Below are 59104 nucleotides of genomic sequence, written 5' to 3' on the forward strand. Positions count from 1 at the left end.
CTTCAAAAAATCGTTATATGACTTTAGTCTGGCATTCAAATAACATATGAATAGAGATTTTTGAATGCCAACATAATACATTTGTGTTGAAAATTATATTGTTATATGTGGAAACAGTTTGGTTGTCGTTAGTTATTTCAACATAGTCTAATAGAAAACCAACAATATTAACTTTACTGAGTTCGGTAGTGATGCCAAAAAGTTCTCAGTGAATGTCTGCGTCATGCTGAGAACATCACTGCCGAGCGCCAGTATGTTAGAGAGAAATGCCTCTCATTGCTCCATTTCTCACGGATTCTCCGGAGATACACGACCCGCAGATTTGAAATTTAGCACTTATATTCTTTTAGCTAAGTAGAAATCCTCTAAGTCCGAAATTTACGAAAACGGCCCCCCTAGTTTATTTCCTTTTTTGTGCTTCCTTCGGCTCCATGGCCGCGCTGTTGCATTTTAATGCTTTATTCACTTTCAGATCTTCATCAGAGTTCAAATTCAAAGTTCGCTTCTTTCAAGTATATTTCCTACTATCTTGAAACTCGGCAGGGATGTTTTCTATATTACATAGACATCGACTGAGAATTTACTATAGATAACTATTAATTATTTATAAAACATATATCACATAAGTGGAGTTTTCCTTAAATCAGCTAAAAGGCGGGCTGTGGGGGCGTTAAAGACCTAACTTCCCGTATTTCAAGTACTCATCCTGCAGAACTGGCACGGTCGCACCGAGGACCTGAGCATTATGTAACTAGTTCAGGTAAATCCCAGTAGGGGTGTTGTTGTCGCTCTAGCCCCAGTGTGAACACACGGCTCGATGAACAAACTGCGTGTTTCCAGCGCACCGCGCGAGAGAGCGTGCTCAGACTGACCACCGGGAGGCGAGGAACAGGAAGGAGACTGTGCTGACCTTGGGGCAGTTGGCAGCAGTGAGGTCTCCGAGGCCCGCGTCACCCGCCATCTTCAACTTCAGGAAGTTTCATGGATCCACATTTTTGTGAATATGTCTTTGGAAACTAGGTTTAACCTTGCAAAGTTTGAAAGCGCACTTTCCCAAATGTGGAAACGCAGATGTGGACATTTAACGTTTGGTGAATGACAGCGATGCAAATGGTCCAACGAGGAGCATGTAATCAGTGACAAAAGCTGGCGATGAAACATGAACTGTGGTGCTTCGTGGTGGAAGCCACGAGCAAAGTGAGTGCAACAATCCTCCGCTGGGGGTGTCAGTCAACATCAGGGCTGCTGCCTCCACACGGCACGGGACCGGGCGAAGCACGAGTCCACACCCGTGGACTAGAGGGACTTGTGGGACTAGTGGACTAGCGCAATGAAGTGACCGCGTGGCTGCTCGGCCACCCAGTGGATCCGCGGAATGTCGGGGTTCCAGTCACCAAGCTTGGCCTGTGTGGTGACTGCTGTTTGAGCGACTGTAGAGTCAGCCGCGCCGAGTTGAGGCGGCGGTCACCACGCCATCACCAGCAGCGGACCTGTGATTGCCAGATTAAAGGCCTCCATCGGCGCGTGGTAATTGTCGATCGGGAAAACTGCGGCGCTGATCCGGCGGTGACGTCACGGCATCTCCCCCCTCCCCTCCCTCCCCCATGCTCGCAGCAGCTCATTGGCTGGTGCTCACGCCTGGCTTCAAGTGACTCGCTTCTCCTGTAACAAAAATATCCGTGCGTTACAGGTGAAACTTCACACTCCAATATTCCATTGATCTATAAAATCTATTAACTTTATCTTTAAAGGAGAAGGGCCCTAAACAACTTAGGCTAAAGAGCGTGATTGAATGCATACGTACGAAAACACACAATTTATTGTACTATCTACAATCCAAAAACTATTTGCATTAAATTTCAGTCTTCAGTATATGCTTGCCTCCTTTACGGCACCAGGTCTGTAAACAGTAATACTTTAAAGAAATTATAACCCTGGCAAGGGCCTGAATATCAAGGCAAGCAAGAGCCTTAATGGAATATCAAGGCAAGCAAGAGCCTTAATGGAGACGGTATCTGACCACCACACTGGTGTTCCCCCTGCTTCTGCCTCTACTAAACAGGTAAACTACCACGCTGTGGACAATTAATCATGAAACAAAACATTTTATAATGTCTTAAACTTAATCTAACTATGATTCTTCACTCATGGATCATTTAAGCCCTCATGTGAAGCTATATTTACGTAAAATTATATTCTCCAAAAATATTATTTTATAGTACAAGAGAGAAACCACTATGCCAGTATACTTGAGCAAGCACGGGGCTATTAACAAGGTAACATTAAATTCTTCTACCTCAGGGCTTGGCAAACTAGAATATTTGCATTACTATTTCCACTATTTAACGTTTATATACGAAGGACTGTTCAATATTGATTATATACAAAAATACTACATGTCTCGTGACTGAAGGCGGGCCTAAAGTCCGCCGCGGTAAGTGTTAGGAGGTTGTCGACACTATAGTTTAATCGTTATTCTCCTCCTTCTTGTCACCATCAAGTGCCCCACTCCTGAGCTATGCTACGCTCTGTTGAGTCATCGCATCGATTAACCCTTCCGGTTGTAAAGACTTTCGCTTTGAAAAGCTATTCTCATGCAGTTTTAAGGATTTAATTATTTATCTAAGAAACATATTTTAAACATTTTGACGTGACGTCTTATAAATCGATGAACGCTTTCTGCACGCACGAAAAATTGTCCCGTTTCGCTGTGTCCCGTTACGCTCATTTTATATTGCTCTTTGATAACCTGAACCTCCTAGCATTGCGACCGAGTCCGTGGCGTAAATCGTTTTCATGCATTTCAATGTAACATTTTCATTGCTCTTTGCTAACCCGTTCCTCCTAGCATTGCTGCAGAGTCCGTGGTGTAAATATATTATTTTTGACTGCATCTTGGTGTTGGGTAAGCCATTTTCCTTCACATCATCCTTGAAACACTCCCATTTGTTTCCTACTTTTCCTATCATCGTCCTATCCTTAACAGAATAACACAGATTGGAAGAAGTTAAATAGCAAACATGTATAAAAGTTATAGTTAAAATAATCTCTCCGTTAAAGTAATAAACATATTTGAATTAATGAGTGCAAATAAAAGTAAATTTATCAATTAAATTGTACATTTCATTTCACTCCTTCTTTGTATCCATACGAAACAGTGATAATTCAATAAAAATTATTTAATTTTACTCATAAAATTATGCAATCATTTCATCAATGTTTTGTTATGACGTTGTCACGTTAAACTATCGTCCGTAAACCGACTTTACAGATAACAATTTTTTTATGTGCAAATAATAATGAAAACTTAATGGCGAACAGAAACCAAACGTTTTATGTTATTTATCAGTACTACTATCTCCCACAGAAATTAATATCACTTTTCTCTGCATTGAAAGCTCTCGACTGTTCCGCTACTGTTCCCGTGCAGACGACGTGCTGACGTAGCACGAACCGAGTGTTCGACTCGCACAGCCTGCTCGCGGAGTTGCCGCCGTGGGCGCGTTCCCATAGTTCAGCAGCATGCTTCTCTTGTCTTTATGTTTCCTGCCTGAGGATATTGTTGATTTCTATGATGGTTCAAGACAGAAAGTAAATAAAAATGTATGTGTGTATTTTACGCACGCTAGTAAAAAGTTACATTTCTATTTTATTTAATACAATAAAATCTTTGAAAGTTATTGAATAAATTTTAAGCAAAGTTTGAAGTTTTGGAACACATAAATATTTCACAGAATAACAGATATAGAGTTAACTGTTGGTACATATACGGATAAGCTGAATTGCCCGGTATTTCCCGGGCTTTATGTAGTGTATTGAGACATTTTTCAAGAGGGTATAATTAGAATACAATAATGTAATGTTTTATTTCACAAGTTAAAACTACTGTTGTATGGTGGAAATGGAGAAACGTTTCTTAGTAGGTTGTAGACAGTAATTTTCGTCTTCTTTGAAAGTCAAGTGTGCATAATGTTTTCAAGACGTGCCAAAATTATCTTTTAAGGGGTGAGGAATGTAGGATTGGGTGGTTTCGAAATCTTATGTAGACAATGATCTTCATTTAAGCTAGATGTAAACAGTAATTTTAGTCAGGTGTGAAAAATTTCGTCAAGAAGTACAAAAATCTGCTGTGAGATGTGGGACAGGAGAATAAGGTGATTTCCGAAACCTCGTATGGACATGATCTTACTTTTTTTTTCAAATTAGATTCAGGCTGTAGTACTGCTGTTATTTTGAACTCAGTTGAGCGAAATTTCACCAAGAAGAATAAAAATTTAACTTTAAATGAGACTTGGGGTAGAAGAGTTGTAAATAATAAATAATATTAAAAGTCAAGTGTGTAACATTTTATCAAACTCAGAATATAACTAAACATTTGTGAAAGGAATCAAACAAATAAGAATACAAACAAACATAAACTCCTCTTTATGTGTATACATGTATATGCATACATTCACTTACTCACAATCTATCACTTTGCGCTGCGCAACTTTCGGAAGACATCTTGGATCCTCGGTATTCGCCCCTCGATCCCCTCTTTCCCCCTCTCCTCTACCTCCCCCCCCCCCCAGACATACCTTGTTTCCCTTTGATTCCCTCCCCCTACCGCCCATCCACTGAGATCCACGCATGCGCGCTTTTGTAATTGTCTGCTATTAAACCCGAAGGCGTATCTGCAGCATTTGGGGTTCTTCATCCAGGTCTTAACACGGCGACGAGGCTTGGAGTTAGTTGTTGTTGTTGTTGTTGTTGTTGTTGTGGAGCAGCTGTTTCCGCCGCCACTGGTCGATCAATTAATCATGCATTAATGCAAGCAAGAGAGCTACTGGACAAAAGGGAAGAAGGTCCTGGTAAGAGGAGTTGGGCGGGGCAGGAAGATTCAACCATGCAGGGGTTGGGCGCTTGGGTCTTGCGGCCCTCATTAGTATTGCTGGGCACACCTGGGTTGTAAAGGACGGAGAATAGGTTGCGGACGGTGCAGAGAACTGGCGGAGTGCGGCTCAGGTTGAACCCCGCCAGGCTGCAGGGATAGGGACCCGCCTGCGCCTGACGCCTCCCGACTTGCTGGCAGTGGGAAACACAACGTGGTTTGAGCTTATTTCGAAATTAGTAATAATTTTGTTAATTCATGTTCATTTAGAAAATTGTCTTATCTCGTTTTATTTCTCTCTATCTGCCGTTTTACCCCTTACGATTCATTTACGAGTGGAGGTTTGAATTGCCAAAGAAGTGTCACTTGTATCGCGTGTACTGAGTCACGCGCGCTCTTGTGCACACGACTGCGGGGGGCAGGAACCCCGGGCAGGTCACAGGGGGGGGGGGGGGGATATCGCGGTATTGGCAGAGATGGATGGCCCGTCATGGCCGCCGAACATAACTAAGACGAAGGCCTCGCTCGCTTCTTCGCGCGCACTTTATATTCCCTCGGGCAGCTCGGTACAGTCTGGTGCGCTGACGGCGGGGCACCGCAGGCTTCTGCGCCGCCATTCATCATCAGCTGCCCTGAACATGCCTCCCGTGGCGGCTTGGCGCCGACAGTCTGTGTCTTCTCTGCCGGATGACAGCACTGCTCGTATGGACGCATATGCAAGTTTGTTCTGCTGCTTTATTTCATTTTTTTCCTGCTCTCAAAACTATTTTTTTTAATTATTGCGTAACCACAGCCCAAGTCAGTTTTCTTATTTCATTTAATTATTTTTTATCAAAAATTAAAAAAAAATTAGAGACCGTAATTAGTATGGCAAGGAAATTTTCAATTTCGTACTTCACGTCATGGTGAACCAGCGAGGAGGGGAAAAAAACACAACCTCTTCATGACTCTTCATGACTCCTCAGATCCAGCAGCCAATAAACGAAATGTTTGCAGTGTAGAGGAATGTAGAGTCTAGCCTAAATGTTATTGTCGTAGATCGTAGACAGGCGTTACCCTAGCATCTACTGGAGTCTTAGCCTGCATGGGACTTCCGTAGACCGTAGACATGTGTTGGCCTAGCATCTACTGAATTCCTGGTTGAGCATGCGCCTTTAAGCCCCGCTACGACGTTCAATATCGGTTTACGAGTGCACGTGAATTTATGGCAAATTAAATTTTATAAAGCTCTATAAGACCGAGCAAGGAAACGTCTGTTAGTGGCGTCTGGGATTTAATGCGCTTTTTTTTTGTTAGTGATCTGGCTTGTTTATATGTCAGTAAAGGATCTGGCTGGTCTCTGTCTAGTATCAACCGATTGAAGCTGAGAATTAGTCATATCACGCCAATGCAGGATTAAATGATTATTAGATTGTTCGCAAGTGTTTCTATAGTATAGTTTAAATTACATAATAAAGTTTTTATTTGTACTTTTGTGGTGTTGTATTTCTCGAAACTATCCTTTTTATTTATTGCCCAAGTATCGGACCAAGACGATCGAATCAATCAGTAAATTAATTGCAAATTTATTTAATTAATTTTGGAATTTTTTCCAAATTTCTAGCTACATAATTACAGATTTCCAAGATGGTGGACAAAAAAGACTTACTGATGGCTGGTTTATGTGGAACATAGGCTACTTTTAGGATTTTTAACATAATTTATTAAATAAGTATTTTTTACATAAAATTAAATTTTTTGCATCAACTCATGGATTTAACCAAGGACAGTAACTGATTGAATCAATCATTTTATTAATTGCACATTTTTAAAAATAAATTGGAATTTTTGCCGAACTTCTAACTGAATAATTACACTTTTTCAAGATAGCACCCAAATTTCAAGATGGTGGAACCCTCAGTACCTAATAATAAATGAATACTGCACTCTAGCAGACAAAAATTAAATTAGCATGGTGGTAGCGCACTCTAGCAGACGAAAACAAGATTGTGGCCTCCAGCAGACGAAAAACAGATGGCGGACATGACATCATACAAGCTGGTGATGTATATATATACCCTGGCATTAGTAGTGGGAGGTCAGACTGCCTGCTGCTTCCATTGAAGAAGGATTGGTCACCATTTTTTTTATTATTACCTCACCTAGTTTGAACTAAGGACGCAGTTCTTGTTTTAAACAATATTTTATTAAATTTCGATTAATTAAATTTTTTATGAATTTTAATTATTTCTGATCTTCTAGCATAAAAATTAGGGATTTTTAAGATGACGGAGCATAACGAAAAATGCAACAGTCTAGAATCCAAGATGGCGATAATAACGAAACGAGCGACGGTGTTTTTAAATAATATTTTATTAAATTTTGATTAATTAAGTTTTATATAAATGTTAAATTTTTCCCATTAAATTCAGATAATATTTATGGATTTTCAAGATGGTGGTCATGATGTCATACTAGTTGGATATAAATATATATATATATATATATATATATATATATATATACATTGGCATAAGTGGTGGGAGGTCCGTCTGACGGTGGTTTCCATGGAGGAAGCATCTATCGCCATTTTTTTTTGCTCTCACCGGGTTCGAACCGAGGATGTAGTGCGTTTTTTAATATTTTTGATTAAAATTTGATTAATTAATTTTTTCATAAATTTTATTTTTTTTTCCAATTTTTAGCATAAAAATTACAGATTTTCAAGATGATGGCCGTAACGAAAATTGCAACGGTTACATCATAGTCCGTGATGTCGTAAGAGGCTTATCAGAGGCAGTATATATGGATTCTTAAATCTTAATATGGACATTTCAAGCTGTTGGCATTTTTAAGGACAAAAATGGGAAATTTTCCCTCAAAAAGGGAACTTTTCCCTCGAAAATGGGAAATTTTTTATGAATTTTGAGTCATTTTTAGTCTTTTTGAGGAAATTCGACACCAAAAATGGCTGCCGTGACGTCACAGTCCAAGATGGCGGACTGACAATACCAATCCACACCCAGAACCCGTCCCTGGACCGGCTATCCCACACTACAGGAGTTCAGAAGCATTTAATCTTTACACTAAAACATTATTTTTCGTTCTTGAATTAGTTGCTTACCCTACAATTAAATATAAAATATTGTTGGGGCTCGATAATATTCCTACATGAAACGTTTAGTTGACAACAAAGTAAAGTAGCTTTGAGTGTTATCGATGTGTCTTATTGGAAACAGTAATATTCTGTTGCCACTAACAACATATTGATTTGAGAGTAAACTTTTTTTATTTGAATTCATATGGTCACCACAATTCTGCTTTTTTTTTCAGTGTGTTTATTTTATTGTACTGCTTCCTAAAATGAACGTCATAAATGAGACTTCGTCCGCTAATTATGCAAAAACGCTATAATGCAACTAGCATCAATATAATTGAAACAAGTGGGTTTTCGTAAATACAAGAGAAATGCTTGGAAGGTAACTCACGATCCGGCCTCTGCCTGTGAGTGGAGCTGTCACAGTCCAGTGAGGGACACTGGCCCGGTACACACGAGCACTCTCAGCTCTACTTGTTTCCAGCGATGTGAGCTGGGTTCACACGAGCAAGTGGCTGTGCTAGGGTCATGGCGCATGTACCGTTACCAAGCTGTGTACCTGAGTCATGGTACGCTTTGCACCGTTACCATGCTGTGTACCTGAGTCGTGGTATGCTTTGTACCGTTACCACGCTGTGTACCTGAGTCGTGGTCCGCTTTGCACCGTTGTATACTACATTGTAAATAGATAGAGGTAAAAGTAGGTTCAATAAAAGTAGTATTACAAGTTTTCTGAATAATGTCGATTTTATAAATTCATTTAGCATATTTGTCATAATTGTGTTCAACTGTTCAATTGTGTACAATTGTGTCATGAAAGAACATTGATTGATTATTTGTGATACCAGTATTGTAGAAATGAAATATTGCAATAATCTCGTCTTCAGTGCAGCAGTAGTTGTTCTACTGCACTGCCCCCCATGCACACACGTGTCACGTGACGCCCGGGCTGCAGTACACATCTCCCTGCCGCCCGCATGAGCCCGGCGACTCGCCACAGAGATACTGGGACATGACTGCTGCGCCCCGGGCGGTCCTGGGTGCAGTGAGGGTCACCTTCGCGGGGGACAGCCTCACTCGACCTGCCTCGTTAGTCTGTCCTCCGACGGGTTACATATGGCTGGAGGCCGGAAACATTCGCGGGTTCAATGACCTCCAGGATAGACTCCAATATCCTCTACACACTCGGGAAATTGCCAACTGTTCGTTGGCTGCTGACTTGTGCGTCATCTCGACTAGGTGGCCTGTGATTCGACACTTCTATGAGTGAGAGTCTCTAATTGGCCCTCAGTCCTCCAGATCAACAGTGAACCAATGGCACAAGCAGCACTAAGGTATAATTATTTGAATTTTAGCATAACACGTAATGAACCCGCGAATTTTTCAGGTCTCTATGTATGGCAGTTTATAACTGGCCGAGAGCGCTTCGAGAGCGCTGTGGTCCGATCATGAACATCTGATTGGCTGGCAGATGGTGTGAAGGACACTGGGCCAACGAGAGGTACCTGCTAGCACGGCTAGCTCCTTCAGGACCTGTGTGTCTAGAACAGTGGGGTGCACCCTGGGGGTCGCCGAGTCCTGGACTGCTGTGAGGTTCCAGGGGTCGCGCCCCTGCTCTGCACTGGCAGCGCTGGTGTTGGCTTGGCCGCCGGCTCGGCTCCCAGGGAACTTGTTGTGTTGTTCACTGCGTGCTGCTCGTCGAGTTGGCTTGTTTACTTCACCGTTGTCTGGCTGCTGAAGAATCGTCGGTGCCTGTGCAGACAGGGAGCAGGTTCTGCTGGCAGGTGGGCGGGGCAAGCAGGGGGTTGTAGACGTGGATTGGATGTCTTGGCCGAGCGTCATCTCGACTGGGAGGCGTGGTGGGGGCCTGGTCGGTCCGCCGCACAAAACAGCAGCCAATGCACTTTTTATTCTCAAGATTAATGGAGTCCAACCTGATGGTCAAAAAAATTTCGCCATATCGGATGGTTTCATGGAAAAGACCTTCTTTGTAATTAGTTATAGCTTGAATTGCGTTTTACCTTATGTTCGAGATTGGATGAGACATTTCTGACTTGTGTTTTTATCGAGCATGCGGATGAAGCAGCTAGTCCCGGACGCTACAAGGCTGTGCACAGGGTGTAGAAGGACGTCTGGAGAGAAACTGGCGTCGCGCGTGACAGAGAGGCAGTCGCCGTGGAGGGCGGAGGACGAGGCAGTCGCCATGGCAACGCTGGAGTTGTTTTCCTTCGCCCCCCGCGGCGCTGTTGCCAAGTCTCCCGCCTCGCTGTGCCGTGAGACGCTCCCAAGACAGCTGGAGAACGATCGCCTATCGATTGATCGCGCCTCGCGCACCGCGACTCGGGGCAGGGGGGACTGCACGCCGGCGCTCATTAGGAGCGCGCCCGACCGCGCAGACAAGTGCAGGGAGCTGGTAATTAACACGGCGCGGGGAAGAGCGTGGTTAGGAGGCACCGTCCTCATTTCCTCCGGCCCTTCCCCCGTGTGCAGAGTCCCGGTGTTTGCCTCTCCCGCAGTGTCGCCCCACAACCCGCCCTGACGAGCCAGCAGAGCCGCGGCGGCGATCTCTAGCTTCACTGCACAGCTGGTCTGCTAAATTAATTAATCAATTACTTAATATATATATGTATACAAGATTTGGAAACTACTGTACAACCGGTAATTTTTTTATGAAGAAGTTAAGAGTACGTCCCCAGTTTACGGTGATGTGTGTGTGTGTGTTCTCTTGATTGTGATTTTGTCCTAGCCTTAGTGTGAGTTTTAAGTTCGGCCAACTTGGAATTCCACTAGTGTGAAGACACAGCAGGGGAGAATGTTGCGGTAGCTACGTGCCTGTGTAGCGGGTGTACAACCCAACAGGCGCTCCACCCTCAACCCTGGGTGCAGTGCAGGGGGTAGCCTCGTGGCTGGTCATATGACCTCCCTCCCCTCCGACCGTCCAGAGCGGAGTAGGAGAGACCACGAGCTTCTGGGTGGTCGGAGAACACAGGGGAGGCGACCCTAGGGGTGTATCAACCCCCGACCTCGGCGCTTAAGGCGCATAACTAGGTCACTTGACACTACAGCACGCCGACAAGCCTCTAGTGCACACCAGCACGACTCCACATCACGCCAGTTGGCCGAGCTAACTGGTGGGGGGCTTCACTCCCCCGCCGACTACAGCTGCACTACACAACCTACCAGCGCACACACAGGCCCGTGTGCCAGACCTATCCCACAAGACACACGCCCCCGCCGTCGATTTAAATGATTCTTCTGAATAGTTTTGGTGGAATTTTTTTTTCCTAAAGACTAGAAATTTTGTCTCAATTTTTGTCAATTTCGGCATAGTTCGAAGGTCAAGGTCAATGTCAAAGTTAAAGGTGTACAAGATGGCCGCCGTGACGTGAGAGGTTGGTCGGTCATTGACCCCGCCCACATCCACGCACCGGATGCGCTGTTGCCTGCTGCTGATGTGGCTCAGACCTCGTCACTTTGTTAAATAACACATTACTTACTGGATTATACTGATTCTGTCTTAAGAAAATACGTGTTAATACACTTTATTTGCTTATTCATTGCTATTCTATTATTAAATACATGGCTATGGCCATTGGTTTAATTGTTTCATACTATGATGACCTTTTAACCTTAATTTTTACTTAAGATAAATTTAAATTTTATTTTCACAACTAATTCTAACCAAAAATATTATACCCTAATTAAAACCACTACATTTATTAGGATATTAATTCCCATAAATTATTAATGAATACGCAAACCCGACATAGATACACCACACCTGTTTGGCTAAAAGAAAATGCGAGATGGTTTTCCTTCACTTAAGATTTAAGTTTTTTTATAGGAACTACTTATATCTTAAACTATTCGTTTTTCTGTCTCACTTGGACAAAAAATTATTAGTTAAAATTTTACAAAGTTGTAGAATAAGTAAGTAATAAACTAAAATATATTAAACATGTGAATCGGTAGCATTTTAAACTATTAGAATGAAATTTGCACAATTAATAATGTGATTTAGCACGATCAGCTGTCTTTTTAATGTAATATTATAAATATATCATAAATAAACTACATTAAAATGAACTTACTTGTATCCTTTAAAATTTATATTACAAGATTTCGGGACCAACCCACCAAGAAAAATTTAATTCGTTAATTTCAAAATTGCTCTGAAGTAATATTAAAATGCTAAAACAAAATTGTTATATTGTTTGCAAGACAACTATAGAAGATAAAATATCAAAAAAAAATCATTCCCCATATTATATAATTTTTAAAATAAATAACTGCAACTGCCATATATTTTCAGTATTTAGCTTGCTCTGTTCGGCAACTGTATTAGCTGGTTTTGTGTTAGCATTCCAGGTGTCGTGTGTGTGAAGTAACGAGTTCTTTCTTCTCTTCTGCTATACCAACTTTGATGACCACTTTAATGCCCGTGTGTGTACCAGAAGGTATGGCAGAATCTGGGCATCGTGTTAACAATTCGTTTAGCTGTTTCGTTACAGGACGTAACGGGTATTACGATAATGGGCCTCGAGTTCAACAGGGTTTGGTTTTTCAGAAAACTAATACCGGACGACTATGACTCATGCTAATTTCGAAAATCAGCATCTTCCAGGATAGGTAAATTATTATGAAAAATTCTAATACTTTACTAATTTTGTGTAGTTAACATCCAAAACAGCGTTTCTCATGTTAACGTCGAATACAGTAAATAATTTTTCAATCGTCCTTATTATAAACTTTTTTACCCAATTATTTAAAAACTGTTGTAAGTTTTCCACATAAAACTACAAATTTTTCATCAATGCATTTGTTATTGCACTAGTTGCTCCGTCAGTTATGTCATATACGAAACATACGCTTGACTGCTTCCCGATTAGTATTCAACTATATATGTCAAATACATGACATTTATACAGCATTAAGTATTAAAAATATATTTTTTTAATCTCAAGCTGTATATTTATGCCCAGATTTCTAATACTAATGCTAATTATATTTTACTGTATCATATATATTGTAATAAGCGTTAAAAATTAATAACGGTATGTCAAAATGATTCCAGTATATCTTGTGAACAAAAAAAATAAAAACTACTGAAATTATTATTTTTTAAATAATCTCGTTTTAAATTTAATTTGTAAAGGAATTTAGAAAAAAATGCAACATTTAAGTTATTAATATACCAGTTTACAAAAAAAAATCTGATATGTATACATTTTTATGAATATGCATGAACACTCTGATGCATGGTGTAAGAAAACTAGTATTGTTTTCATTTGCTTGTTAGCGCTAGTATTTTTAATGAAATGGGATGAATAGCATTTAATCCTGACAGTAGCCTCGAAAACCCACAAACTCGCTATTGCGACCCGTGTCACATAAGTTAGCTCTTTTCATGGATGTTAGTGGCAAATTCTTAAGTAAATGCGTTTTTATTACGGGACAAAAAACAATTTTTGATTCAAGAATCTTTTCAACAATTTAATTTATTTATTAAATTTGGTTCATTAGTAAATACGTAATTAAATGGGAAAAAAACATCGGAAAGCCATTAAGTTTACAATTTACACTATATTAGAGTAGGTTAACAATTATTACGAATAATAACATAATTTCCAAGATGTCAGCCATTATGTCATCAATAGCTTACTGGGGGCTGGTAGTGAGAAATGTATGCCTCTTTTAGGATTTTCCACGATGCTTTATTAAATAAGTAGTTTTTACATAGAACAAACCTTTTTGTATCGATCAAGGATCTAACCAAGCATTATAATCGATCGAATAAATCATTATTTTAACAAGATTTTTTTTGTTGATTTTTTTGGAACTCTCGCCTAATTTCTAGCTAAATGATTCAGAACTTCAATGTGGTGGCCATAACTGCCGACAAGATGGCGAACGTCCTGGCAATAAATAATACTGCACTCTAGCGGGTAAACATTATACTTGTATGACGACAATTCACTCTAGCAAACGAAAACAATAAGTCGGATCCAAGATGGCGGCCTCCAGCAGATGAAAACAAGATGACCGCCATAACGTTATACTGGCTGACGTAATATCTACCTTTTAATTATCGGGGGAAGGTCAATTTGTGGGTGTCTTCCGTGGAGGAAAGATACATCGCCATTTTTAATTTAATGATCTCGCTGGGTTAAAACCCAGTACCTGTTTTACAAATTTCACCATCAAAATTTAACTTAGTTAATTTTTATATATTTTAAATTTTTTCTAAACTTCTACTCTAACAATTACGAATTTTCAAAATGGCGGATGTGGCTTCATAATTAAAAATTGCGGAGTTTCTTTTTATTGAATTTTTTTTATAATTTTTAAAATTGTTCGTGAATATCTAACATAAAAATTACGTATTTTCAATATGGCTGATAAGACATGATCAGAGATGGCGGCCGAGGTCAAGGTCAAAGCTCCGCTCCAGGGGCTTGACCTTGGGAATTTAAGCTGCTTCGGGGACATTTCATATCTCTGTAATTTTGGGGGAATAAAACGGAAAATTTTCCCTCAAAACGGGAAATTTTCGCTCAAAATGGAATTTGAAGGAATTTGTAATCATTTCAGAGAAATTGAGAGGAAATTCGACAGCAACAATGGCCGCGCTGGTGCCGGACTATTCGCGTGTGTTCCTGGACAATGTCGCAAGAGCGCGGCATCGCAGCGGCCGCAGCCAGCGGCGTGACGTAACCGCGGTTACGTAAGCGCGCGGCGGGCCGGGACTGCCCCTCCCAGAGGGGGGGGGGGGTGACGTCATCTCCTGGTCGGCCATGTCGCCCATGTCGCTCTGTCGCTCTGTCGCTCTGTCGCTCTGGTCGCGCGCTGCTTGCGTAACGCTCGCCGAAATGTCACATCTGCCGTGGAGTCTTCCCGAGGAGTCTTCACTTCGCCTCAGAGTGGACTCCACCTGCCCCTCTTCGTGTCAGCCCTTCTACAGGTCTCGCTGTCCGACGGGGTAAGCACTTCTTGTGTCGAGGCCGCTGCAGTCCCCTCACTGACACCAAGCAGTGTGCGTGCGACCCAGCAATCGTAATTCTACTCGCACAAAAGCAGCGACATCGCCTCTAGCTGCGAGCCGGCGACACACAGATAATAAGGCAACAAACAAGTGTGTGCAAAGAATTGAGAATAATTGGTCTTCTCTCATGTGACACTGTCCCGGCTTCTTCGTTGTCCAGCCACGACCACGAGACCTGGAGAAACCTCTCGTAGTCTCTCAGTTCCATTACGTCTGCCATGAGGCAGCTTGAGTCTCCACCTTCGCTTGCCCTTTACCATCTCTCTGTTCATCTGCTAAGAGGCAATGTCTTACTGGCCCCACTTGGGCCTTGCGGGGTCAGCTGATCAGAGCGCGAGCAGGAACTGTGCAGGTCAAGCAAATGGAGAGATACTTCACTCTGCCCGAGTGCCGACCATCTCGTCTGAGGGCGCCGCTGGCTATTGGCCTTCTGAGGCGTGGAAGACCAGTAACTCTCCAACCACACACCATCGATAACCGCACAGGTGTCTGAAGAGCAGCATGGAGGTAGAATATACACCAAAATGTTAGGGTGTCAATCCTTTGACCCTTACTTCGTTTAAGTTTATACATGATATTTAGTAACCTTGTCATATTATGCGTCTCCTTACTAACTGTCCTCAAGTCGTTCGTGTGGGTGTGGAAGATTGCTCTTGTGGCAGTGATACATGAGTAGATGCGCTGGCGTCCCAGCAAGCAGACATTTTAACATCTGGGTGAGTCTTGCAAAGAGACAGCAGCTCCTGTGCTGGGGATGGAGGGCAAACATTCGGGGCTGAAGGGAAGAAGATGTAGTTGGAGTCCGTCCAAAGCCAGCCGGGTGTTGGCTGTCTGTCTCTCTCTCTGAGAGGATCTGACAGTCTCGCTGGCTCAGTCTAACTGCAGTTCTACCGCCAGTTCTCTCTCCCAGCGCGCTCCAGTCGACACACAACCGCGTAGTGAAGGAACAATCAGGACATCCTCTAGTGGTTGCCTGTGGTTGATCCTGCGAGTGTGGCATGGAGGGGATGCTGTCACAATGCGTGGTCCTGTGGGACAAGCGCGTGTCCACACTCGAACGTATGGTGGACGATTCTCAGCTAATAAGGACACTGTAATAAAAAAACTAATCAATAGCAATCCTTTCAAGTGAGAAATCCACCTGTTAGCTAAATAAAATCTGCAGAAGGCTGTTAAGTTGAATAAAATATCTTTAAATATACGGCTTTTTATACTCCATGCTTAAATGGATAGGGTGAAAAATTCCTTGTGTTAATTACTATGTACTTATGCTTTATAGTTCTCAATCAAATATGACCGTAAACATCTTCTACTGTCAATTTATTTGTGAGAAAAATATTATATATACTAAACGGGGTGCAAGTTTGTGGTGGAGAGATAATACTCATAATTTCCTGGTCTTTTTAACTGATAGTATTTTTGTTATTTTAGTGTTATTTTTGCTAGGTTGGCAGCATTAATGTTGTACATTTTTTAACGTTATTTGAATTATTTAAAATCGAAGCATTGATGAGAGCTGGTTTTAATAACTATTATGAATGGATGTTCAGTTTTTGTTTAATGGTAGCAATTTTGATAAGTAATGCTTTGTTTATTTTAAACTTTATTTTTAATTGAAGTGTTGAACTCTCAAGCGATGTAGGCCTGTGTACCACACCTGATGACGTCATACACCTGTCCTCGCTGGGAGAGAGTGTGCAGCGGACAGTCTGACAGCCCGATATGTACCCGAGTGGTATTGCAAATCTACACGGTAGATAGCGCTACTGTAGCTAGTTACTTTGTACATTCATAGAGTGCGTTAACACTTTAAATTAAATAATAATTTAAACGTTTATTACGGAATAACATGTATGATTTAAATAATAAATATTGGTACAAAATAAATTATTATTTATAATATTGTTTGTTAAACGTGGGATTTTTTTACGGAAATGTGTTACCACCTTATCGCTACTATAATAACAGAAAAAAAATTGGTTGTCTGTAAAGTCGGTTTACGGACGATAGTTTAACGAGACAACGTCATAACAAAACATTGATGAAATGATTGCATACTTTTATGAATAAAATTGAATCATTTTTATTGAATTATAACTATTTTGTATGAATACAAAGGAGTGAAATGAAATGTACAATTTAATTGATAAATTTACTTTTATTTAAACTCATTAATTCAAATATGTTTATCACTTTAACGAACATATTATTTTAACTATAACTTTTATAGATGTTTACTATTTAACTTCTTCCAATCTGTGTTATTCTGTTAAGGATAGGACGATGATAGGAAAAGTAGGAAACGAATGGGAGTGTTTCAAGTTGAATGTGCCTCGAAAAAGTCAAATCGATGGTTGTTCCAATCGAGTGGAAGAGAGATAGATGCGGCGCAAGCGTACAATGAGCGTAACGGGACACAGCGTAACGGGACAATGTGTGTTACGGGACACTTTTTCGTGCGTGCAGCCGGCGTTCATCGATTTATTAGACGTTGTCACGTCAAAAACGAAATCAGCGGGTAGAATATAGTCCATTAAGTAAAGAAATATTGTTTTCATTGCAAAAAAAAACCTTTCAGCGTTCTGAAATAATTGTATCGAGCATCCTGGCATTAAAAAAGTCTTGAGGCGTTTATTATTATTATTAATTAGTGGTGGGAGTAAATACAAATTCTGTCCCTATGACAAGCCGCGACCAGCGACATGAAAGTCGCAGGCCAAACTGAAATAATTTAGGTTTTCATGTTTTATAAGAACAGCTCTACTAATGACTACCATATTTGTTTACATTCTAGTGTTTTTTTTCTAAGTAGCCTTAAATTTTTAGACTTTATGTTAAATATGTGAATAAAATATTTTGATTTTATTCCATACAAATAACAGTTCCATGTAAGTGCAGAGGAAATACGTGTTGCGGCTGTGAAACTGCAGAGTGGACCACCCCGCGGTGCCGGCACTAGAGGGAGGCTGGGGAGACTTCGCGCAGCAGGGTTGGACGGGCACTCGGGGACTGCTACTGCAGCACTGTGTTGCTGCGCAGCTGGTCGGAGCCCTGCAGCCAGCAGGGATACAGTCACACTTCGGAATGCAGCCAAGTGCCACATTACAGCCACGACACGCCAGCGGAGATATTACAACTTGATGATTTGCCTTGACTCGCATGAAGAACCTCTCTGGGGCACTCGTAGAGTCATTACACACAGACTGTTGTTTCCCCTAACCTAACTAAAACTGTGTTTGGGAGGGGACGGGTTAGGGGAGAGACATAGGTGCCTCTCAGGCCGAAGCCTAAACGCCTAGTCATGCTGGGAAGAGTCGCATGAATCGAGTGCTAGGAGGGGATTGGCCAGCCATTGTTTCCATGACTAACTCCCCTCACTATAACTAGAGATAGGTTGGGCCCAGTAAAACCTGCATAGACACAGGTAAACCCCTGGGCACTGTCATGCGGGGTGCATCAAGTGCAGGAGAATACAGGAGGAGACTATAGAAGAGTCTACCATGCGGGGGGTTGGGCACTTGGACTCGTGGTCCGCCCCTGGTGGTGAGTGGCTGCACTGCCCACCCACGTCGCCGCCAATCAGCACCTAGAACTATACAAGGAGAAAGGTAGCTGTATGAGGAGGCAGATAAAACCAGTTGCTCGCTCATAGATAGTCACGTGGCCCTGGGGCCCACACATGGTGCTCGCTTCTGCGCGGCCATTGTAGTCCCAGTTGCCCCCACTTCCTCGATGGTTGGTCCCGATGCTCCAGTACCACTGACACGTCTGCTGGGAATGTGATAACCTTCAATGGCCCTGACCACACAGGGACCAACTATTATAATAATAATAATAATTTATTCCCAATTTTTTACAGTTTGTTAACAATATTCACTTAATTAACCAGGAAATTTAGCACTCACGAAAGCAAGCTTGTATGTGAGTGCATCTAGTCACTTCAAATTACATGCGGTATTTTGACGATTGTAAACATTTGTAAATGTATAATAACTGAGAAATAAATATATACAATATAACCTAAGAAACTTTACATTAGTTGTATAACTTTGTTGAAAAAAAGTGTAATTTATAACTAAGAAAGTGATAAACATGTTCGCAAGGAACGTTGTGTAGGCTAATAATTGTCATATCTTACCGTGTAGCTCGTACCTGTTTGTTTACTGCGGCGACAGAATGGAAGCTCGCTTCCAGACACCGCCGAGACCTCAACAGTGTGCGCATTCGGTACGCGATCTGATAGGTTAACATTCGGAGCACGTGACCTTCGTGCAGGCGCTGCGATTGGGCCACAGCCGCAGGACTGAGGTCCACTGGGACAACACCAGCCAATCGCAGAGTAGACTTGTGCTTCACGAGCCCTCGCCACGCCCCTGGCCGGTTGTAGTGGCCACTCGCTTGTAACTATTGTCTTGCAGTGGGAGTGCATGACTTGATGTAAGCTTTTGGACATACGCCATTGCTAAGCACATGTATGTCTGTACATGAAAAATACAAAAAAACACAAATGACAAAAAACACAAATTAAGCAAAAAATTGCTGCTGTAGGATTTAACGCCACACAATACTCCACAACAGGAATATGGTCAACAAACAAAGAAAAACAAAGAAAAACGGACTATGAGAACGAAACAACCCCCACAAATGATGATAGCACAAAAATATTGAACCCAAAAAAATTCAGCACGACAGTTGAAACGAGACAAAAACACGACAAAACGAAAAGACGAAACAAACACAATAGTTTTCCAAAACAGAAGAGAACGAAAAAAAAAACCACAAATGATGACAGCACAAAAATATTGAACCCAAAAACATTCAGCAAAACAGTTTTTTTTTATTGAAAATATTGAACCCAAAAAAACTGTTTTGCTGAATGTTTTTGGGTTCAATATTTTTGTGCTGTCATCATTTGTGGGGTTTTTTTCGTTCTCATAGTCCATTTTTCTTTGTTTTTCTTTGTTTGGTGACCATATTCCTGTTATGGAATACTATGTGGTGTTTATATCCTGTTGACAACAGCAATATTGTTTGCTTAATTTGTGTTTTTTGTCTTTTGGGTTTTTTGTAGTTTTCTTCTACAGGCATACATGTGCTTAGCAATGGCGTATCTCTAAAAGCTTACATCAAGTCACTTGTAACTCGCCAGACAGTGAGACTTCTTTTATCGACCAATGAGCAAGCACTTTAATAGGGCTTGATTGTATATGGGCAAGTTGAGTCTAGCCTTGTGAGAGCTGAACGTGGCCGCGCTCCTGAGTCAGTGAACAGTTGGCAGAGAGAGGACAGGACTGTGATAGAGGTTATTGAAAACGTCATATGTTACAAGTAAATCAGTCTAAAGATAATTTTCTTGCAATATGTTATGGGAGAAAGTGTCTTGATGCTAAGGGTACGGGCAGACCGCTTGATCAAGTTCGCTCGGTGCGTTGTTAGATTGCTGAAATGCACGAGTCGCTTTGAAGTATGTCAATAGTCGAGATTCAACAACCATTGCGAATTTATTTTTGAAATTTTCCGAGAGCAGAGAGCTCAACCTGGTGGCCGACGCCGAAAGCATTTGACTGCTCTCATTATTTCACCCTGCGGTGTCTTTCAAGCCGCGACGGCTTGTTGAGACTGTAATAACATATTTTCAGCAGTTACTACAAATAATCATGAAAATGTAATGACGTGAACCGCCCTAGTTGTCCAGTGACGCAACTCGGTGCCTACCACAGAACAAGGAGGGAAATAACGAAGTGCGACTCTTACAGTGGAAACTGAAACCATGTTTCCCGCGACATGTGTCGCTATCTGTTGGGCGGGCCCATAACTACCAGCAAATAAAAAATCGGAATAGAGGTTCTCATACAAAGTTTTTTTAAGTTAATACGTTGTTTTTTTTGGTTATATTAAGTTATCTCCTTGGCAGCGCAATACTAATTTTTTTTCCTAACCTAACTAAAAACTAAGTGTACTTGTGAGGGGTCCGGGTTAGGGGAGGAACCTAAGTGCGTCTCAGGCCGAAGCCTATACGCCTAGTCATGCTGGGATTAGCCATGCAGGGAGAGGGTCGCATGCATCGCGTGCTAGGAGGGGATTGGCCAGCCATGGCAGCGATTGTTGCCATGACTAACTCCCCTCACTCTTATCTCTAGTCTAAATTACTAAAGTTGGGCCCAGGTAAAACCTGCATAGACACAGGGAAAACCCTGGGCACTTTCATGCGGGATGCAAGTTTGCATGCATTAAATGTAGGAAAGTACAGGAGACAGAGGATGGTCTGGATGAAGAGTTGGTCAGAGTAGAAGGAGTCTACCATGCGGGGGTTGGGTACTTGGACTCAAGGTCCGCTTTGTGGCCTTCTCCGGGACTGGATTTTGATGGCCAGGGACGAGAAACTAATTTAATCGATGCGAAAATACTTAATGCTGTTTTGTAATAAACCTTCATGTAATAAATAAATGAGTAGGAGGTGCAAAAACTCATTGTATTACACACCAAAAAATTAGTGGCTACCTAAATAGAGTGAATTTGACTGGTTTGTTTGCCTGATAATAGCTTATACATTACTTCTCCTAATTAATAAATGTAGTTATGTCAGCAATATATTATGAAAACTACTATCTAGCGGACGGGCCCATAACTACTTCAAAAAAACTAGGTCTCAGTCTCGGTAAGTAGTTTCTCCCCCGCGGCGCCTAGTGGGCGGGGCGACGGGGTCACGTGACTGGCCGCGCACATGAGCACGCGTCGCACCACGTGACCTCCCGCTGCGCCAATCACAGCAGCGCTCTCTCGCTCTCTCGCTCTCTCGCTCTCTCGCGCCCGGAGCACACGGACACTTGGAGGGGTGCCTCCCTCTACTCACAGCAACCGCCGTGGACTTCTTGCGTGGATCAACTCTCACGGAACTAAACATATTACCATAGCCTCTTTTTATATTAGTTACCAAAGTATTTAGTATTTAAGTAAGTTTTATATATTGTTATAACTTTGTACCTGTACTTTACTTAAATACTAATTTTTATTTAATTATATTTTCATTTATTCATGTAACTATGTTATAATTTATAATAATATATACGTTTTTTTGTTTATACATAATATATTAAATTTTAATAAATTGCTCTTGTGAACTTTCATCTTTATATAAGTAATGTAAAGTTTCTTAGGTTATATTTTATATATTTATTTCTCAGTTATTATACATTTACAAATGTTTACAAATCATCAAAATACCGCATGTAATTTGGAGTGACTAGATGCAGTCACATACAAGCTTGCTTTCGTGGGTGCTAAATTTCCTAGTTAATTAAGTGAATATTGTTAACAAAGTGTAAAAAAATGGGAAATAAATTATTATTATTAAAGTTACATTTCTAACGTTTTTTCTGGATGTACAAATAATGAGAACAGCTGGAAAACCGGACTAACACATTTATTAGGATTAACTGACTATTTCAAGAAATGGTTAGAATTTATTTCAGAATTTCTTATTTAAGTTGATCTGGCATTTAAAAATTTCTCAAATTTGTGAGGATTTTGATAGCCAAGCAACATAAAATGAGTTTTTGTGATGGAAATGCAAACCATATCATGAAGTAGCTGTACCATTGCAGTTATTCCTAAAATGTTATTTTTCGTTATCCATTAAATTCTTTATATTTGTAAAACCAAAAATTTTAAAAATATAACTTTGACAGCCAACTATGCAAATACCTAAATATTCTTGATATCGTGAAAGTTAAACCTTTTAAGTAGTGTACAAGTTGATCTGTGATTACTGTAAATATAAAATCATGCCAGACCGGTAGTGGCTGGACTTGTGCATTTATTTCAACACATCGCTTGTTCTGTGTGTTTCGTCTCCAGTCTTCTGAGCACTACTACATGTGATCCACTAGCAGTGCCGTGACGCCAGAGTTCGCTCGTGTGGCCTGGTACTGCTCGCAACCTGGCGAGACCAGTCGCGACGTAACAAACACGTGTACAGGAGGCACAGCGAGCCTTTAGAACTAACTGCTAGTTTGAACTTAAAGTCGCAGGGACTGGCACTGGGCCTGCGAGACAGTCACTGTCGCAGCGAACAACCTGCAGGTCATTTCTCGGCAATATTCTTAATTTATTTATTTATCTGAATTGGCAAAATTTGTAGTCTCCTAAATTAGTGTAAACATGAGTAACAACAACATTCATTTTGTGTGTCATATAACTGTATGTTAAAAATTTGTTTAGTACAATTTCACTAGTAGCATTACAATAAAATAGTTTTACAGCTCTGTAACTAACGGTTTCTCTTGTAAATTACTTTTTGTTTTTAAATCGTAACCTGCAGCATGTTGAAAAAGTAAGTGACATGCTTGAACGTAGTTTCTGATAGAAATCACTCAGGTACTTCACTGTACGCGTGTATCACTAGCGGCAGGAAACTAGACGCTCGCTAGACTGCCAGCAGGTAGTTGTGCCTGCTCCACTGGTTGCTTCCTTGTGATTGGCCGGCTAGTGCGCTAGGGGCAGGCAACTGCACGCTCGCTAGACTGCCAGCAGGTAGTTGTGCCTGCTCCACTGGTTGCTTCCTTGTGATTGGCCGGCTAGTGCGCTAGGGGCAGGCAACTGCACGCTCGCTAGACTGCCAGCAGGTAGTTGTGCCTGCTCCACTGGTCGCTTCCTTGTGATTGGCCGGCAAGTGCGCTAGGGGCAGGCAACTGCACGCTCGCTAGACTGCCAGCAGGTAGTTGTGCCTGCTCCACTGGTTGCTTCCTTGTGATTGGCCGGCTAGTGCGCTAGGGGCAGGCAACTGCACGCTCGCTAGACTGCCAGCAGGTAGTTGTGCCTGCTCCACTGGTCGCTTCCTTGTGATTGGCCGGCTAGTGCGCTATGGGCAGGCAACTGCACGCTCGCTAGACTGCCAGCAGGTAGTTGTGCCTGCTCCACTGGTCGCTTCCTTGTGATTGGCCGGCTAGTGCGCTAGGGGCAGGCAACTGCACGCTCGCAAGACTGCCAGCAGGTAGTTGTGCCCGCTCCACTGGTTGCTTCCTTGTGATTGGCCGGCTAGTGCGCTAGGGGCAGGCAACTGCACGCTCGCTAGACTGCCAGCAGGTAGTTGTGCCTGCTCCACTGGTTGCTTCCTTGTGATTGGCCGGCTAGTGCGCTAGGAGCAGGCAACTGCACGCTCGCTAGACTGCCAGCAGGTAGTTGTGCCTGCTCCACTGGTCGCTTCCTTGTGATTGGCCGGCTAGTGCGCTAGGGGCAGGCAACTGCACGCTCGCTAGACTGCCAGCAGGTAGTTGTGCCTGCTCCACTGGTTGCTTCCTTGTGATTGGCCGGCTAGTGCGCTAGGGGCAGGCAACTGCACGCTCGCTAGACTGCCAGCAGGTAGTTGTGCCTGCTCCACTGGTTGCTTCCTTGTGATTGGCCGGCTAGTGCGCTATGGGCAGGCAACTGCACGCTCGCTAGACTGCCAGCAGGTAGTTGTGCCTGCTCCACTGGTCGCTTCCTTGTGATTGGCCGGCTAGTGCGCTAAGGGCAGGCAACTGCACGCTCGCTAGACTGCCAGCAGGTAGTTGTGCCCGCTCCACTGGTTGCTTCCTTGTGATTGGCCGGCTAGTGCGCTAGGGGCAGGCAACTGCACGCTCGCTAGACTGCCAGCAGGTAGTTGTGCCCGCTCCACTGGTTGCTTCCTTGTGATTGGCCGGCTAGTGCGCTAGGGACAGGCAACTGCACACTCGCTAGACTGCCAGCAGGTAGTTGTGCCTGCTCCACTGGTTGCTTCCTTGTGATTGGCCGGCTAGTGCGCTAGGGGCAGGCAACTGCACGCTCGCTAGACTGCCAGCAGGTAGTTGTGCCTTCTCCACTGGTCGCTTCCTTGTGATTGGCCGGCTAGTGCGCTAGGGGCAGGCAACTGCACGCTCGCTAGACTGCCAGCAGGTAGTTGTGCCTGCTCCACTGGTTGCTTCCTTGTGATTGGCCGGCTAGTGCGCTATGGGGCAGGCAACTGCACGCTCGCTAGACTGCCAGCAGGTAGTTGTGCCTGCTCCACTGGTTGCTTCCTTGTGATTGGCCGGCTAGTGCGCTAGGGACAGGCAACTGCACGCTCGCTAGACTGCCAGCAGGTAGTTGTGCCTGCTCCACTGGTCGCTTCCTTGTGATTGGCCGGCTAGTGCGCTAGGGACAGGCAACTGCACGCTCGCTAGACTGCCAGCAGGTAGTTGTGCCTGCTCCACTGGTCGCTTCCTTGTGATTGGCCGGCTAGTGCGCTAGGGGCAGGCAACTGCACGCTCGCTAGACTGCCAGCAGGTAGTTGTGCCCGCTCCACTGGTTGCTTCCTTGTGATTGGCCGGCTAGTGCGCTTGGGGCAGGCAACTGCACGCTCGCTAGACTGCCAGCAGGTAGTTGTGCCTGCTCCACTGGTTGCTTCCTTGTGATTGGCCGGCTAGTGCGCTTGGGGCAGGCAACTGCACGCTCGCTAGACTGCCAGCAGGTAGTTGTGGCTGCTCCACTGGTTGCTTCCTTGTGATTGGCCGGCTAGTGCGCTAGGGGCAGGCAACTGCACGCTCGCTAGACTGCCAGCAGGTAGTTGTGCCCGCTCCACTGGTTGCTTCCTTGTGATTGGCCGGCTAGTGCGCTAGGGGCAGGCAACTGCACGCTCGCTAGACTGCCAGCAGGTAGTTGTGCCTGCTCCACTGGTTGCTTCCTTGTGATTGGCCGGCTAGTGCGCTTGGGGCAGGCAACTGCACGCTCGCTAGACTGCCAGCAGGTAGTTGTGCCTGCTCCACTGGTTGCTTCCTTGTGATTGGCCGGCTAGTGCGCTAGGGACAGGCAACTGCACGCTCGCTAGACTGCCAGCAGGTAGTTGTTGCTGCTCCGCTGGTTGCTTCCTTGTGATTGGCCGGCTAGTGCGCTAGGGGCAGGCAACAGCACGCTCGCTAGACTGCCAGCAGGTAGTTGTGCCTGCTCCACTGGTTGCTTCCTTGTGATTGGCCGGCTAGTGCGCTAGGGGCAAGCAACTGCACGCTCGCTAGACTGCCAGCAGGTAGTTGTGCCCGCTCCACTGGTTGCTTCCTTGTGATTGGCCGGCTAGTGCGCTAGGGGCAGGCAACTGCACGCTCGCTAGACTGCCAGCAGGTAGTTGTGCCTGCTCCACTGGTCGCTTCCTTGTGATTGGCCGGCTAGTGCGCTAGGGACAGGCAACTGCACGCTCGCTAGACTGCCAGCAGGTAGTTGTGCCTGCTCCACTGGTCGCTTCCTTGTGATTGGCCGGCTAGTGCGCTAGGGGCAGGCAACTGCACGCTCGCTAGACTGCCAGCAGGTAGTTGTGCCTGCTCCACTGGTTGCTTCCTTGTGATTGGCCGGCTAGTGCGCTAGGGGCAGGAAACTGCACGCTCGCTAGACTGCCAGCAGGTAGTTGTGCCTGCTCCACTGGTCGCTTCCTTGTGATTGGCCGGCTAGTGCGCTAGGGGCAGGCAACTGCACGCTCGCTAGACTGCCAGCAGGTAGTTGTGCCTGCTCCACTGGTCGCTTCCTTGTGATTGGCCGGCTAGTGCGCTAGGGGCAGGCAACTGCACGCTCGCTAGACTGCCAGCAGGTAGTTGTGCCTGCTCCACTGGTCGCTTCCTTGTGATTGGCCGGCTAGTGCGCTAGGGACAGGCAACTGCACGCTCGCTAGACTGCCAGCAGGTAGTTGTGCCTGCTCCACTGGTTGCTTCCTTGTGATTGGCCGGCTAGTGCGCTAGGGACAGGCAACTGCACGCTCGCTAGACTGCCAGCAGGTAGTTGTGCCTGCTCCACTGGTTGCTTCCTTGTGATTGGCCGGCTAGTTCGCTAGGGACAGGCAACTGCACTCTCGCTAGACTGCCAGCAGGTAGTTGTGGCTGCTCCACTGGTTGCTTCCTTGTGATTGGCCGGCTAGTGCGCTAGGGGCAGGCAACTGCACGCTCGCTAGACTGCCAGCAGGTAGTTGTGGCTGCTCCACTGGTTGCTTCCTTGTGATTGGCCGGCTAGTGCGCTAGGGACAGGCAACTGCACGCTCGCTAGACTGCCAGCAGGTAGTTGTGCCTGCTCCACTGGTTGCTTCCTTGTGATTGGCCGGCTAGTGCGCTAGGGGCAGGCAACTGCACGCTCGCTAGACTGCCAGCAGGTAGTTGTGCCCGCTCCACTGGTTGCTTCCTTGTGATTGGCCGGCTAGTGCGCTAGGGGCAGGCAACTTTACGCTCGCTAGACTGCCAGCAGGTAGTTGTGCCCGCTCCACTGGTTGCTTCCTTGTGATTGGCCGGCTAGTGCGCTAGGGGCAGGCAACTGCACGCTCGTTAGACTGCCAGCAGGTAGTTGTGCCCGCTCCACTGGTTGCTTCCTTGTGATTGGCCGGCTAGTGCGCTAGGGGCAGGCAACTGCACGCTCGCTAGACTGCCAGCAGGTAGTTGTGCCCGCTCCACTGGTTGCTTCCTTGTGATTGGCCGGCTAGTGCGCTAGGGGCAGGCAACTGCACGCTCGCTAGACTGCCAGCAGGTAGTTGTGCCTGCTCCACTGGTTGCTTCCTTGTGATTGGCCGGCTAGTGCGCTAGGGGCAGGCAACTGCACGCTCGCTAGACTGCCAGCAGGTAGTTGTGGCTGCTCCACTGGTTGCTTCCTTGTGATTGGCCGGCTAGTGCGCTAGGGACAGGCAACTGCACGCTCGCTAGACTGCCAGCAGGTAGTTGTGCCCGCTCCACTGGTTGCTTCCTTGTGATTGGCCGGCTAGTGCGCTAGGGACAGGCAACTGCACGCTCGCTAGACTGCCAGCAGGTAGTTGTGCCTGCTCCACTGGTTGCTTCCTTGTGATTGGCCGGCTAGTGCGCTAGGGGCAGGCAACTGCACGCTCGCTAGACTGCCAGCAGGTAGTTGTGCCCGCTCCACTGGTCGCTTCCTTGTGATTGGCCGTCTAGTGCGCTAGGGGCAGGCAACTGCATGCTCGCTAGACTGCCAGCAGGTAGTTGTGCCCGCTCCACTGGTTGCTTCCTTGTGATTGGCCGGCTAGTGCGCTAGGGGCAGGCAACTGCACGCTCGCTAGACTGCCAGCAGGTAGTTGTGCCCGCTCCACTGGTTGCTTCCTTGTGATTGGCCGGCTAGTGCGCTAGGGACAAGCAACTGCACGCTCGCTAGACTGCCAGCAGGTAGTTGTGGCTGCTCCACTGGTTGCTTCCTTGTGATTGGCCGGCTAGTGCGCTAGGGGCAGGCAACTGCACGCTCGCTAGACTGCCAGCAGGTAGTTGTGCCTGCTCCACTGGTTGCTTCCTTGTGATTGGCCGGCTAGTGCGCTAGGGGCAGGCAACTGCACGCTCGCTAGACTGCCAGCAGGTAGTTGTGCCTGCTCCACTGGTCGCTTCCTTGTGATTGGCCGGCTAGTGCGCTAGGGGCAGGCAACTGCACGCTCGCTAGACTGCCAGCAGGTAGTTGTGCCCGCTCCACTGGTCGCTTCCTTGTGATTGGCCGGCTAGTGCGCTAGGGGCAGGCAACTGCACGCTCGCTAGACTGCCAGCAGGTAGTTGTGCCCGCTCCACTGGTTGCTTTCTTGTGATTGGCCGGCTAGTGCGCTAGGGGCAGGCAACTGCACGCTCGCTAGACTGCCAGCAGGTAGTTGTGCCCGCTCCACTGGTCGCTTCCTTGTGATTGGCCGGCTAGTGCGCTAGGGGCAGGCAACTGCACGCTCGCTAGACTGCCAGCAGGTAGTTGTGCCTGCTCCACTGGTTGCTTCCTTGTGATTGGCCGGCTAGTGCGCTAGGGGCAGGCAACTGCACGCTCGCTAGACTGCCAGCAGGTAGTTGTGCCTGCTCCACTGGTTGCTTCCTTGTGATTGGCCGGCTAGTGCGCTAGGGGCAGGCAACTGCACGCTCGCTAGACTGCCAGCAGGTAGTTGTGCCCGCTCCACTGGTCGCTTCCTTGTGATTGGCCGGCTAGTGCGCTAGGGGCAGGCAACTGCACGCTCGCTAGACTGCCAGCAGGTAGTTGTGCCTGCTCCACTACCGTGATGCTGGGGCGCAGTAGCTAGTCACATGTCAGTAGCAGTGGCACCAGAGACGCTCCAAGCAGGCCGGACAATATCAAGCAGTAGGCCGTATGGATGATCTTGGTAAGGGGAGGGGGTAATCGTGCCATAAGGAACTCCGCGTGCATTCCTCTGTAATGAGTATTGTAAGGTCTTCTTTCCTCCGCGCGGGAAACAACGGAAACGTTGGCAAAGGGCAAAGATTAGAAGTAATAATAATAAAACTACCAGAGAACTGGCTTTGCAAGGGACTTGCAGGCAAACGAGATAGCACTGATTATAGCACGCGTGGCCCAGGGTAAGAGAGACTTTAAGGAGCCAGAGGGAGGAGAAGGACTGAGCAGTTCAAAGGAGCGGATGGATAAAGGCGGAAGGCAGTTGAGCCCTGGAAGAAGATGGCACTCGCTTTTCTGGCCGCCCCGGAGTCTGCCCCAAGGAGGGCGTGGCTATCCACACATTGGCTGCGTCCTTTCTCTGGCCAACTGCACCGTCTGTACCACTCACGTTTCCGCGAATGACTTCAGTGAATTAAACTCACTGACATGTGAGAATTTTCAAAACATTCTGCAGGAATTCGAATTTTTTAATTGAAACTTCTTTATAGCCGTTAGGTCATTCAAGCTCTGGATCATCAGAGCATAACGAAAATTGCAAAGCTCAAGATTTAGGCGTTCGTAAGTGAAGAGGAAGAGGGGAAGGAGAAATAACGAATAACGTACATAGAGTCAAAAAATTGTAGAACTCTTTGCATGTTTTCGTAGCCATGGTTGTTACAATTGTGATCTGCAGTGTGGACTTGCATTGTGTAGGTGCTTTATTGTTGGGTTTAATCGTTCGAGTGAATTATTTAAAAAAATTTGCATCAGACAAGTGTGTTATTGAAGTTTCTATAACTTCTAACCCAGTACTTAACAGAAAAGTCTTACAACATAAGCTCTTTTCCTCAGTAAATATCACTCATGTTACATAATTTGCAGTAGGCCACGTGGATGTTCACTTCACACATCGCCTGGATCTGGATGTTGTGCCCGGTCAACACATTCGATGTTTTAAGGAATCATCTGCATGGTAAGATGCGAATATAAACACATATGTTATTTTTTATGTGCTACGCGGCCTAAAGCTTGCGCCAACGGCCATAGGTCAATTTTTCCTAATGCGAATCAAATATCAGTCAAATATCTGCATTCAAATTGTGCACCCATGCCTTGGCCGGGACTCGAACCCAGGACCCTCGCGACGACGCTAGAGGTCGGAGCGGCGCGGCTTATCGCGAGGCAGGCAGGCTGAGCCCAGCCTCCATCAGCAGCCAGACACAGACCACTGTGAGGGCTGAGATCAACTGTCTCAACACTCACGACATCGGCAATTATTCATGACACGTGTCTGCCATTTCATGCATCACTGCTGTGAGTCATAGTCAAATATATGTTGGTACAAGCAATTGAAAACAAAATATACGTAAATTTTATTGGGTTTGTTTACACATTAAAACTCTTTGAAATTACAATAATTTGGCTTTTACTCGACTATAATATAGCCTTAGTAACTAAACTCCTCGTTAAAAGAGATGTGGCACTGTTAAGAGGCAATGCAAGCTCGCTTTTACATGTCAAACATACGTGTCAAACAAAAAATAAATTTGCAGTAAACAAAATATTAACAATGGTTGTAAGGCGAATAAACCAGTAGTTCGTGTTCAGGTTGTAAGGCGCATAAACCAGTAGTTCATGTTCAGGTAGAAAGTCTCATAAACCTGTATTTAGTGTTCAGGTAGAAAGGCTCATAAACCAGTATTTCGTGTTCAGGAAGTAAGGCTAATAAACCAGTAGTTCCTGTTCAGGTAGTAATGCTCATAAACCAGTATTTCGTGTTCATGTAGTAAGGCTCATTAACCAGTAGTTCGTGTTCAGGTATTAAAGCGCATAAACCAGTAGTTCGTGTTCAGGTAGTAAGTCTCATAAACCAGTATTTCGTGTTCAGGTAGTAAGGCTCATAAACCAGTATTTCGTGTTCAGGTAGTAAGGTTCATAAACCAGTATTTCGTGTTCAGGTAGTAATGCTCATTAACCAGTAGTTCGTGTTCAGGTAGTAAGGCTCATAAACCAGTAGTTCGTGTTCAGGTAGTAAGGCGCATAAACCAGTATTTCGTGTTCAGGTAGTAAGGTTCATAAACCAGTATTTCGTGTTCAGGTAGTAATGCTCATTAACCAGTAGTTCGTGTTCAGGTAAAAAGGCTCATAAACCAGTATTTCGTGTTCAGGTAGTAATGCTCATTAACCAGTAGTTCATGTTCAGGTAGTAATGCTCATAAACCAGTAGTTCGTGTTCAGGTTGCAAGGCGCGGTCGCAGTGACTGAAGAGTGTAAGATCGGAGGAAGTGGTTGATAAAGCCACTGGTTGATAAAGCCGCGGGGTTGGCAACACTGTGGCCGCGAGGGAGGCGATGAGACAGCAGCGCTCGAGTGGCGCCTGCGGGAAGCTGGAGAGCCATCGTGGGCTCAGGGCGGCACAAAGGCGCCGGTCCTTGTCTGGACGCGCCCATTGTTGCCGGGGACTGCAGGCATGGCCCGGTCTCAGCCGCCCGTTCCGAGTCACCTCTCTCCTTCCTTTAACACTCATTAGTTAGGCAACTGGTGAACAATGTACGTAAATTGTTTTAATTTATTTCATTTTGTCTACTAAAACGTTTGCTTTCCCTAACAAACCTAATAAAATATATGCATCGAATACTAGTGTCTGGAGGATGCTGGAAAGCTATCGAGGAAAATTCAAACTTAACGCATTTATTTAAAAGCAACACCAACAGAGGTGATAAAAATCGCGACATTTCGTTAGATTGAAATTAACACATAAGGAAAAAAAATTGTGAACTGTTTTCACACGGAATGATTTACGTGCTTATTAACGAGCTCGGTTAATGCTTGAAGATTATTCGGGGAGCGGTTTAGCTAAAGGAGGTGGTGGAGAACAGATAACATGATGCCCGGGCGACACCCTGGTGTGACAGGCTCGAAGCAGCTGGGGTGACAGAAGCGTGCTGAGAGCATGGTTAATGAGCTCTGGGTGTGGAGAGAGCTGGTGGCTGGTGCCACGTGGCCTCTGTGGCAGTACCACCGGTCTGCCACGAGGCCTGGTCCCTATGACTGGAGCCCCAGTGCAGTGCAGTGCCTACCTTGTGCGCTGCTCCAGTGCTGGTGACAGTCGCCCTTTGCAACCAAACTCTTATAGAAGCTACGACGACAGTGGTTATTTAGAAAGGCTCTAGTTACATTTGACTCTTTAGAAGTTGTTCATTTGAACTTTTGTCATACACGACATCGCTGGTGTTACCTGTTCCAGTAACTTTCTTCATTGTTTAATTAGCTGCTGCCTGCTCTTACATTGTTTGGTTTTAAAGCATCTCACACTTGCGGAATGATAAGGGGAACTATGTGTTGTACTGTCGCGTGAGGTGGGATCATGCCACCCGCGCGAAGTTTGACCCTCCTTGGGGCAAGAGCGTGAAGACAGATTGTTGACCGCAGTGTTCCTGGAGTAAGAAACAGGGCGGTTACACTGGTTCATACCGTATGTCACAGAGAGAACTTGAAGAACGGACAAAAATAATAATGAATGCACAAACACACAGAAAACTGCCCAAAATCAGTTAATGTCAAATGTTAAATGTATTGACAGCACAGATATTTCCATGGAAGGAATCAGAACAACATCACGTCACAGTGGGCTGTCGTCGTTGTACTGCCAGAACTTCTTTGTAATTTTATCTCACGGTTCGCCTCTCATTTTGTTGCCCAGATTATATTTTCATTGCCGTGGTTGGTTCCTCTGTCTGTCGCTGTGTTGTTCAAGGTTATTGTTTGTATTTACTGTTTCGGTTTCAATTATCTCGTCGTTTTCTGTCTATTTTGTTCGTTTGCGCTGTGATATTGTTCTTACACATTACGTCTATGGAATTCTCTGTGCCATCTTTACATTTTTAACATCGGTTGTTTTTATCTAGGTTTTTTAAATGAAATCTTCTATAGGAAGGTTTGTATAGGGAGTAAATTCATGTAAGTCGTCATCGACGTGGTCACGTGACGTCAGCTGTGAATGTATATGTATATATAAAAATATATTTTAACAAAAGTTTTAGACAATATTTAGAAAGTTAAACCAAAATAAAAATGGAGTCGATAGTGTGCATAATAGGGAAGTTTAATTTATTTTCTTATTTAAAACCCAGGTTTTTCAACCCTTTGTCATAATGATTAGTACAATCAAAAATTGTTTCAGACAAAAGTTTATTTGGTTAATATTTGTAGGGAATTCAAAAGGATTTGATAAAGTACTTACCAAGGGAATTATGAATTTTTTTGTCATTCAATCCCTGTTTATTACACCCCTTCCAGTAATTGTTGGTCATATAAAATTATTTCCGAAGAAAATTATAGATAATAATTTATGGATTTACAATAAATTAGAACAGATTTAATAGTGAAGGCTATATGGTACGGAAAATATGATTTTATTAATTCTACCCCTGTTTTTTACAACCCCTGTTTATTTTTTCAACACCTGTTTTTTTTTTTTTTTTCAGCCCCTTGCAACAATGGCTCATCTTATCCAAAAATTTTCAGACAAAAGTTTTAGATACAAATTATAACATTTATAAACAATTTGAAAGGATTCGATGGTGTGCCTACAAAGGTAGGTATGCATTTTTTTTTTGTTCTCCAATCCTTGTTTTTTTTTACTTCCCTTGCAGTAATAGTTAGTATAATAAAAATAATTCAGACGAAAGTTGTAGATAATTTATGGTTTTTCAATCAATTATAGCAGATTTAATAGTATATAGGCTACGGAAATTATGATTTTTTTTAATGCTACCCCTGTGTTTTTCCACTCCTTGCAGCAATGGATTCATTTTATCAAAAATTGTTTCAACAAAAATTTGAACGGATTCCATGGTGTGCCTATGAAGTGAGTTGCGATTTTTTTTGTCCTCCAGCGCTTGTTTTTTTTTTTTTTTTTTTTCCACCCCTTACAGTTATGGTTACTTGTATGAAAAATTTATTAAGACAAATGTTTTTGGTAGGTACTACTCCTTCGTTCAAACGAATGTGAACTACGTCATATTATAGGATTATAGCTTTTTTTTTCTGTTTTCCAAAACACCTTCCCATTAATACCCCTTTTCGTTAGCGAGATCAGGAATAGTTTTGTTAGCATCAGCATTTTCACATTGTTCGAGATCATAATGGTCGTCTAATATTTTGGCTTCATTCTTCTTCCTTCTTGGTTTTGTAGTCTCGTCCTCGTTACCATTAGTCAGCTAGGTTTTGCAGGTTATATGATGATTATTCAAGATGGCATGGTTGCAACTAAGAGGTTTTTAGTAAGGACCAATAATCCATTCGGTCCTCTCATCGCATTTAACATTCTGTCTTAAGGTAAACTTTTGTTGCGGTGACTGTACTGTTGACCTTAACATTGAAGTCATCGATCCAGAATCCATATTAGTTTCTGCGACAAATTTCAGAATCATACTGAGAGTTGATATTGAAGTACAAAACTTAAATAGAAATATTTAAATAAGCTATCAGCAAGAGTTAATTTTATATTTTAAATAGAACATTTTTTAAGTAGTTAAGGGTCTCGACAATAGATTTCGCCGCAAGCTGATTTAAAGTTTATACCTTTATCTTTTAAGTTCAGAATATTGGTCAATCACAATCGAATGCTGCTCTTTCTGGCTACAAATGTAGACTTGTAGCCTAGATACCAATGTAGCCTTGTAGCTTGGATACCAATATAGCATTGTAGCCTGGCTACAAATGTAGCCAATTTGGCTTCGAATGTAGTCACTTGTTCCATCTGGCTACAAATGCAGCCAATTTGGCTACATGATTTGCCACCTGATTGAAATATTGTCAGTTTTAATACAAAAGTCTTGTATAAAGTAACCAGGAGCACGAGGAGGAAACCACCAGAAGCAGTCCCCTGAGTCCCGCCAGGTTCAGAGTCACACGTTTATGTTCGCGCTTGTAACTTTCCGGGTTGCGTTTCTTAACAAAAGTTGCTTGTTTGGCATACATTAAATGTATGCCTCACATTCTGTATACACTGAATGCTAGCACCCCTCCCATGGCCACAGAGGCTGACTGGCCACACCTTTCCTTGCAGTCCTTCTGGGCTTGGGCACACCAGAGCTTTCACAAGCAAGGAGACGTGACGAACATTTCCGTAAGCATGGTCCAACACTTTATGTGCATGAGTTAGGCTGTTGCTGGCTACTAACTGGCCCTGCAAATCAGTAAAGTATGCCAGTTCCTCGATATCGCTTGAATGGGATTTCCGTAGCATTCGAGTCTTAGAGGAACACAGTGTTTTTCACAAGTAAAAGCCAAGCTTACAGCATGGTAGCATAATGAGCCGTAGCAGTCAGTGGGAGACGGCTGTGTCTCAGTGGGACTGGCTGGCAGGCGTGGCAGGGGAAGTGGTCGTACAACTGACGAGGACGTTCAAGTGTCCATGCGCGAGGGCAGATGAAGCAGCCAGCCTGCCTCAGTTGAATGATTGATGTCTGCGTGTTCGGGCCGAGGGATGCCTGTCCCCCCCCCCCTTCCTCCCTTACAGCACTCGTGTGGTCTCGTGTCGGCCCGACACGGGCTCATGGAAACCCACTCACAACGCGGTGTCAGCTACCCCTTCCCCCTCTCTCCGCTTGCCCATGTATACCAACCTTGACGCAGCCTCTTATTTCATTATTCAGTCGACCGTCGAGCTCCGATCAAAAGGCTCAGCTGCTCCTCCATTAGTCGCGGCGTGGTTGGGCGCTGTGGATCCCAGGCCTCCGGTTCGGCACCCCATCGCCATTAACATCGACAGTGACATCATTAAACACACTGCAGGGGGGATACGATATTGCCTATTGTGAGGATCCATCCCAGAATTTTTCTGCAAAGGGGCATTTGGTCCTACTCTCAATCTCTTCTACCATATTGTGACTTGATGCGGTTATTCACAAACCACCCCAGATGAAATATGGTTTGGATCGCTACAGTACACCATGTCAGTGGGTGTTTGTACGGTGTGTGTGTTTTGTGATGGCACGTCGCAGTGACGTCGCCTGAATTAAAAGGCCCAACAATTAACACCGAACTGTGAGTTATATCTTACAATCTTTCTATCATATCTTAGTATTCGCCCAGTACTAGAGTGACGAAGATGGTCATTGGAAGGGTGTGTATGTGGACCAACAAGTTGTCCACTCCCGCCTCAGAACATGAGGCTGCTCTTCCAAAGAGCTAGCGCCTGGCAATCAACCATCCCAGGAGCAGCAAAGCGACCAAGCGACATCCACCACATCTCCACATTCCCTACGGAGACAGGCCCACATCAACTTTAGATATTGAAGGCTGAAACGCAAGCCGAAATGCAAGAAGTTTAAAGTTGGCCAATGCTTGCATTGCAGTTTCTCATCTTGCATATTTTATAAATTGGTATTTGAAATCATCGATTGATTCAATCTGGTCTCCACAGGAAGTGTGGAAACTTGACAGACATCTACCAGTAGCTCTCTCGGGAACCTCTCACAAGGAGGTCAGTCGTGGACCATTCAACCCACGTGGCTTAACGGAGGACGTGACCCGTGCTAGAGAACAGTGGTGGCCTGCAGGCTAGCCTGGACTAGTTGGTCCATGTGTTCTGGGCCCGTGGACTGGGGCAGGATATGGAGAGGGAAATTAGTAGTCACACATCTGGGAGTGTTTTATTTGAGCATCCATATTCACTAGAAGTACAACTGAAATAAACCACACTCCTCGATAAAACTGTAATATAGATATTGTTACAATTCACCATGGGTTCGTAAAGGATAGCCCAGTTAAATATTTTATTACACACACAGTTTTATTGATGGCCACTACACTTACAATCAATCTTCTAAAATGGCAAATAATCAATTACACTTAAAAATAATGTTGCTTCCCCAGTCACTCGTTTCTCACAATACACGCACCTCGCTGGGCCGCACCTCTGGAGCAACTCTCGCCGCAGCACCCCTCGTGGGTCTCCGCCGCGGGACTCCTTCGCCACACTCCGCTGCCGCCAACACACTTCCCCTTCACCGAGGATCCGCTCGACTCCTCGCTCGCCACTTCGCTCGGGACTCTGCCGCACCCGCGACTCTATCGACCGTAAACTACACCGCGGGAAAACTCCCGACTCCACTGAACTCACTCACTCCCTGCCCTGGAAACTTCGTCCAAGGACTTCGCCACTCTGCCGCACCCGCGGCACTATCGCCCGGAAACTCCGCCGCGGGAGAAATCCCGACTGAACACTCCGAACTGACTCCCTGACCTGACGTCCTCGGGAATATATATAGGCCCCGGCGCAATTCCAGAACTCACGAGAGCGGCCGGGGCCAGTCGCGTCATCGCGAGCCGTCCCGATGGCAGAAATCTCTCGAAAACACATGTCGGCGGCTCGCATAACTCCGCAGCTGGCAGGTTTCGGATGTCAAACTAACAGTGCCATGCGGGGTGAGCGGAGGGCTGGAGGGAGATAAAGCGGCGACCCAGGTGCGCACAGCACATCTCATGTTACGGCGGCATGTGATGCAGCCCAGCTAGCTCTGCACCTGCGCGTGACGTAGCCTTGCTAACGTCCGTAACAATATGTTAAAAGGCACTTGCTCATTGTGGCTAGCATGTGTCCGTGCCTGAGATTACCTATTAAAAACACACAGCAGTCGGCCAGTCCCATTAGATGCCTGGCGAGGCGATTAACTGATGGAGTGAGGAGTGTTAGCCCCTTCCCCCGGTTCTTAAAACACAGCGAGATCCGCACAGAGCCTCAGATATAACAAAATATAATGTTGACGTCGTCTGGCCGACGACCACCCCAGAGCCCGACCTGCACCCGCCAGTATACGCTCCCGCTAACGGAACACACCCCTGGCCATGGCCCACCCGAGTCAGGCGACCCGAACAGCAATCAAAGACAAAGCCGCGGAAACCTGAGTAGACAAGAGAAGAACCGTACCCATTCCTCCTAAAACATTAAATTAGGATTTTAGCGACAATAAAATCTCTTCCAGACACACCCGTTTGGAGTCTAGCGTAATGAGGTCACGCCTGGCGCGAGAGAGGCCGAGCCTCCCTCGGACGCCATGCCAGTTCGGCAGTTCAGCGCAGCTCACGGACCGGGGCGGACCTACGTCCCACGGAGAGGCAACATCCTTTGTCTACATCGAAAGTAACGTCCGGTAAATATAGTCACTAATTAACAGAACCCCTTTTATTACTTAACCTCTCCGTGAGTACCCGGTCCCTTTTTTCGGTCCAGGACCTAATCCGGCCGCATCAATTTAAAGACACCCCGCACCACACTTGGTCAGCGGGGCTGCTCTTCAGTATACGGCACGGGCCGCCTCCCGCAACTTACAGAACTTTATTTAAGGTCACGCGCACGGCGCTGACCACAAACCCGCAAGGGAACTTGGACAAACTTAATTGCGGTGCGTGTTTTACCACAGTGGGCACAACACCCGCGCCGAGACATTTGCATACGGGATTGGCCGTCTCCAATCGTCCACCCCCTTAATTCAGTGTATTTTTGTATCCCGTATTTTGTATTGCTAACTTACGTTACCCGAGTAACGAGTGCCACGTAATTTGTGCGCGCCCCCTTAATTCAGTGTATTTTTGTGTCCCGTACTTTGTATTGCTAACTTACGTTACCCGAGTAACGAGTGCAACGTAACTTGTGCGCACCCCCATAATTCAGTGTATTTTGTGTCCCGCCTTTGTGTTACGAAATTACGTTACCTGTGTAACCAGTGAGACGTATGAGACGTAACAGCGTCCGAGGCCACGTAACGCGGAACACAAACAATACGGCGCCACGGAATAACAAGTAACAACCCCCCGGGGACCTCTGTAGAGTGTTGTATTGTGTACGACTCGCTCCTCTGAATAAAAGGTACGACACCACCACCTCAACTCCACGTCTCTTATTTAAAATCATCTCACGCAACACCGCCGCCGGCCCTAGTGGGCCACCCAGGGGCACATACATCCACGACCCCCAAACTCACGACTAGAACCGAGCTAGTCTGGCGCCCACCCGGACAATACGTAGCAAGAACCGCCTTTTCCCACTAGGAGCCACACCGGGACTCGAGCCCGAGACCCCGGACGACGGCATTTGGCGCCCGCTGCGTGGGGCAGAAAATAACGTGAAAATTTTTTTTTTCTCCACCTCCTGGACATTTTCGAGATAAATTCACCAACAGGCGACAGCGGAGACACGAAACGGCCATTTTGGACACAGGAAGGGTCGAAGGCCAGACAGACCGGCGCGACGAGGCGAGCGGACAAAGGACACTCCAACCACCCCCACCTCCACACGTCATCACGGCGAGGCGAGCAACGGAGCGACGTCACCACCCCCACCCCGCGCGGACCGTTTTCGCCTCCTCTTTGTGCGGCTGTCCGGGCGCTCTCGGCCATCGCCTCACACGCCCATCCGCACCCCCGCCCATGCCGCGGCCATTCTCGGCCTCTGTTTTGTGCGGCTGTCCGGGCACCTGCCTAGCCGGCGAGCGCGACCCCGCGCGCAGACCTGCACAGCGCGCACAGAGCCACGAGTGAAAAACACGACTCGACACAGCTGAACACGCACGATAACAAGAGATGGATGCAGACGAATGCAGTGGGTGTTACCACCTCTACCCGAGATGGTACTTAAACGGCAGGATCGCCGCGGGGTACGAGTGTGGCTATTGTCAAGAGTATCGCACATACGGGATGACGATGTGTGGAAGCCGGTCGTGTCCTGGAGGAAGTAGCATGGGCTACCACTGCGACGAGTGTACCGACCTATGGCATCGTGACTGCACCAACGAGCGTGAAGGTACTTTGAGGCGCGAGTCCTTCACGTTCACGTGCGCGCGATGTACCGCAGGACGAGCCACCCAAGTGCAGTATTCGGGAGCAGCGCTACTAATTCCTCCCCTACGATACGCCGCGACAATTCACGACATCGAGACGCCACTCACGCAGACGCAAGACGTATCACGAACTCACGCCCCGACGACATCCGCACCGTCACGTACAACCGTCCCGACACCGACACTCACGCAGACGCAAGACGTATCACGAACTCATGCCCCGACGACATCCGCACCGTCACGTACAACCGTCCCGACGCCGACGACCTTCATCATGCCGCCAACAATCCCGCTCCCGTCGCCTCCTGTCCCGGAGCCACCAACCTCGGCATCCCTCGTAGACCTGACGCCTCCCGACCCAAGTCCGGAAACACCGTCACCAGCGAGACCACGCTACATCAACCTGACGCCACTCACGCCGACGCACTACGCCTCACCAAGGACGCCTTCCGTCCCGACGCCGACGCTCGTCACCCTCTCGCCGCCAATCCTGCTCCCTCCGCCTCCGGGCCCAACGCCACCAGCCTCAACACCCCTCGCAGACCTGACGCCACTCAACATGACTGCGACGACGCTTGACCCGCCAAAGCCGACCGAACGACGCACGACGCCGACCGTCCCACCGCAGTCTGCCACGACGACCCGAATCCGCAGCGTGTCGGAGACACCTCACGACGCCGGGATGGCCTCGCCACCGCACCTGACCACTGTCACAGTGCCGCGAAGGACCGTTCCGACGCAACCCGCGTCGTCTACGACACACGCCTCATCCGGGACGCCACCAGACTCGGCACCGACACGTCGCGCCACACCGTCGCCACCGCCTAGCTTCAATTACATGCAGCCGTCGTCACTGCCACATGAGCGCGCGGTCTCAAAAGGGACGCTGGAAAACGGAATGCCCAGGGCCACGACGCCGAGACGCCTGTGCGAGGCCCCGCCACCGGGACTCGCCCCGCGGTGCCCGCCTGGCTTCGAGGCACAGGGGATGGAGCCCACCAAAACGAGACAGACGCGCACGACATCGACGTCGACGCCGTCTTCGGCACCGCCTGAAACATCAAAAACGCTAGAGGCGCCACGACGCCGCCCCTCGGCCGGCCTGCCACAGCAGCTGCCGAGGCGACGCGCACTCTGCCCTCAGGAGGCGCCACGACGCCGCCCCTCGGACCGCCTGCCACAGCAGCTGCCGAGGCGACGCGCACACTGCCCTCAAGAGGCGCCACGACGCCGCCCCTCGGACAGCCTGCCACAGCAGCCACCGAGGCGACGCGCACTCTGCCCTCAAGAGGCGCCACGACGCCGCCCCTCGGACAGCCTGCCACAGCAGCCACCGAGGCGACCCGCACTCTGCCCTCAAGAGGCGCCACGACGCCGCCCCTCGGACAGCCTGCCACAGCAGCCACCGAGGCGACGCGCACTTTGCCCTCAAGAGGCGCCACGACGCCGCTACTCGGACAGCCTGCCACAGCAGCCACCGAGGCGACGCGCACTCTGCCCTCAAGAGGCGCCAGGACACCGCCCCTCGGACAGTCTGCCACAGCAGCCACCGAGGCGACGCGCACTCTGCCCTCAAGAGGCGCCACGACGCCGCCCCTCGGACAGCCTGCCACAGCAGCAACCGAGGCGACGCGCACTCTGCCCTCAAGAGGCGCCACGACGCCGCCCCTCGGACAGCCTGCCACAGCAGCCACCGAGGCGACGCGCACTCTGCCCTCAAGAGGCGCCACGACGCCGCCCCTCGGACAGCCTGCCACAGCAGCCACCGAGGCGACGCGCACTCTGCCCTCAAGAGGCGCCAGGACACCGCCCCTCGGACAGTCTGCCACAGCAGCCACCGAGGCGACGCGTACTCTGCCCTCAAGAGGCGCCACGACGCCGCCCCTCGGCCGGCCTGCCACAGCAGCTGCCGAGGCGACGCGCGCTCCGCCCTCAAGAGGCGCCACGACGCCACACCGTGACGTCACCGCGGCTACCGGGTCGCCTGAGCTCCCTGCATCTGCCTGACGCAATGCAGGTCGACGCCACGGCACCTGGACGCCCGACCGCCCCCCCACCGCACGTGACCGCCACTCGGCCGATGACACCTGTCATCCGTCTGGCACGACGGGCCGCGAAACGCCCGCATGTCGGCAAGGCTGAGCCGGGCCGTGCCGAGCGCCGCCCGCGCTTGCAGCCCGCCTACCGAGAGCCACCTGACCTTGGTCGCCGCCGCCCCTGCCGGCCGGCACCCTGGCCACCACCGCACCGCTGCACGCTGCGAGACACCGCAGCCACACTCGGAACCACTGTCACCCCCCGAGAACGAGTCCGGGGAGGTGCTTAGGGCACAACCGCACAACGACCACGCCGACACCACCCTCATGATGATGGAACTGGACGACGGGGACGAGGAGGCCTCTACTCCAAACCCGCCCGGTACACCGGAACGGGAGAGGAGGCTGTACCCATCCACGCCGTACCAGACGCTGAGGGCCAACGTCAACAGGCCAGCACCCGGATGTTCGGCGTGGGACGACCCGGGACAGGTGCTCGGGCCCTACCAACTGCGGCCACCGAGAGCGCCACCCGGGTGGAGCTGTTGCCGGAGCTAGGAGGCGCCACGACGCCGCCCCCGGCACGCCTGCCACGACGGCAACCGGGGCGGCGCGCACGCTGGCCCAGTCGGCCACGTTCACCAGGTCCAGTGCGCTGACCCTATCAGCCGCTGACCCCGCCCAGGCGCCACGACGCCGCCCCCGGCACGCCTGCCACGACGGCAACCGGGGCGGCGCGCACGCTGGCCCAGTCGGCCACGTTCACCAGGTCCAGTGCGCTGACCCTATCAGCCGCTGACCCCACCCAGGCGCCACGACGCCGCCCCCGGCACGCCTGCCACGACGGCAACCGGGGCGGCGCGCACGTTGGCCCAGTCGGCCACAATCACCAGGTCCAGTGCGCTGACCCTATCAGCCGCTGACCCCGCCCAGGCGCCACGACGCCGCCCCCGGCACGCCTGCCACGACGGCAACCGGGGCGGCGCGCACGCTGGCCCAGTCGGCCTTGATCACCAGGTCCAGTACGCGGAGCCAACCAGCTGCTGAGCCGCGAACCACGCCGGGATGGAGTGGCCGGAGCTAGGGGTGGCCCCATGTTAGCGGGACCATAAGCGGCGCAAGGTCGGGCTTCACAGGGGGGGGGCGTTTGACGTCGTCTGGCCGACGACCACCCCAGAGCCCGACCTGCACCCGCCAGTATACGCTCCCGCTAACGGAACACACCCCTGGCCATGGCCCACCCGAGTCAGGCGACCCGAACAGCAATCAAAGACAAAGCCGCGGAAACCTGAGTAGACAAGAGAAGAACCGTACCCATTCCTCCTAAAACATTAAATTAGGATTTTAGCGACAATAAAATCTCTTCCAGACACACCCGTTTGGAGTCTAGCGTAATGAGGTCACGCCTGGCGCGAGAGAGGCCGAGCCTCCCTCGGACGCCATGCCAGTTCGGCAGTTCAGCGCAGCTCACGGACCGGGGCGGACCTACGTCCCACGGAGAGGCAACATCCTTTGTCTACATCGAAAGTAACGTCCGGTAAATATAGTCACTAATTAACAGAACCCCTTTTATTACTTAACCTCTCCGTGAGTACCCGGTCCCTTTTTTCGGTCCAGGACCTAATCCGGCCGCATCAATTTAAAGACACCCCGCACCACACTTGGTCAGCGGGGCTGCTCTTCAGTATACGGCACGGGCCGCCTCCCGCAACTTACAGAACTTTATTTAAGGTCACGCGCACGGCGCTGACCACAAACCCGCAAGGGAACTTGGACAAACTTAATTGCGGTGCGTGTTTTACCACAGTGGGCACAACACCCGCGCCGAGACATTTGCATACGGGATTGGCCGTCTCCAATCGTCCACCCCCTTAATTCAGTGTATTTTTGTATCCCGTATTTTGTATTGCTAACTTACGTTACCCGAGTAACGAGTGCCACGTAATTTGTGCGCGCCCCCTTAATTCAGTGTATTTTTGTGTCCCGTACTTTGTATTGCTAACTTACGTTACCCGAGTAACGAGTGCAACGTAACTTGTGCGCACCCCCTTAATTCAGTGTATTTTGTGTCCCGCCTTTGTGTTACGAAATTACGTTACCTGTGTAACCAGTGAGACGTATGAGACGTAACAGCGTCCGAGGCCACGTAACGCGGAACACAAACCATACGGCGCCACGGAATAACGAGTAAACCCCCCCCCGGGGACCTCTGTAGAGTGTTGTATTGTGTACGACTCGTTCCTATGAATAAAAGGTACGACACCACCACCTCAACTCCACGCCTCTTATTTAAAATCATCTCACGCAACACCGCCGCCGGCCCTAGTGGGCCACGCAGGGGCACATACATCCACGACCCCCAAACTCACGACTAGAACCGAGCTAGTCTGGCGCCCACCCGGACAATACGTAGCAAGAACCGCCTTTTCCCACTAGGAGCCACACCGGGACTCGAGCCCGAGACCCCGGACGACGGCAATGTTAAAGAAAGATTTTGATGACTATGGATTTAAATTTCAGTTAAAACAATTCATTGTTGGGGACGACATGAGGCAGTGTCTGCCTGGGCGTAAATCCCGGGGGTTCATGGGGCCCGGCCCTCACTGGAATTAAAAATTCCTCCTCCGAGGGGGCCAGAGGCGAAGTGACCTACAATCTGTGGAAGTGACGCTACCTACCATGCTTTAATCAGTGAACAGGGTTGTTTTTTTCTTTTCAGTTTTATATTATTTGGAAAATGTTATCAGCAACTCAAGTGGCTTCGGCAATGTAGGTGTGTGTCGCACTCTGAGAAGTCCGCCCGAACACAGATACTGCTAAGACTCCGCCAGTAACTGCATGTGCGTAGCTGGGCTGGTGTCTCCATCTAGGAAGAAGACAAGGAGCTACGAAATATACTTGTGCGGTTCTGTTTGCGTGGAAGCAGCATAAGAAACACAGGTGAAATGTTAATGAGAGAACATTATACAATTATATTTTAATGTTAACGAATGAATAATGTGTGCCTTTTAATATTCTTAAACGATTGTTTTTGTTAAAGTGAACAGTATTGTTTAATAAAACTGTAAACTTTTTATTTTAATCTATGAACAATGTACATATATATGTAGGTATAGTGTGACAGGCGTGCCATGGTAATTTAATTTTTTTAACATGCCCGCAACAAACAGAACCAATGTGCAAGTACCGAAGATGTAGTTATTTTTATAACTGGCACCCTGGTGATAAAGTGAAAAACAGATTGTTTATAAAAAAAAAAAAGTAATGTTTACTGCAATGCAATGCACACTAGAATGTCAACACTACATTTCACAGTGTAACTACCTGTATTTCCTAACATGCTAACTACTTTTTCTGTCCTTCTTAAATGTGCTCTTGTTCTTGTCTTTACCCATTCACATTTTTCAACATGTATTGTAAACCTTACAATAATAAATTCCAATAAAAACTTTCGTTAACCGGCAGTGTTGATTCCAATACGTGCTATAGCAGTTCGGGGTTTCCAAATTAGGGTTTTGAAGAAAAAATATTGATTTCGAGGTACTTCCGGGAAACAAAAATTTTGGGGAAATTTTTGGGGAAGAAAATTTTGGTACCGAGGAAATTTGGGAAGTATTTTATCTGCATTGACTTACTACTAGTGCCATCTCTGAAGTTTTAGTTCAAACAACACATATTTAGTTAGTTAAATAATTCTAGGTGTCACTCCCTCTTAAAATCAATCGATGAATCGATACCCTTTCCTTTTGTCGTCTATATTCTTTGTCAGATTGTTATTGTGTCTTTTTTGTGATATTGCTATGTTTTTTTATTTAAAAAATAAAAATTTTAGTTTATGTACTTTAACTTTTTGATATGTATGACAATTTTACGGTCCTGAACATATAATTCCACCTCTTAAGCATGCCAACACTGGTAATGAGTAAAGAAGAAAACTGATAGTAAAAGCGGTTCAGATATATGTCTGACTACTAATTTGATGATTTGTGTTAAATAACTTTTATTCTTTTCAGTAAAACTACTTCTTTACATTATACAATTGCAAGAAATGTTCGGGTATGCTGGAGTACTACGTTTAAACACATGCATATGTCATTGTCTATATTAACCGATTGTTTGTTCTGTAGACCGAATATTTGGTTATATTGCATAAATATATAATACACAGTACCTACTTATGTTTAGTTCTTGGAAGGTTTGTTTGCAAACACAACTTTCTAAAGTGTCTTGGCATAAGTATGTAGTTGGTGAAGTGAATTGTTGATGTTATAAAATCTTGCAATACATTGTATGTCTGGGTTTAAGTGTAATGCGTGTTTGATATTTAATGATAAGAACATATAAAAGTATGTAATGTCAAAACTGTGACTTAAGTAATTTTCTGCACTTCATTTGTACCATAGACAAGTGTGATTAGAGATAGTTGTTATTCCGAAAAGATTTACTGACGGGTTTGGTTTCAAAAAACTGCAGCTTATACATATTCCTTGTATTGATAGAGATTGTCAGAAAAGGCTTCCTTGGCCAGTCTTAACAAATATTCAAGAAACATAATGCAAGCATGAGCATAGTGTTTCGAAATCTGACAAGCTTCCCACCAGGGCGAATCAGGTTCAGTTCCCGGCGGTGGAAGGAATATTGTTTGCTTTACCAAAGTGTAGAATCTCGGAAAACACACTGAGTCAGCACGATGCACTAGGTAAAAATTATCATTACAAATATTTTCCTGGTTGTACAAATAGCATAAAACAAGTAGCACATATTGCTACAGAATACAAGTAGTCAAGCACCTAGCTGCACAGGTACTCGTAATGTGCCCGAACGGTGCCTCCCACGAGACTCCACGTAGCAGACCGGCACAGTGCCGGTCAGTCACCCTTGGCTAGATAACACAATGTATAATGCTTGTACAGTAAACTCCCTATTATCCGCGGGCGGATAATCTGCGGTGCGGGTTACCTGCGCATGCTGCGAAAAAATACAGCACATATGTAAATCTGTATTTTATTACAAGTGAGCAGATTTTAACGAGTGTAAAACCCCACAGGCCTTCTCGGAACTCACACAGTAGGCTGGCATGCGTAATTATTCAGTAAAATACTAAAATTTTAGCATCATTTAAAAATTTTTACTGTTAATTGTAACTTTTACTGTGTATAAATTTTTAGATTTTTTAGCTGAAGTTAATGTTTCCTTTTTTGTTTCCCATATTCGGCTCTTTTGCGGATTATCCGTGATTTTCACTATCCGCGGTGGACCTGCCACTTAATTTGGCTGATAATCGGGCGTGTACTGTATTGTGTGACATGTGTAAAAGGTATCACAGGTACAAGCATGGCATGTGCTGAGTGAGCCGGCGACTCACGGCGTGCGGGGTGTGGCAGGAGGCGTACCGGCGCTGGGCGTGCGGCGCTCTGCTCCCGCACTTCGTGGACTCGGGCGATACGAGGGTGAGGCCTTGCCGCAGCGACTGCCAACGAGTGGAACAGCGCTGCCCGTTCTTCCTGCCGGGGGACCGCGCCCCTCCCTGGGACCGAGCCCCAGTCTACCCCACGCAGTACGCCGGGGAGCCCACCTTCCTGTGCCTCGGTCAGTGCCGGCACTCAGTTCTGCAGCTCGTTGCTCAAACGTACTGTGTTCCACGTGACAACACGTCAGGACGACTAGGTGCCTATGTTTAACAACTTCTTTACTGAAGGACAACACACAGCAAGAATACAAGTGTTCATATTAACTGTCATGCACTATACATATATAAGTTTTAAGAATTTCAGATTTAACATTAAATATTAAGAATAAACAAAAATACTTAGAATTATTATATGGTTCACCCTAAAAAAAATTAAATTCATAAACGTTGAGGTTGCCCATGAGCGTGGAGTATGCCACTACCAAGCTCGGCACGCAACAGCCATGTGTGAGCGTCTGTCCCTAGGGAGCACAACCAGCACCAATAGCTCACAACCAATAAATGGAATAACATTTAACACATAAGTTAATGTTTATATTGTGTATTTTTGAACATTATCTATGATATCTGCTTTACAATAATATGCTATATTGTTTTAAGTAGTCACAGATTACTTAAATTCACATTGTTTGTAGGATTTTTTAATTAATCATAATTCTATCTTTAGTAGGTACTTCCTGCTTTCCTGTTGACATTGTATAATTTTACTTGCTACCTGCTTGTTTGACACCAAATATATTAATTTTATATATATTTATCAATAATCACGAGGCTTGATTTGTAATTAAGAAGCTGTTTAGTTTAAAGTAGTGTGTGGTAACGTTTATAATTATATTTTATATGAAATGGAAAATTGATTCCATAGTTTTCATAAAAATTAATAGGTAGCTGATAGCAATAAACTCCAGGGAAATTGTGGGTAAATATTTTATTGGCTCTTCTAAACACAAAAAATTATAAAAAAAAAAAAGTGTTTACAAGTTCTACTGACGTTTCTTTTCTTATTAATCTCGTAAAGGAGTGTTTTACAAATATGACTGGAGTTGTAACTAAATGCTGCTGTCAAAATCTAAGGTTAAATAAATTATGGTATTAGAATCATGATAATGAAAATACTTCATACATGGAAATAGCTCAAAAATGGAAACTAATGTGGAAATATACTAATTGTAGTGTTAATATTTCTGCAAGATGCTGGTAAAGGTGGAAACTGGAAAGTAGTGGCTCCTGAGAAATACTGCTAACTGAAAGTCAAGTGTAAGTTTATATAAACTCAAAATAAGAACTGAACTACAAATATGTATACATCACAGAAGAAGTAAAGGCAGGGGAGGCACTAGTCTTGCCTCACTAACAAATAAAAGCTAGTGATACCTGAAATGTCAGTTGTTGGTTTGAATAATGTTACTCACCCAATATATGGATGAAATAGTCAAATGTAGGTTTTGATATTTTGAAATTTATCACCTATTATGACAATTGACGTAAACATGATGTTCTTTAAGTATAAATAATGTACATGTGAAGGGCATAATATCCAAGCCATAAATAATTGGCTAAATAATACCTATGCAGCCTACTAGTTTTCTGATAGAGTAAGAGGTGATACGTTTTCTAACACAACTGGTCTACACTTATTTTAGGTTTTATTGCCTGTTTGTATTACCAAAACACATTTTACTCTATTGCAAGGCAACATTTATTTTTTATTTCGTTCAAGTAGCAAAATAAACAGTAATTGGTGCATGTACACACACATAATTTCCAGTCATAAGCAACCAAAAAATATAGAGCAATCTGCAATTAACTACATTTAGAAAAAAAGGTTTTGTTATACATACGAGGTGTAGTCATTCTCATTTTGACTTCATATTGTCCTGGGTGTGTTGCTCCACTAGGGTCTTGGCTGCATTTCTCTACTAGGGTCTTGGGTGTGTTGCTCCACTAGGGTCCTGTGTGCGTTGCTCCACTAGGGTCCGGGGTGCGTTGCTCTACTAGGGTCCTGGGTGTGTTGCTCCACTAGGGTCCCTGGTGTGTTGCTCCACTAGGGTCCTGGGTGCGTTGCTCTACTAGGGTCCTGGGTGCGTTGCTCCACTAGGGTCCGGGGTGCGTTGCTCTACTAGGGTCCTGGGTGTGTTGCTCTACTAGGGTCCTGGGTGCGTTGCTCTACTAGTGTCCTGGGTGCGTCGCTCTACTAGGGTCCTGGGTGCGTTGCTCTACTAGGGTCCTGGGTGTGTTGCTCCACTAGGGTCCCTGGTGTGTTGCTCCACTAGGGTCTTGGGTGCATTTTTTCTACTAGGGTCTTGGGTGTGTTGCTCCACTGGGGTCCTGGGTGCATTGCTCCACTAGGGTCCTGGGTGCGTTGCTCTACTAGGGTCCTGGGTGCGTTGCTCTACTAGGGTCCTGGGTGCGTTGCTCTACTAGTGTCCTGGGTGCGTCGCTCTACTAGGGTCCTGGGTGTGTTGCTCCACTAGGGTCCCTGGTGTGTTGCTCCACTAGGGTCTTGGGTGCATTTTTTCTACTAGGGTCTTGGGTGTGTTGCTCCACTGGGGTCCTGGGTGCATTGCTCCACTAGGGTCCTGGGTGCGTTGCTCTACTAGGGTCCTGGGTGCGTTGCTCTACTAGGGTCCTGGGTGCGTTGCTCTACTAGTGTCCGGGGTGCATCGCTCTACTAAGGTCCGGGGTGCGTTGCTCTACTAGGGTCCTGGGTGCGTTGCTCTACTAGTGTCTTGGGTGCGTCGCTCTACTAGGGTCCTGGGTGCGTTGCTCTACTAGGGTCCTGGGTGTGTTGCTCCACTAGGGTCCTGAGTGCGTTGCTCCACTAGGGTCCCAGTGTGTTGCTCCACTAGGGTCTTGGGTGTGTTGCTCCACTAAGGTCCTGAGTGCGTTGCTCCACTAGGGTCCTGGGTGTGTTGCTCTACTAGGGTCCCGGGTGCGTTGCTCTACTAGGGTCCCGGGTGCGTTGCTCCACTAGGGTCCGGGGTGCATTGCTCCTCTATAGTCCCGGGTACGTTGCTCCACTAGGGTCCCGGGTGCATTGCTCCACTAGGGTCCCGGGTGCATTGCTCCACTAGGGTCCCGGGTGCATTGCTCCACTAGAGTCCCGGTGCGTTGCTCTACTAGGGTCCCAGGTGTGTTGCTCCACTAGGGTCCCGGGTGCGTTGCTCCACTAGGGTCCTGGGTGCATTGCTCCACTATCGTCCTGGGTGCGTTGCTCCACTAGGGTCCCGGGTGCATTGCTCCACTAGGGTCCCGGGTGCATTGCTTTACTAGGGTTCCGGGTGCGTTTCTCTACTAGGGTCTTGGGTGTGTTGCTCCACTAGGGTGATGGGTGCGTTGCTCCACTAGGGTCCGGGGTGCGTTGTCCTCTATAGTCCCGGGTGCGTTGCTCCTCTATAGTCCCGGGTGCGTTGCTCCACTATAGTCCCGGGTGCGTTGCTCAACTAGGGTCCCGGGTGCATTGCTCCACTAGGGTCGCGGGTGCGTTGCTTTACTATGGTCTTTGGTGTGTTGCTTTACTAGGGTCTTGGGTGCGTTGCTCTACTAGGGTCCCGGTGTGTTGCTTCACTAGGGTCCTGGGTGCGTTGCTTCACTAGGGTCCCGGTGTGTTGCTCCACTAGGGTCCCGGGTGCGTTGCTCCACTAGGGTCTTGGTGTGTTGCTCCACTAGCGTCCTGGGTGCGTTGCTCCACTAGGGTTCTGGGTGCGTTGCTCCACTAGGGTCCCAGTGTGTTGCTCCACTAGGGTCTTGGGTGTGTTGCTCCACTAGGGTCCTGAGTGCGTTGCTGCACTAGGGTCCTGGGTGTGTTGCTCTACTAGGGTCCCGGGTGCGTTGCTCTACTAGGGTCCCGGGTGCGTTGCTCCACTAGGGTCCGGGGTGCGTTGCTCCTCTATAGTCCCGGGTACGTTGCTCCACTAGGGTCCCGGGTGCGTTGCTCCACTAGGGTCCCTGGTGCATTGCTCCACTAGGGTCCCGGGTGCATTGCTTTACTAGGGTCCCGGGTGCGTTGCTTTACTAGGGTCTTGGGTGTGTTGCTTTACTAGGGTCCCGGGTGTGTTGCTCTACTAGGGTCCTGGGTGCGTTGCTCCACTAGGGTCCCGGGTGCGTTGCTCCACTAGGGTCCCGGATATCTTGCTCCACTAGGGTCCCGGATGCGTTGCTCTACTAGGGTCTCGGTGTGTTGCTCCACTAGAGTCGCGGTGTGTTGCTTGCAGACCCACACATCCCGGAGACGGGCGAGCAGCTGAGCAAGTCGTCGTACGGGCCTGCCTCGTGCTGCTTCTCGCACTGCGGCCCGCCGGGGGCCCCGCTGTGCCGCAGGCGGTGCGAGGGGCCGCGCCCCCCGGACACCGTGCAGCACGCCCCCTACTGCGCGGGGCTCGCTAACCTGAGCGAGCTGCGTCCCGAGCCTCGCCCCGCCCTGTCCGCCTGCCCCTCGACGGTGCTGATGCCCGCCTCGGCGCCCCGCATGCGCCCCGCCTGGACTCTTCTCGGACTGCTATTACACTTCTGTATGGTGGCAAGGACCGGCGATACGGATCACTCGTTGTTACGTCATACCGTCACGTTCATTTTAGTCCGTAGTTTTACTCTTGTTTGGGGAAACGCATAGTGAGAATTACTTGTGTTTTATTTTTTTATTTGATATGAAATAGTGTTACCTAACGGATTTTCATGTTAAACAGAATTCGATGATGTACGTACATTATGTAGTAAGGCTGTGTACACCCTGACGGCTTGGTGGTGGGGAAATAAACGATGGGAAGCTGACGGGACGGTTTCGTGTCGACCTTTTTAATTTTATAACTTGCGAGCATTGTGATAAAGCCTTATAGTTACCGGGTGAGGCGTGCTCGTGGCCGCGACGGTCACATCGTGTCGTTTCTAACTGCTCCGGTGGCTGTGCTGGTGGTTCGAGGTGTCGCTGTTCTCCTCGGTTGCAGACGTAGCTATTTGCATTGTAGTTCGGTGAGACGTCCAAAAGTATATACTTAAAGCAGGCACTAAGTATGTTGATAATCATGTGTGATGTATGTGACATATTGCACAATTGATGTGTAGGTATTATACATAGAGTAAATTTAATTAGTTTTGTGATAAAATGTTCTGTTGAAGAAGTTTCAGAATTCTTTCTTTTTTTAATTATTCCCATTAGCTGAAATAAGAAAGAAATTTTCAAAGTATCTGAATGACTATTAATATTATCAAGTTCAGCATGTTAATATAATGGATCATATAATATTCTCACTGTAAAAACAAAGCAAATATTGTGGATCTTCAATTTATTCTTTAACATTTTGTGTACCTGAGTATTATACAGATTTTTTTTTTGTTTTGCTGATTTTTTCGTGCCTACGTGATGCAAATTACTTAATTTAATATATAGTTGCCATTACCTCAATAATAACTATGTATACGACCACAATCAGTGCAAACATTAAGTATGTGTTAAGTTTCTGAGCCTTCCCTCAGTCCTTGGTTCGGCACGGCTGCGCGACAGCTAGGGGAGGCAGAGCCGTGCTGCCATCCGCGCGACGCACGGAGGAACTACGCTACGCTAACAAACATTTCAACTCACACAAACAATAAGCTAAAGTGGTGCTAAACGATTACATAGTGTTAGAATGATCCTTCACTTGTCCTGTACCTTTCTTCTACTGAATTTATGAAGACTTCTTTACACCAGGACTTCATATCCTTCCACAGTCGCAACTTGTCACTGGTACATTTTGACTCCGAGACATGTGTTCTTATTTAGAAGTTGTAACGCGGTGATGTGTGCGTCCTCCGCAGCACGCCACTCGCTCGGCCGTGGTCTCCGGATGACGCCGCGTCGCCTCCGTAGGCAGTCAGCATCTTGTCACAGAAAGCACTATGAATCATACGTTATACAAACACGCACATTATAATATATAAACTATGGCGTAAAGGTTGTACACAGTCTTTGTTAAGTGAGTAATAACCACTATTTGAACATCCCCCGCTCCCGTAATTATAAGCATTAAACATTTTATTTTACGTACCAAGTCTGAGAATGTGTTCGAACAATTTGTTCTGTTAACAAGCCTAAAATATACATAGCATATAATGAGTTCTGTTTTCTTTGTTAAGTTTGTTTCTAAATGGTGTCACCAAATAAACTGTAGAAGACAGAAATCTTAAGTATCACTAGAATGTTGATGTACGGAGTAGAATCGTCTTCATTACATTAACAACCAGACGAGTCTCTTGAAGGTATGCTACTCATTTTTAAAAAAAAAAAGTAATAATAACTATCCTAATAAATATTCATGATCAAAAATGCACCTGTGCGATAAATAATTTTAAATTACCTTAAGATACATGTAAACTGTAGTTGCTCCTTTGAAATAACTATGAATTTTAGATGTTAGACATCCGACAGAGAAACTGAGCTACGGCAAAGATCATCATATCAAAGACTGGTTTCCCTCTGTCTGCTAGTGTGTCTGGCGGCACACTCAGTTCCTCACACAGCCCGTGTGCTGGCTCGTGAGGACGGACTTCACAAAAGTTGATTCACATCTACTAATAATACTAACACATATTTCTCACATACTTTTCACTCATATTTACATCCGATCCAGGGGTTTTTTCCGTTCTCCAAGAAATATATTTTTCTTCAAAAAACTTAATTTAGAAGAATGAAAAATGAGATAAGACATAAAATATAACAAAAAAATTGTAATCGAAAACTTGTAGGAATAGAAGTGTTATAATGTGTGGACAACGTAGCTGAAGTGTAAATTATATTTCATTTTCCACCTGGGTTGTATAGTTTGAAAACTAAGCATAACTCAGACATTAGTAGCTAGCTGTCAGCCTAAACATGTGCATGCAGAGACTGTGGGTGAGTTACACGCTCCCGGCCGGGCGGGCTCGCGAACGCGCGGTGGCGACCTAGCCGCACGGTGAGACCACGCGCGTGTCCCGGCATCACACAGCTTGCGACTGGTGCGCCCTCCAGCTCCCAGCAGCCTGCCGCGAGACGCGCAGCCCGACGCAGTCTTTCATGCGATCAGATGTAGCTTCCTTCGTGCAGGTTTCGCGTCGCCCCACCAACAACCACTACTGCTAGTCGGCCTGCATCTCAGGTTCTCAGCCGCGTCAGCACGGCGAGGCAGACTGAAAGCCAGTGCAGAGCTCTGGAACAGTCGCGTGCGAAAGAGACTTGGTCCTTCCTACAGTGAAGGGTGTACAGTCAAGCGGCCAACACTCCCGCTGCTAACCTCAGCTGCGCAATCAGCCACTGGCACTGCTGTGTTTCCTGTTGTATAGCAGTTTACACTTCAAATTTCACATGTACATCTCCCTTATGATTGTTTGATCTGTATTCTCTCCAAGGCAGCTTATTACAATTGGTTTTAAATACATACCACTTTACTCTGTGCTTATTTTTCTTTGGTATTCCCATTGAAACTAAACTGAAGTTCATTATCCAACAAATCGCTAATCCAGCAGGGCTCTGGAGCGGAACACGCCAGATGTTTGTGCAACAAGGTGTAGTGCGTCTCAACCCTGCGTAGCGGTCAGGGTGACCACGACTGGGGCGTGTTGGTTGCTAGGCCGCGCTTCGCAAGCTGCTGTGGCTACAAGTGGAGCATGGACCAGTTGCAAACTGTCAGCTATTTACTATTGTTACAGTTTGGTGCAGAAATATTTCAAACCCACCTTCAACTCCTCACCAAATGAAAATAATTTTTTAAACATCTCATATCTGTCTACACATGCAGTTCCACGTATAGATAATTCTCGAGGAGTTGCACGTAAAACAAAATAAATAATTTGTGTTTCCCAGAGTTAGCTAGCTATGAAAATTAGTTGAACAGAGAAAAATAAAATGATGAATGGAGCAAAAATGGTTGCAAGTGTTTAATAACTGTATGTTCTGTACTTCTGTACACAGGACAGCTTGTGTGGGCATGATTCGTTCACGTAGCAACGTTACCGTTGACATTTGGTCAGCTCAGACACTTCTCCCCTCCACTAGTCCGTGCATCACCACCACATACCAACTGCGCCCTTCATTTGCAGTGATAACTACTCTGTTGCTCTAAACCCTAAAAGAGATTATATTTTCTTCGAGTTTGCATTGGCTGAAATGTCCGGTTGCTGTGTGCAAAACTGCTGAATGAGACGCAGCTTCTAATAAAAATTTCACTCATCATTTTAAAATTTAATTAACTGAAGACACTTTTGATGTGAATTTTACTCATCTTGCAATTATGGTGGCTTTTACAAAAACCTTGACAGTTCCAGTAATAAAATATTTTTCACTTGAAATTTTACTGTACCATCACTCAGATACAATAAGTGATAAGAATTAATAAGCAATAACATTAGTAGTGTAAATCTTTTTTAAATATGGCTTTAAATCTTATATAATACAATTTTAGTTTTTGTTGTGTGAAATTATTTTTGATTAGCAGAGTAACGTTGCTTTGTAAACCAATCTTGTATCTCATGATCTTTAAGTTACAGCAAAAATTATGTTGCTTCAAGTATGGTTTATTCAAAACATGTGTATAGTGCTTTAGTGGCTCAAGTTTTGAGCATGCTTCACAAGTTTAGGAATTACCTCATCTTGCATTCCACACACGAAGTAGCTACTTGGTTTGGAAAGGCAGCACACTGCAGGAAATACTTATTTTCTGAGAATCATTATAATCATTGTAACACACATGAGAAGACAAATATCCCTTATATGCTCTAGAAATGTTAATAAATTAAATATTGTTGTTGGAAGACAGAAAGATTTTAGACTTTGGAATGTGAAAAAATGTCACATTTGTAATTTTCATTATAGTTGTTTCGTTAGATTGTTGCCTGTGTTCTCAGAGTTGTAAATAGCTATTTATAACAAAAAAATTAATTTTACAGAAAACCAGGTATTGGATTTGTGGGGATTTTAAATAAAAAAAGATGAAAGTTGATGAAAGTTGGAAACAAGAATGGATTTTATATACTGCATAAAGAAATATGTATGCACGAAATGTCCATAAAATGTTACATGCTTTGTGTATATCAAACAAAACGTTGTTTTTATATATCAAAATATAACATGGCAAAAAAAAGGATTTATCAATGGAGTTGTTATATGCTTGTTTAGAAAATGTTTATATGTAACGAAATCTGACACCCTGGCAGAGAAACGAGGCGAATAAATGATGTTCAAGTTACGGAGTTTATTTCACCCAGTGTTGCGACGTGCCTGCGAACTCAGCGGGACGCGGGGCACAACTCGCCAGCGCTGCGCAGACGAGGGCGTCGCTGCCGCGTCCACCTCGGAACACGCCGTTCCGTCATGTTCGCCACGCCCTGGCCACTCCGAGGTCGGTGCCACTAGTTATTCAGATCCACAGTGGAAGTCACCACAAGAACCGGTTGTCATGAAAAATTATTTACATCTGAATACTTTTTATTTTGTTCATATTTTTAAAACTATTATGGCTGATTCTAAATAATATTATTTTTAATACACATTTAAAGAGCTTTTGTTTTTAAATCTGGACATATAAAATTTCTAGGTGAGAAATGGTTTGTAATGGGTTGAAACTGTTTTCCCTGGCAATTGGGCGGGGGGAAGGGGGGAACTGGCAGCTTCCCGAAGTCAACCTGGCTCTCCCGCGCTAGCACCGCGATGTTCTGCGAGGCTCGTCCACTCGCTCGTGTTCCCGAGACTGCCCGAGGGCACCTCAGCTCTGGCTCCGCCAATGAACACTTCCCACTTACTCCTGTGAAATACTCAGCTTCCCAGATTACTACTGTTTCACCCACAGTAATTAGCATTTAATTATATTTTGCAGACACTGAACTCGCACGATGGCTGTGTGGGCGGGGCCGAACACACCCTCGACTGCTGTCGCGCAGTCACGTCAGCTCTGGACAACAGCCTTGGAATGACCATCAAGTGTCACTGCCTCGAGTCACTCCCCACTCCTGTATGCTCTTTGCAGACAAAAACATTCTTCGTGGTTGAATGCCTGTAAGCGCATTCTCAATACATGCGTGTTGAGAGACCCCATTTAGTTACAAATGCACTCTCACTATCGTGTTTGGTTCCGAAGTTCCGATCAGATGATAAAATCACCGGAAAAATAATGGTGCATACTTCATCAAGTAGAGACATTCGCTTGGGTTGTATGCAGAAGATTGTTAGGCAACAATTATTATTTGAAAAAAAAGATTACACAAGATTATTGTATGCTGTGATTCCTGAAAGAGGTGATGGGGAATGTGTCCGGAATGGTAAACGATGGTTGTGATTGGTTGACGGTTTCAATCAACACAAGTCGCGAAACTCACATCCATCCAGAATCTGACATCGTACTGCAGACAGCAACGGAAGCAGAATTGAATTGATACTTTGTAAATAATTAGTTGGTGCAGAGTGGTAGTCAGAATTCAGAACTACGTGATGAAAATGGTGAGGTTATTACAGTTCATTAAATACATCGCAGACTCTGGATTGTACGGGCACACAACAGAGGAGCGCATGAGGCAACACACACAAAGATTGAAAACATTCACCCTAGACTTGTGGCCCAACGCCCTTGATCGCGAAGCTCAAGACAGCAGTGTAGTTTGAACGGCAGGCGACGCAGTAGTGTTCGGAGATGCATGAATACACTATAAAGGTGACACAAAGTCATGAAGTAACTGAAACACCCAAGAACACAGTCACTAGTTCCATCGCAACGGATAGCGTGTTCCACCAGGTTTCACAGCTCCATCTGAGGTCAACACCGTCGGAGTCTCGGTCCAGTTGCATATAGTGTATTTCAAGAAACTTCTGTGATCTGTTAAACAGTATGCAAGCGTGAATCCTTCTTTGAGAGGCTGTTGATTCCGGGGATTAGAGGTTGCTGGTTGCCCATTAGGTCACTGATGAGCATCACAAAATAGCAACAGAAATCAAATTTATTGATTATTACTTCATGATAAATACTTTACTGGTTTTATTTATGCTGCTTAACTGATACAGTATAGCTCTGTTACGAAGTTTCTCAAGGTTCTTGGAAATTATACTTAATAACAGGGAAAATTTATAAAACGGGTAAAACTGTATGTATTAATAGGTAGGGTGCTAAATTGTTTATGCAGGAAATTTTATTCATTGGAATCTTCTTAAGAGGTTTTACTGTATAGTGTTTTGTTTACCGTTTGAAAATGTACGTACATCACACAGCGGAGGATGAACATTACTGGGTGTTTGCAAATTGCATGGCATAAATGTAATGGATGACAGGAATTTCCAAAACAAGTGGTTTATTTTGAATAACATAAGTCCAGGAACAAAGCGCTGCAAAGTGGCAGGCGAGTGGACTCCAGGGGAAGCAGGCGACAGCCGGGTGCTGAGTTTATTGCAATGCCTTTTAAGGTAGCAGTACATGAGCCTTTCTCACTCACATCATGTCTTCCATAATTATACTTTGCTTGTCCGGGAAAACAGTTTCTTTTCCTCCGTTGCATTTCCACTGTGAAATTATTACATTAGTTTTATTTTAAATCCAGTTTGCCATTTCTGAAGTACATATTGATCCCTGTATGGAAAAAAAACCTAAATTCACTAATAGGTAGTAGTTTTAACGTGACTGTCCACAGAATATAAATTTAACAGTTCAGAAGCTCCTGCTGAAATAAAT

At 46.2% G+C, this 59104-nt stretch overlaps 1 protein-coding gene across 1 annotated transcript; it reads left to right on the forward strand.

Annotated features, from left to right (window-relative positions):
• Positions 1-45728: 45728 nt before the first annotated feature.
• Positions 45729-56638, forward strand: LOC134532172 (uncharacterized). The gene is made up of 3 exons (XM_063368556.1): positions 45729-45886; positions 47356-47560; positions 51656-56638. Exons 1-3 carry the CDS (start codon positions 45875-45877, stop codon positions 52051-52053), a joined length of 615 nt encoding a protein of 204 aa, XP_063224626.1. The 5' UTR covers positions 45729-45874; the 3' UTR covers positions 52054-56638.
• Positions 56639-59104: the final 2466 nt, after the last annotated feature.

Source organism: Bacillus rossius, chromosome 5 (assembly GCF_032445375.1).
Source record: "Bacillus rossius redtenbacheri isolate Brsri chromosome 5, Brsri_v3, whole genome shotgun sequence".
NCBI lineage: Eukaryota > Metazoa > Arthropoda > Insecta > Phasmatodea > Bacillidae > Bacillus > Bacillus rossius.

Coding starts and splice junctions, on each gene's coding strand:
- LOC134532172 (XM_063368556.1), top strand. Junction 47,561..51,655: donor GCCCACCTTCCTGTGCCTCG/GTCAGTGCCGGC, acceptor TGTTGCTTGCAG/ACCCACACATCCCGGAGACG.